At 45.5% G+C, this 72,089-nt stretch overlaps 1 pseudogene; it reads right to left on the reverse strand.

Moving 5' to 3' along the window:
* Positions 1-10,412: 10,412 nt before the first annotated feature.
* Positions 10,413-36,478, reverse strand: LOC114842480 (prospero homeobox protein 1-like; annotated as a pseudogene).
* Between the last annotated feature and the right edge of the window lie 35,611 nt (positions 36,479-72,089).

Here is a 72,089-nt window from a genome sequence, read left to right on the forward strand (position 1 = left end):
TGCTGTGTGTGTGTCTAGCAACATATGGTTGCGCATGTTATCTGCAATACATTATGTTCTACATATTATCTCCAATATTTTGGGGTCATCTTGCGCCATTTGCAAAATGAGCCCAGTTTCAAAAATCATCATTGTGCTTTGTCAGACCTGCATCTAAATACATGTAAAACAGAGTATTTAAAAAGCCATTAGAAGAAAATGTGTAAATCTACAACCCCAAATATTTGCCTGTGATTTTGCCACTTGTGGTGGCGGTGTCAGTCCCTTCACAAGTCGCATTATTCATACACATCAACATTTTCTCAACTCAGGTGGGACCTCATCTTGAGTCTCCCTCTTGATGTGATAGGCCAGCAGCCAGCTTGACTGTGCAGTAAGACTGAGCGTGTGGTCTGAAGATGGAGGGGGGTGGGGGTGGGGTGGATGAGGAATGGGACTGGGATTAGTAGAAGACTGACTTGTCTTTGGGGAGATTATATCCTCAAGTCACCAAGTGCTCAAATACAGATTATATTCAGGAATTTATGAAACATTTTATTTATGCCTGGCGTGTGTTGCAGCAGTATTTTGAGCGGAAGTTTGGACGTTCTCTGAAACTTTGTTGTGAATATATTGGACTGGTTTAGAGCCGTCACATCTGTCAGCGACTGTATAAAATTATTACCCGTTTTTATCATAAGTTGCATTTCTACAAAACAAAACTTAATGCGTTTAAGTCTGTCTTGGAAAAAAAAAATATAATAAACCAATACTGTACATAAATGTTTGATTGTTTGCTTTAGTTTGGATTTGAATAATCTACAGTTTTTGTTGATAATGTTTGGATGCTGTGTGCAGCTTGGATTGGCAGATTTTATGGAACCTTGGTTTAAGTGATGCCCTCTAGAAATACGCTAGTGTTGTTATACTGTACTGTAGCTTGATATCTTCCTCAGCACTAAGGGGAAAGCCTTCTTTTGGTTACCTTCAACTTCATAGCTTTGTCATTTCATATTTGATTAACTGATTTTTAATTTGTCTGGCAACTTCTGGAACATAAGGTACAAATTACCCTTAGGTTTAGTTTTAGTTCTGCTCATATATTTTTCTGTTTTATGATTCAGACACAGGGTTTGTCTCTCCTTAACTTGGACTTTTCCCTCTTTCCTCTCCGTGTCCGTTCAACTGCCATGAGACAGACAGACAGGGGGCAGTAAAAGAGCATTTCATGCTAATATGCACCACGGTTCCCCTCTGTTAAACATTAAGATGCGCTGCTAGTGTAAGAGGCTTTGGATTAAAAAACAAAGCAAAACAAACCCTGGAGCAGATTGTTCTATGGATAAAAAACATCTAATTGATTAATGGATGTTGTCATTTCTGCGAAAGCTTTTTGTTCAGTGTTCATTTGAAACTTTTACTGAAAATGTTTGCTTTGCTGCAGCAACGTATGTGTGTTATGTGCAGTTGTATCTTCCTTAGGAACAGACAATTCAAACTTTGTTACAAATGAAATAGTGAGGTCATTGTTAATTGCAGCTCCAAGATAATTACCCATTTGCTCACCTCGCTGCTCAGAATAACTTTCCCTGTTGCAGCCGCCCGCATTGGAAGCCTGGAATTCCTCGCTGTCTCATAACGTTCGCAGTAACTGTAACAATTGTTGGTGCTGGAGCTCACGCCTGCATATTAAAGACACACATATGATTCCTGCCATGGCTCGTTCTGATTTACCGTGGCACGTGCCAAAATGAGAGCTTAACCTTCTTTTAACCCCAATAAAACTCTGTGCTGTTCTCCATCAGCCCCAATTTTTTTTTCTACCTCAAAACTGCTTAGCTGCCAATTGACAGATGTCCACAAGTGTCTTTGTCTGTCTGTATGTGTGTGTGTGTGTATTGTGTGTGTTTTATTTTCCATGCTGTCTTTGCCCAGTCTACCAGCTGACCCACCAGTGAACCTTGACCATTGCATGTTCAAAGAAACTGCACAAGCTTATTTGTAGTCTGTCTGTGTGTGGACAGACGAGCATGGGAGGCCTGGGATTCCTGCCCTCTCTCTCTCTGTCTCTCTGTCTCTCTCTCTCTCTCTCTTTATGCCAGTCATTGAGCATTCGCTCCAATCTCTCCTTATGACAGCAATTGTTCTCTTTTTGTATTATTCTTTATGTCTTTTCTCCATGACTGTGTTTTTCACATTGGTTTAACAAGGCTTAGTAACCCTACTAGCATGATGCCCAGTGTGTCATTCTGTTATTTATAGTGTGTGTATTTTTAAAGGGGGCTTTTCCAGGAGCCCTATCCATTTCTTGATAAATGAAATTCCATGGCCCACACTGAGCTTTGAACAATAGCAAAACACAGGCACTCACATCTCAAGTATTTGCCCTCAGCGACATGCTTCATTTATCCACAGTCTAAAGCTCTGCTTAAAGTTGCTTTCAGTCAAAATAGAAACACAAAATAGAAAAAAACATTCTTGGTTGATTTACTCAAATAAACCAAATTTGGACACATTCTCCATTTTAGTTTGCTGTTAAATTGTTTTTAATATTGTACCATTTATGCTGGCGGTATCCAGACTATGAAAGAAAATGTTGCCTACACTAGAATGATTTTAAGTTCTGCCTTAAGACTGCCTTGTTAAGAGTTCGTTAGTCTTATTGTGCTATGAACGATCAGTGGTCTTGTGCAGAGGAAGGGATGGGTACAGTTCTGTTAGTGCCTCCACTGTACAAATCTACATTACGGCAGGAAACGCTCAATTAAGTAATGAAAGAAGATGTTAAGAAATAATGACCAGTCAATTTGAACGTTGAATGTATCCGCACTTGCAGTTACCAAGTCCATCAAAGGCTACAGAGGAACAACCAGCAGAATGGACTTGCTTGGCCAGGAAAAAGAAGGACTTATTACAGGATCAGTGGAAAACTGCTTTCTTTACACAACGTCACTTTCGGGTTGACTGGACCAAAACAAATTTGTTTTTTTTTTCCATTGGACAGTTTGTACAAAGATATTTACTCACTTTTTGTTTCTGTCAGGATTATTGTGTAATACGATTCCTTAATTGGGTTTAGCTGCTTGCTGGAGGACTCACTGGCATAAATACTGTAACTTTCATTGTAGGACAAATTCTAATGTTTTTTTAATTTTGGGAAGGATCAAATGCAGAAGCCCTTTGCAGTTTCTATTAGTCACTTTGACCTGTTTTGCATAACTAGGTTCCATTTATTTTCATTATAACTATTACAGCAGAGCATAAGACAAATGTGTAAACCCGTTCTCTTCCCTTTTGCAAAACAGTTAACACTGACGTCATTCAAACAGTCTAAATGCCATTCTTTTAGCTTTGTGACCAAAGGAAAACCATCTGTTCCTAACTATTAGAAACCAGTAAGACCAGTATGAACTCGCCATAGCACCCGTTTGACACTGCTCCTTCAATTTGCTTTCAGTCCTCAGACCTTAAAAATGGCACTGGGTCTGTGTTGTTCTTTACAGCATGGATGGAACAGGTCTAAAGCAGCATCAATAGTGGCTGTGTCTTATCCTCCAATAGATTTTGTATTGTTTGAAGGCAAAATGAGTTTTTGCTACGAATTTTCAGTGTTTTGAAACAGTTAGAGCCTTTTGCAAACAAAACGTGTCATTGTGATCATTGGAGTCACTGTTTAGGCCTGTGTGTGAACTGTTAAGATTATGTGTTGTTTCACTGGACGGCAGTGAAGCGACTGATGAAAACTGTACGTCTGCGTACAAAGGAGGCTCTCATTTTACTGCTGTGGCTCCTCTGAGGTGCTCTATCATTTAAATTCAATTGTTGTAAAACACAGCAACTCTGTGTACGTGACGCTGATCTCAAAATCAATCTGAAAATGAATTCTTCAAAAGTTTGCAATTGCAGTAAACACAACTAATCCAATGTCATTGTTAGAAAACAGGGCCATGATTTCATAATGGCAGGAGACTTAGCACGAGCAGAGATAAAAAAGGGGACAAAGAGGAAGGCAAAAAAAATGCCAGGATGGGGGGGTGGATTAAAATGAAACGACCCCCCCGGTCTCCATTTAGGTCTGGTGAAAGGACAAACTGTGAGGGGGGAGGTAGTGTGTGTGTGTGTGTGTGTGTGTGTGTGTGTGTGTGTGTGTGTGTGTGTGCAGATAATTGTGTACATGTGTGTGTATCAGCTGGCAGAACCCCCCGCATTCTTGAAAGGCTCATATTGACAGATTTAGTACTTGTATCTGACATTGGACACGTGGCTGACACACGCCCTCAGATGTATGTGTATCCAAGCAAATGTGGAAAGTGTGCACAGTACATCCACAGCGTAAGCATGAACTAATGGATGTGGGAGCCCCTCCATCCTCCCTGTGTGGGGCTCCATTGATCTGCTGCTCGGGTTTTACCGTTCCATGGTGGCTTGTAGATGTCCACTGCATGTCTGACAACATTTGACAGAAGGAATCATCCCTCAAAGTTTCCATTTCAGTGTCTAATGCTGGTGTGACACCCGGATACACAGCGTGTAAAAGCGACATGCAGGAGCGAATTAAAATCCATCTTCAGACATGAATTTATTTTCATTCAATCATTCATCATTCAGAGGACGTCTTGCAAAGCTTTAGTGTTTGATTGTCTCACATTAGTTATAGAGACCTACAGTATTTGATTAAATCTTTGCACACAAGGATGAAAACACACTTTAAAGCCGGTTACAGAGCTGCAAGAATCTTTGAAAAGTGACAGCCTTACTGGTCGCTCGGGCCTGAACGCGATCGTCCCAAGTTTGTAGAAGCGATCTGCTGCAAACTCAGAGTAACAGCAGACGTTCCAGCTGCTCTGTCCGTAAGCGTCCCCACTAGGTGGCATGGTGCGACACCAGCGCCTCAAGCACCTGTGATGTTCACTCGTTTGTCTTCATCACGTTTCTCCTCCTCTTCACTGCCTTTGCCCTTTTGACTGCTGTATCGCAGCCTTTTACCCGTGTTTTAATTTTTTAAAAACACTCTGGCTATCTCGTCTCCATCCTGTAATTGCCACCTTTATTTCTTTCTCCCCCTCTCATCCCCTTTGCCTTCCCCTTGGTGTCATGAAAAAGTGCAGTCTTGGCATTTCAATCTCATATCAAATGCTCATATGTGTAAAGGGAAAGCGAGACAAAGATGCCAGCCAGTGTTACGCTCTGTGTATTTGTGTGTGTGTGTGTGTGTGTGTGTGTGTGTGTGTGTGTGTGTGTGTGTGTGTGTGTGTGTGTGTGTGTGTGTATGACACACAGAGAGCCAGGAGAACATTGCATTGAAGCACCAGTGAACATCTGGCCCATGTGCCAATGATTGGTTGGGGAACTTCCTCAGGATATAACACTTGAAAATGTCTTGGCATGTTGACGACAACAGCAGTGCAGTTTGTGCAGTGTGTGTGTGTGTGTGTGTGTGTGTGTGTGTGGGGGGGGATGACATGCATTTGTGAGTGATTACATCTGTGATGCGCGTGAAGGATGGTGTGTGAGACAACAGTTATGTTTGAGTGAGTTTAAGATGATTGTGTTCTTATGATTGTCTGTGAGTGGTGATTGTACTGTAGTCGTGATGGTGTGTGTGTGTGTGCGTGTGTGTGTGGGTTGGGAGCTTTTACGTTCGACCATTAGCTCTAAACCCTTTTTTTGAGCAGGCGCCTGATTCTTCCCTTGATTACTATTTAGACTTCCACTCGTTTACCGTGCACCATCTCCCCTTTGTTTTATCTCTCCATTTATACTTTCTGCTAGCTCGTTATTCCTCTTTCTCTGGAATAATTTCATTTTCTTTTGCTGCAGATCTTAATGGTCTTCTTCTTAGGTTCATCAAGAGGCCAGTAGAAGTTTGTTGTTACTAGTACACTTGTCTTTTGTGGTGTGTGTGTGTGTTTATTACCATACAAACATTTTCTTCTTTGTTTCTTTATATTTCTTTACAGTTCCGACTCCCCTGTGCGACTCTCTCGCTCTGATTGCTTACTGTTGTGTTTGCCTGTGCCCGTAAAAAAGGAAGGGGCCCTCGTCGGTGACATTCGCCCGGCAGAGGCGGCAGGCGGCGGCCCGTGGAAGATGCGGCAGGGTTGTTAAAAGTGTTGTTAAGAGAGTGGCTGGCAGCTGTTCCTGACAGGTTGGGGATGGAAGGACAGATGGTGTTTGATTAGTGAACAGACCGCTGATGGAAGGAGAGATGGAGGGAGGAATGTAGCAGGGGGGAAGGATGTGAGTTAGGATGGAAGGTAAAAAGATGGAACGATGGATGAGGGTGCATGGAGAAAGAAAGAATACAAGGAGGATGAAAAGCTAAGCAGATAATCAATAGATGGGAGGACGAATAGACTCTACAAATGGAATGATGGTTTTTGACATGAGTGGCTGATAAGCGAGGAGATGATTGGTTCAAGGTCTAAAATGTTACATAACAGACAGAGCAATCAAAGGAAGCGGTGCGATGGATGAAAGCAGAGATTGGTGGCAATAAGGAGATAAGGAAGAGCGTGACCCGACAAGGAGACGAAGAGATGCGGAATGTGGTGGGAGGGGGGTTGGTGCTGTTGGGGCAGCTCTAAACAACAATAAGCTTCGTTCACCTGGGTGCCATCTTAAAGGAGTGATGCATGGAAACCTGCAGCGCTGGCTGATTAAAGTCTGTTCAACAAGCGGCAGTCCTGGCAGTCAGGGACGTGAGTGAGTCATAATTCGGGCTGGGTTTAGACTTCTTATCGCTGTATTAGGTCAGATCGGGTACTGAAGTTAGATATTAGTCCAGATAAATGCTTTCCAAATATTTCTGTTTGTCCATCTCAGACACAGGTTTTTTCACTATATTTGTGAAACTTTTCATAATTGATTGATGAATTAAAGGAATACCTCTCCGCTTTTCAATAGGGGTTGACCAAAAACATGTGAAGTAGTATTTAAGAATGAAGGGACAATCAGCTTCCTCCATCATTTCTATGCAGAGAAATTATAATTTATTTGACCTCTGCCTAAAGTCGCCAGGGCAGCTGAAGATGACATAAAAATGTCATTCTCAAGTGCCCTGGTGACTTTCAGTGTGCTTGCAGACTACATCTAGTGCTTCCTGGTTCCTCTGTAGCTGAGAGAGAGGCGGAGCCAGCCTGCTGGAGCAAAAATGCTCTGTCTGCCATTGCTTTTCCTCGCATATGCATACAGCACTAATATTCAATGGGACCTGCTCTGGATTATTTATGATACAGTTCTACCGTGTATTAGTACAGTCTGATATTCGTAGTTAGTTGTATGGTCCAGAGTACAGCACAGGCGACTTCCGCTGTATGGAGGACCACGAGGCTGCCACAGCTGAAAGACGCCTGCAGCTGCATCGTGTCTCTGCACCGCGTGCCGATAGAAACACAACCCAGTATAACTCAGCGCTGTAATGAATCTACCGCTGACGATTTCTCTTGGATGAAGTTGTGGATTCTACTGCTGACGAAGGGAACGTGTTTTGTGCTGCATGTAAACAAAGCAGCAGTCGAAACTAGCTTCAGGATGCCACGGCGCCAAAGCAGACAAAATAGCAAGGACAGAACGATGGGATGAGCAGTAAGTAATACAGTATACTCAACCGTTTATTGCTTTTTCTCGGGCTGTGAAGTTATGAGCTGCTGCTTGTTGTGTTTTGGACTGTTAGGAGTAGCGCTAGCTCACGCTGCTAACGTTAGGCAGTGCATTAGCTAGGGTGGTAGCAACTCTAATACTAATTCAATAATTATCTCATCCTTTTGTAGATCGTATCAGCCGGTCGCGTATCGTCATAGAGACCCTTGGAAGAGACAACTGTCTTGTTTTTCCAGCAACTAACAGCAGATGAAGGAAATAAATGAAGAATCTGTGGCTTTCTGACAACTGTCTGCTTTGATTCAAAATAAAAGGCTGCTAAACACAATGTCTTTATTCAAACACGCTGTTAAAATATAACTGATCACAAACACAATCACTGATGGTCGAGAGGTTTCCTCTTTTCTTTTATTTTCTCTTGCACATTTTGGCTAATATAATACCCCATTTTCATGACACAACTTTTTAGCGGTGAAGTATCCCTTTAATGACTGCTTTTTCATTTCAACCATGATTATAAAGCAGGGTAACCTGCTGGACTCAGCTCAGTTTATAACATTTACCATTTTTAAATTTACTTCTTAATTTACTCATTACTCATCATTTTGTAACTGAGTAATTACAAAATGGCCTAAACTTAAATGCCAGTTTATGCCTATCAACTCATGGACTAATGAGCTGTAGTTCTCCTTTAGGATCCTATCGTGGAAAGCAGAGTTGATATTTACTTGACTTCACACTAGACTTTAAAAAGTGCAAAATGAATGGCAACTCAAATGGGTCAAATCAAAAAGATACTTTTTGTGTTTATTGCATTGAACCTGTGTGCAGATTTCAGAGAAGTCTTAATGTTCTGAAGCAGTTGATCTTTATTGAGGCGATAGAGGCTGTGGGTCTTCTGAAAGGGTTTACTATTGCTTAAGACATCGCTATATTCTTAGTTTTGTATGAAGCAAGATTCTATTACCAGACTTTTGTGCTTTAAGATTAAGCGTAAATGTTGATGTTGTAATACAGTATGTAAAATGTTGAATTAGGATTCGTCATAGTCGTAATAAATCAGACAAACATGTTTGATAGCACAAACACAACATTTTGGGTTAGTCCTGTATTTGTCAACATACAGAGGAGCATTAAAGCTGCTAGCAGAGCTACTCCTCCTCATATTCCTCCCTGTCTCCATAAGCCATAATAACAGTGACTATTACCCGAGATGTGCTGGTGTCACAGCGTCTCTGCAGACGGTAACTGCATTTGTGTGTTTGTGTGTATGATGGGGTGATTGAGAATGAAACAATCAGCAGGCCAACACAAACACAGCTGTTTTATTGTTGTGGCGCTCAGATGTGCTTTCACAGGCAGACGGCGTGTGTGTGTGTGTGTGTGTGTGTGTGTGTGTGTGTGTGTGTGTGTGTGTGTGTGTGTGTGTGTGTGTGTGTGTGTGTGATCATATAAAGCGAACGCTGACCCCACCTCCTGTTCAGCCCCGCCTGTTCTAATGAAAATCATTGCCAGTGTGGGCTAATTCGCAAGACACTCCTCATCGCTATCTGTCTTTCTTTTGTGTGTTGTTGTGGCGACTAACATGACTAACTGCACTTTTAATACAGTATTTAAACTATCTGTCAAACACACATTTGGTTTCAGCTCATAAAATCATCATCGTGTTATTAGTATTTTTCATTAGGAGGAGTTCATGTTTACATAATCCGACTGTATTGTAAGCATCTCTATGGTCCTTAGCATGTGTTAGCATATCCTTTTTAAAGAGCAGTTTAACACTGTTCAAAAAGTCAAAGAAAATCCCTTAAATGTGATAAATGAATGCAACAACTATAGACACTTTCCTGTTTTTTCCGTTAGTATTTTCTGAGAGGCGTATGGAGTTTTGGCACGCTGTCCCGTGCTGGTGATGGTGGTTGGTGTCGTGTGATGCCAGTTAGTGTTTGGCACTGACACACAGAGGGCCCGGTGTGTGTGTTTGGGTTTATGTGTGTGTTAGTCAGGTACAGTGTGAGGAATAAAGCGAGGACGAGACAGGAGAGGTAAAAAGAGGGAGGAGGACAAAGTAATATCACTGATGGAGGAGTGAGCGAGAGAAGATAAAGAGAGGAGGGACGGGGGAGTGAGAAGGATGGTATAGGGCAATGAGGGCAGACAGGCCTGCTCCCCGTGCCTTTGTATGTGTGTGTATGTGAGTCTGTACCTATGTCTTTTTGCGAGTGTGTGTCTGTCCCCGTGTCTTTGTACTGGCTAATCTAAGCGTCAGCAGCTTTTTGAGGCTTTTGTGCTGACAATAATCACACAGCGCTCCTCTTTTCAATTCATCAGCAACAACAACAAGGGATCACATGTCCCCTATACAGAGCTCAGAGAGAGAGAGGGAGGGTGGGGGATGCAGAGAGAGAGGAAGGGAGGGCATGGACAGAGTTATAGTGGCCATCATGTTGCCTAGTTACTGCTTGGCTGGATGGTGATTTTGTGCGTGTGTGTGTGTGTGTGGGCAGGCACATGCAAAAGGTCAACACCCTCTACACCTTGCAAATAGTCCAGAGAAAAGTACAGTCACACACTTAGAAATGGACAAAACCTCTTCTACCCTTTGGTTTTTTTTTTGTTTTTTTTCAAAGAATAATTTATTTCATTGCAGTGTGATGGATAAACAATGAGTAAACCACTGGTCAAATCTGTAGCAAGCATTAATAATAATAATAATCGTCATCATCAGAATAACATTAATAGGAATAATTATTTTAATTATAAATAACAGTATTGGAGTGATCAAAGTAATTATTACATCTATACAAGCTACAAATATCAGCATTTTGTTGTGTTTTTTTCTGCTGTTAAAACCTTAAACACTTCACACATGACTCGGCTGGCGCCGCTGCCCCTCTCAGCCACCCAGAGCGTGGTGGTTCACTGTGCATGACTGGCAGTCTGACTTTTTACACATACTCCGTAAGAGGGATGAGATGTAACGCCCATAAAGACAGCAATATGAGTGGTGCACTGACCACAGCGTGAGCACCCCATCATAGTAGATGAAAGCTGGAAATCACTGGATGTTGGAGGATGTTGTTATTACACAATATGTCCACCAGAGAGCACTGATATAATTTTTGATTCCTGGTGAGCACAGATTGTGTCAAAACCCCAGTTTAACTATGTTTAAGGAATTCCTGTGCAAGAAAACGTACACACCTGCATTTACGCAGATGTGCAATGTACTGTAGATCGGCTACAGTATAGTCAAACAGCCTTCATAGCACATACATAAACCAAAAGGTTAGAAAAAGAACAGTTTCAGTACAAAGGTTCTAGATAAAAGGTTCTCACAGCTGTGGTTTGATTAATCAGGTTTGAACAGACGAGACCGGTCGTATCCACAGATTCAAAGAAAAAATCAAGCAGTAAGAGTTTCTTTTTTGTAGATGCTCTGGGTGCCTGAAGGCAACTACTCTAGCGCCTGGAGAGGCAGCCGGGGACGGGTGGGGCAGGGAGAGCCACACAGTCAAAACAAACACCCAGTAAGTCTCAGTACAGTAAGAAGAGGAAGAATAAAACGAGGAGGGGGAAAAGAAGGGAAATCAACAGCTAGGTTTGTCTTTAGGTGATGTTTGGGGAATGCTACTGTGCTTTCCTATTCGAGTGTGTGTGTGTGTGTGTGTGTGTGTGTGTGTGTGTGTGTGTGTGTGTGTGTGTGTGTGTGTGTGTGTGTGTGTGTGTGTGTGTGTGTGTCTGTGTGAGGGTTTACAGGAATAGAAGCTGTATCTTATACAAAGGAGAAATACAGAAACATCAACCCCCCCACCCCCCCAAACATGTTCATGTAACTTAAAAACATCCACAATAAAAAGCTTTTTTTATATATTATCATCTTTATTTTTAGGTCGCCCCTGATCCTCAGACTGAAGAATGTTCTGTGATCTCCCTCATCCCTGCGGCTGGCTGGGACAATGTGGAAGAGAAAGAAGAGACGGGGTTCTGACAGGGAGCTTTTCTGTAAGTGCAAGGAGTTTTAAATTTCACTGTTTTCCTTATCATTTGTAAAAGTCCCAACACGATTTGTTAATTTAACCCTTTGACTCGTGAGTCTGAGCCCTCGGCCTCGTTCAAGAGGAATATTTTTTTTTTCTTCATAAAATATCTTTGAGGGTTTGAGCAAAAACAACAGACCTCCTGGAAACCTTCAAGTAGAATCACTTGTGTCTCTGCATCTACGTCAGACACCGTCAAGCCAAGACGTCACGCTAGTCTAACGGCCCCGTGTGGAGCTTCTCTACAGTCTGCTCACAGTCTGCGGAGGCTTGTCCTGCTTCCCGTGTTCCCCCCTGAGCCCTAGTCAGTCATGGAGGAGTTCCTGTAGGCAGTTGGGGGACTTGAAGATCTCGGGAACCTCGCTGTCAAGTTTGCAGATCACCTTGTAGATGGCCTTCTTCCACGACGGGTCGGCGTCTTTGCCGGCCACGATGGCGTTGAAGAACTCGCGAAGCGTCACCTGGGCCACCTCCAGGAACCGGTCCGGAACCTTGTGCAGGGAAGAGGGAAGAATGGAAACATGAGCTGCAGGGGAACTTCGCTGTGTCCTTCATTGGCGTATCTCATAAGGTGGCGACGGAGGGGCCACAAACATGACACGTAAATCCAGTACATTTTGTTTTACAATTTATGCAAATTCTGACTTACATCTACTTTATCTTGATATACTTCAATCACATTAGCCTTATTGGCTTTTTAATACAATAAATTTAAGGTTCTGTAAAGTTTTTTTCCTTTCCAAATTCTAGTTGTGGGTTTGACTCTCTCTAGTTTCTCTTTCTTCTTGCCCTCATACTTAGAAAAGTGAATGTGTGACTGAAACAGGTGAGTTTTGTATTTCCATTGCTCTACCAAGTTGTTCTTCAGAGATCATCCATCCATCCATCCATTTTCTTAACCGCTTACTCCCTAGTGCGGGGTCACGGGGTGCTGGAGCCTATCCCAGCTGGCTACGGGCGAGAGGCAGGGTACACCCTGGACAGGTCGCCAGTCCATCGCAGGGCTTCTTCAGAGATCAACTTCCCCTAAACATACTTCCCCTTTCCTAACAGCGTCCAGCTATCTGGTCTGTGTGCATCTGTGTGTGTTTGGGTTTAAAGACGAAGGAAGGGATTGGAGGGGTCGTCCTTTCCACGTGCTGTTATAACACACCACGCACACACACACACACACACACACACACACACACACACACACACACACACACACACACACACACACACACACACACACACACACACACACACACACATTTTTCATCCTTCTTTCCTGCCCTTTCTCCCAGGGGCAAGATCACACAAAGACACTAAACAACCTTACTAGGATTCCTCCCCTCTCCAATCTCTTTTGTGTAGGACACACACACACACACACACACACACACACACACAAACACACACACACAGAGTTGACTCCAGACGAATACATGCTCCTGTACACCCCAACAAACTCGCCACACGTAGAGGACAGCGCGGTGCCATCTGGGTGTAACCCCGTCACGCGTGGCAGGACACGCCAAGGTTAGCCGCCACCAGAACGGATGAATCACCCTCACACACACACGCAGCCTAAATGATTCCCCTGCCTCTAATATACACTCTCTCTCTTTTTAGCCGGCCCCTTGAGACCACAGTTATTTCAATGAGGCCCTCTGTCACTGTCCTGCTAGAGACACACACACACACACATGCGCGTTCCTTCTCATCCTCTCTAATCAAAGTCTGAACTTTTCATGAGTGTGAGTGATATTTACACATGCTTGTATCATTACTGTTCTTGGCTATGCTTTGTATTTGATGTTTCCTTTGGTTGTCATTTTCATAACTATCTCAAGAGATGAACAGCGAGGAAACATCGCCATGGTTACAATTAATAGGTCATGAATCAGATCTCTTATTAAAAGTGATCGTGTTTAAAAATGTCAGTGATAATCCGCTTGGGATTTGTTGCACAAGTGCAGCGAGTGTGGGAGGTCAAAGTTGAGCTCGCAAGTGAGCTGATAAATGTTGACTCCTGCCTCACTCGGGTACGGCGACAATCGAACTACCCGTGGCAATCATTAAACCTCAGTTAGTTTGGAAACGGCCCACTGGAACAAATAAAGGTTGAAAGTGGGTTGTGCTTTTTGTTTATTTGGATTCACTTGTTCATCGTTTGTGAGTGAAATCTCAGGTGCGAAGAAAGAAAAAGCACCGTGTTTCAGTGACCCTGACCCAGAGGGGTCATGACCTCAGCGTGTTCACCCTCATAATGTGTGCGCTTTTAAAATGTTTCAGGGAGGCAAGCGTCATCGTTGCAGCGGCGAAAGGACTCAAAGTGCTGAAACGGGACTACGGCGGGGGAGAGGAAAGGGCACCGCTGAGTCACACAGAGGTAGACTAGCGGGGAGAATTAAAGGAAACGGAGGATTGTGTGTGTCCGGTGTGCATCACACTAGCTGGACAAACACAGGCGAACACTTGGGCCCAGATGCCCAGATTTGTCCGGCCGTCGTAAATCAGTCAAATAAAGGGATCTAAATTAGGCCATCATCAATACAGATGGACCTATCTCCCCTGTGAGTGTGTGTGTGAGAGATTTACTCCTGGCTTGGATCTGCATACGGCGTGTAGTTGCCAGGAGAGAGAGAGAGCGAGCAAGGAATGGGCAAAGTGGGAAAGAGAAAGAAAGATAAAGAGCGAGAGAGACACTTCATTCCCGGTAAACATAATTTGCGTGATTGCTCCGGTTCAGTGGGTAAATATTGGACGAAGGGAGGCTCAATTATTACCTCTTCAGTCACACACACAGACACAGATGCACGCACTCAAACACACACACAAGAGGACAGGAGCCTGTAAATCTCTAAATCGCTGCCCAACAAAGAGGCCTTCTGGGACGTCCCCCCTCGCTCTGTTCTTTTGTTTTTTCCCCTCCTTGTTGCCTTCCATTCGTCCATCCTCTGGCTTTTCTTCCACCTTTTGCTCCTCCGGTCCTCATCTTTTCCTAGAAAAGGATTCTTAGTTGTTTCCTTGACCGTTCTAATGAATCACAAACTCACTTCACCTCACGTGACCTGCGTTATGGCTACTTCGGCTGCTTTTTCTTTTAATGTGTGATGCATTTACTTCCCGGTCATTTGCTGCTATTATGCATACTATTATTATGCATTTGCATTTCCAAATGTATTCATCTTTGCCCATTTGTTTCATCTGTAACTCTATCTCGTGAGTCTTTTGCATTTTCTCTAAGTTTTCTCGTGGATGGGGAGTTACAGTATGGTGCGTTTCATAAATGATATGCAGAACAAAAACAACATTAGTCTCAGCGGTTTTTACATAAATATCTGCATGAGCTTAAAAATCAACTTAACCCTCAAACCATTACTAGAAGTATAGAAATAACACAGCACAGCCACAAGCACAAAGGACACTAAACTATTTTTACATAAGTAGGTTACTTTTTTATGGCTTTACTGGCCCATTTTAGCAGCTGTAGTCGAAAAACCTCGACGTTACCGTACATGACTCAGATCATCAACAGAACTGTGGTCCTGAGAGTTAAAAGTGTTATTACTGACACACACACACACACACACACACACACACACACACACACACACACACACACACACACACACACACACACACGGGTGATGTGTGTCCACTCGGTTAAACAATGTGTGTTTTGTGAAACTTCTGTCAGATTTCGACACAGTTTGCTCAATTGTTTGCATATGTGTGAACATTTATTTATTTGGTCTGCGCGTGTGTTGGTGTGTAATATCATCGATCCGTATTCAGCTTGCTCGTCCCTTCCAAGTGATCTTTTCAGCAGTGCAGCAAGGTGTTGCTCTTTCAATTTCACATGACCCTCATCCCTGTCACGTAATGCACCTGAACACTCTATTTAGTTGCCATTCACTCCCTCTCTAGCCTTGAGGTCCACAGTATTTTTCTATCATTGAGACAATGCTGGGACTCTTTCATCTGCTGCTCATTTTGAGGACTGAGCAAATGCTGTGTGTAGTTAGTGTGTGTGTGAGTGTGTGTCTGTGCAGACATATGATTTTCATGGCAGCACAAAAGCATCTGCTTCCTTTTTCCTCCTCACTCTCTCATTTTCCCTGTTATCAGGCCTGGCTTTAGTCAAACAAACACAGAATGGAGTCTCCTCTGACAATTGGACTTAGTTGTAGTTTCTTTTAGATGATTCATCCATTAAGGTGTAAATGCAGACTGTACATGTCTCCTGTCTCATAAAGGTTTCCTCCTTACTTTACTGTACAGTATCTTGTACATTTCTGAAGCAGCGACTCACATTGTCTGTGCATTATGACTTCATCTTGTCTCCTCTAGCACAAGTGCAGCATGACAAGACTAAGCACATGGGACATGGTTTACATCCTGACTGAAAATAGCCCTGATGTGGCTGTGCTCACCAACAACACTTCAAGACTCTACAAGAAAGCTCCCTTTGAACGCCGCAAAGACTTGACAATGAGACTGAGCCCTAATCAGATTAAAACAGCCTGGGTTTTGAGGTTTAATGGCTCTTTCAAGGTTGCCACAGTGTAACAATAGATGTTTAGGAAAAGTCTGGCACTGCTGCTTTCAATTTGTCATTTCCCCAGCCAGGGAATAGGCTTGTAGTCCTCTGTGGTACCTCTGCTCTGAACACATATAAATAGCACAGACACTAACCTGCTGGTGAGGTGCTCTTTGACATAGTCACCCACATTTGCACCAGGCAGATCATTTGCCATTTTCAAGTCGGTAAGGAAGTCTAGCACTTGCAAAATCACACTTCGACGTCAGAGAAAAAAAAAACTTTTTAGAAACAAAAAAGAATTATTTGAGATTGGATAAAATCTTGCTCACATTCAAGTGTGAATTAGCGTGGACACTGAAGGTTCCTTCAGGACATTAGCAATATGTTTCCTTTCTCTGCTGCTCTTTTGTCAATCAGTCACTGATCTCACTGTCACCAGGACAATAGCAATAAAGTTCCTCTTTGTTTGAACGGCATGTGACCGAGAGGAAGGGTCTGCGTCCTGAGATTGCGTCTGCGTGTGCGTGTCTGTCCTCACTATCTCATGAGCGTGTGTCTTTGTGTCACTGCCCGTCGCAGTTTGTGCGTGTTCGTTCATACACTAGCGGCGCTTCCTTGGATGATGTGCGCGTGTGTGTGCGTTAGCCATAGAGGACAATAGTGTGGTTCATCTGACTGAGTGGCTGCAGACCACTAGTATCACATGACAGAGGCTGAAGGCCACATCTTTGTTACCAAGCCCATTGTTAAGGCCAAGGAGACAGCTGGGGCAGGGGAAGGGAATCACTGCCTGAGCAACACACACACACACACACACACACACACACACACACACACACACACACACACACACACACACACACACACACACACACACTGCACCCTCGTGACTCCAATCAGGCTCAGTGACAACCCTGATGCGTTCTTCTTCTCCACTGGAGTACTAAGGAACACGCGCACACTCGTACGCGCTGCGAGGCGGATAGCTATAATTATAGTGACAGAAACTGGCAGGTGGCATTGTCTGTACCATACTGCTCACTGTGCAGCAGTAGGAGACAGAAAGTGACAGTGAGAAGGGGTTACAGCTCATGTTAGTTTAATGACATGAAGTGCCAGCAACAAAGAGTGTGTGTCAACGCACATTATGAGCAAGTGTGTGTGTATTTAACCTAGTTTCCAGCAGAAAAGCGGAGAATGTCATGATGCCATTCAATTGCTTTTCATACAAAGTTTTTTTTTTATTATAATTGCTTGGTCAAACACTTAAAAACAGAGCTGATTAGACATTTCCACTTCTCCATTGCTGGTTTCAGAGGCAGGTTTTCTGTTAGTTACTAGTTGTTTTACTATTGTTACTAATATCTAGAACATGATAGTCAAAGTCTCCTCTATAGTGGCTGAACTATTATTAAGTATGGAGGATAGCAGAAATACAGACACCTAAGTATGAATACAAATTGATAAAAGGCCGAATGGAGATTCTATTGGAGGTGTGTTGGTTCATTACATTACATCAATGCAAACTATTTAAAACCTCAAGTCCATATTTGATGCTGTGGAGGATTTTCTATGAGATAAAAGAATCTGATAGAAAGCCCACTCTGAGAATCGATTCCTGAGAGTCGAACTCAGCTGCTTTTTTTTTTCTTCAATGGACTCGCATGAAGAGGAAGCGGAAAAGATGAGTGAATAGATGAATGAGAGGAGTGAAAGGATGACAACGAACCTAAAACGCTGGAGAAAGACATGAGAAGTTTAGCCTTTCATGAAGTGCACAGCTTATGAAACCAGATAGCCCTGAAATGTGAGTGTGTGACCACTCTGTGGCCTCCAGGTGTGTGTGTTGTGTGCGTGTGATTCAAAGTCAAAGGGTCGATTCTGGTAGCAACCACACCCACCCTTCAGGGGAGGGTGTCTCTGCACTTTCAGAAGTACATGAATGAGCATCTGTATGTGCTGTAGGTGTGTGTGAGGCACAGCTGTGTGGCTGTTTGGTGCTGACAAAGCCAGCGAGCATCCTTGAACTGGAAAAGCTCGATAAAACCACCTCATTGTCTCTCGTCACACACAGCTTCTTCTTATTTCTACTCTTTAACTACATTCCTGTTACTGTGAGGCTGTGCGCGTGTATGTGCGTGCACACACTCCAAGTGACCAAAGCACAGGTGTACTTCACATATTGCAACCAAACTTCAGCGCACACACCCAGGCAAGTTAAGAGTGCTATGCCCAATGCTGCTGGCACACTTAACCAACGACTCATCAATCTGTTCTCTATATAAAAAAAGAGAAAATCTCTTGGCAGAAGGTGGAAGCTGACACCTTTCCCTGAGTGTCCTGGCAAAGGAAATCCGTCTTTTTGTTTCCCCTCTATCCTTTTTTTTTTTTTGAACATGAGTCTATTCCCTGTTTCCTTTCCATTTCTCCAGCCTCCTTCCTTTCTTTGCCTTCCTCATTAGTCGGTGGGCAGAGCCGCAATTAGTAGAAAATTGTTACAGTGACAAGGGGGAGGAGGCGCGAAGGAGAGACAGTAAGGCTGAAGAGGGAGAGAGAGAGCGACAGAGAGAGGCAACAAGAAAGAGTTGAAAGAACATGGCTGAGAGGGGAAGAGGAGGTAATTAATGAAGCTGCTGTAATTACTGGAGCCTGTTTACGCCAGCGTTAGACGACAACAAGCGCACAAAAACTCAAATTACACTCACCTTTCCACAACACTTATCCTCTATCACTGTTTAAAATGTGAGCCGTGTACAGCGACTAATGGTATTTTGGCTCGGTGAACCTGAAAACACTCAAACCTAGTGGTGACTAAGATCAACTCGCAAATGCAAACGATTCAACCTTTGAACCTTTAACCCAGGCCTAAGTTGATTACGTAAATAATGAAGAGCATTTATATTAATACAACAGCGAATGAGGAATAGGAATGTTGAGGCGGGGGTGCAAGGAGAGCAGAAAAAAGTAGGTGGGCAGGGGAGGAGCAGCTGCGATGGCGGGACAAGGGAACCGAGGAGGTAGGAGACGAAAAGGCAGGAAGGGACAAAGGCAAATGAAAGAGATTAGGAAGACGAGGATAAGGAGACGAGGTGATGAAGAGAACGTGTCTACAGAGGACACATTCAGCAGGAAGGTAGAGGAGGCAAGGAAGGGGAGGCAGGAGGGGAGAGGGCTGTGATGAGGGACAAACCAAGGTGGAACTCTGATGATGCTAAATTTGGCAAAAGGAGAAGACTTGTGCGTTTGTGTGTGCGTCGGGAGACTTGCTGAATCGGCCGCGGTTCCAGTTTCATGCCTCTGAGTTTGACAGAGGGGGAGAGCGACGGGGAGAGAGAGAGCAAGAGAGGGTCCCCAGCCAGTAATGTTCCCTCAGGGCGAACGGACAAAGGGATGGAGGGAGGGAGGGAAGGAAGGAGGGGGGAGGCAGGCAGGAAAGGAGACAAAGTAGGAGAAGAACATTTATACCAAACCTACAATTGTGTTCGGATAAAGGACTCGCGTGTTATTTTACTAGGTTTCTCTTTTATAGGCTCTATAACCTTTACTAGTAGCGCTGATCATACTGTATCAGAACGTGCAGCATCAAAATCCTTTCCGAGGCCCACGCTTATAACATGAGCATAACCCGCCAGTCTCCCAAAAATAACTCCACTGATGACTGGCAGGAATAAACACACGCTTACATGCTTTGCATGCGAGTGTCTCTTTCCTGTACAGCCTCTTTACATACACACCTGTGAAAAGCTACCTGACCCTTAAGTGGAGTATGCAAAGCTGTTAGCTGCAGCAGGTGAAAATGCTACGATGCTTTGAAGCCAGCATGCGGATATTTGTGTGTCTGTACAGTATAATCTTATTTATAGTGTATAAGCGGGCTGCAATTTTTCTCTCACTAAGCAAAAAGAAAGGTGCGTGTGTGTGTGTGTATAAGCAGTGAGGTGTGTGCTAATGGACGTCTAAATGCTGCTGATGTTACACTGGATAGTTTAAGGGCCCTCAGGTCCCCTTAGACCAATATTGGGAGAGAAAAAGTGAGGGAGCGAATGTGACTTCTGCAAATCGCTTTGACAAGGACACCCGCGCCTCAAGCGGCGTCCTCTTTCGCCTCATCGAACACACACACATACACACGGACATGAACACACACACACACACACACACACACACACACACACACACACACACACACACACACACACACACACACACACACTGCGACATCCACACCTCAGCAGAATCGTGAGGTGACTGTTGCGCTCTGAACAGCTGACTTGGTAGAGGGCGTCTGTACGAGATGTGCTGAATGCAGGTTTCATTCTTTTTCCAAAAGTGAAGTAAGAAACAGTTTGGTAAGGACAGAAGTTTGTTTGTGAAACGGAAATCTGAAGTAGTCACTAAACAGAAGGTTTAATCTCAGTGTTTGTTAATATTTATAGAATCCCCACTGCTTTAATTTATGAAGTTGTTTGATGGTTTGACCCGATGGGTTGAAACGTTTCTAACGCTGCACTATGACTGAGTCCGTTCACGCTGGTTCAGCTTACCTCAAAGTCATTGGCCTTGTTGTAGTGCATGTTGAGCGCCCTGAAGAGCTCGGCGTCGCGGCTCACCGTCAGCTCCTCTGCAGCCGTCACGCCCTCATTGATGGCCTGCCGGGCGAACTTCTCCATCTGGATGTAGTAAAACTCCCTGAAGTTGCTGAACCACTTGATCAGCTGGGAGGTGATGCAGCGATTGAACTAGAATGGCACAGACAGAGGGAAACGTCAGGAAGAACAGAACTCACCCACGTTGGAATGACAGGGTTTTAGCTGATCTTCAAGTGCGATGGAGTCCCTCACTGTGCTGAATATCATTTTTATAATATTTATAATAGGAAATATTTTCTTTGCTACTGATTTACCTGATGGTATTTGATCAAATTTGACTTTAATTACAATCAGCAAATAAAAAAGACAAAAAGGACGGCAAACTTTTCTAAGCCTTAGAAAAGGAAAGAAAAGAACTGAGAAAAGAAATGTTGTTTTTTATGGTTGTCTCAACAGGCACTGCTGTGGATATTTACTGCATAATGGGAGTATTATTCATAATTAAATGGCCAATCAAACCAGCTTGTGCATAATTCATGTGTATAACTGCACAAGGAGACAATGAGCAAGTAAAACCACTCTTCCAATTAACTTCAGCTAATGCACACAACCCCACGCAGGGTTAAGCTCTTTAAAAAACTCCCTATATCCACCTCATTAGTCACTAAAACACAGTGTAAACCTTAAGGGTCCTCGTCAGGGAAGAAAACCTTCCTAATCAAACAAGTCTGACCCAAATAATATTTTACAATTTTGCCATAATAGTGTTTCAGAGTCCCGTGGAACGCAGCTCCTGCCCTGCAGGCGTTCACGTGACACTGCACAAAGGGTTTGGTTGAATATCACACAGATAAACAGCAAATGCTGTTGAGAAATTTGAATGTGAAGGCGCATTTTTAAAAAAATATTTGGTCATTATCTACTTATCTAATCCTCTGTGTCTGATTTTATTTTTCCCTCATAATAAATAAAACCTGGGATAAAAACTGTTATAGCCCAGCCCAGTGAAAGTGTGTGTGCATATGTGTGTGTGTGTGTGTGTGTGTGTGTGTGTGTGTGTGTGTGTGTGTGTGTGTGTGTGTGTGTGTGTGAGAGAGAGTAAATATATGTTTGAGTGTGTTCATTGAAGAGGAAAAACAGCTTCAACACAGAGATTAAGCTCTGTATTGTTACACTCGGAGACATTGTTTCACAGGAACAAGGGGTGAGAGAGGTATAGCTAAAGAAAGAGGTAAGCTGTGTGTGCATGTCTGTTAGTGTGTGTGTGAGTGAGTAAGAGAGAGGTGAATAGTGCGAGGCCGTATGGAAGAAGGAATGCAGTAGAGCAAAGGATGATGGGGGAAAGCGGAGCGGTCAGAGGTGGTGACATAATGGAGCATAATTGTGTGTGTGTGTGTGTGTGTGTGTGTGTGTGTGTGTGTGTGTGTGTGTGTGTGTGTGTGTGCGTGCGTGTGCGTGCGTGTGTGTGTGTGTGTGTGTGTGGTGGGGGTGTTGTGACCCACTAAAGTGTAACACGAAAGGAACGTGTTAACTCAGCAATTAACACACAAACACAGATAATGCTTTCTCTCCACCCCCCCATCTCTCTCTCTCTCTCTCTCTCTCTCTCTCTCTCCATCTACTTGCTGCTGTGTAAAATATTTGTCTGTGCATGGCATTAATCATGTTCTCTGGTTATTTTGTCCATGATCTTTAAATACAAGCCTGCCGTCATCGTGGCTCGTAGCGGACGGATTCACCTGTGATGAAGTTTCCATGAGCTTAGTGTGATAACAGCAACTAAAGCAATGAAGGATGATGGTTATCGGACATGACTTCATGTGGGGAAAATTAAAAAAAAATTTAGTCCTGCATCGCGTACTGTAGGCTGATGGCTGGACATGCAACTCAGTAACCAATGGTAAAAGAGGTTTTTTTTGGCTTCAGCTCCATAGTCTGGATCAGTGCTGTCCAACGACTTGTGTGTGTGAGTGTTTAGTTCATGCCGTCTGACTAGTCAGTCCTACAGGTGGAGGGAGGACATTTTACTGCCATACTGAGTCACAGTAGTTCCTGCTGTCACTTCCATCACAATATATGCAACTTGCAAATTGAAGCAAATTTCCCTCATACAAGCCGCAGTGGCCAAACCACAGGTAAAGTAACGTGCACGAGGAGCAGGCCGTGCACTGTCTATCAGCTCTTACTTCTCAGAGATTCAAACGGCAGCGGGGCCTTCCAGTAGCTAATGAACTTTGGTTTTGCACGAGTTTTGTCAGCAATTTTCTGTGATACACAGATGGAGGTCTAATTCCTAACTTGACCAACTTTTCAAGGGGGTGATGTTCTAGGAATGAGCGCACCGGCCTGAGAGAACACCCTCGCAGTGCGCACGCCCGACTGTCCCACCACCTGCTCTGCGCTCACCCGCCCACCGCCGTGTCCAGCTCATCATCATCAGCACAAACGGGCCGGAGACAAAGGAGTGAGAGAGAATGGAAGGGGAGGGGCAAAATGCTGAGCTCGAGGAATGCCATATTCTGTTTACAACACGAAAGAGGGGGAAAGAGAGAGTGTCAGAGAAAGTGTCAGGGCGCCCCAGCGCCCCCTCTCCCTTTTTCTCCACGGCGGGCGCTGGCAGCGCCCCCAGGCCACGTCGGAAGGGCAAACGCACACATCCTTAAAGAATCTGCCACTTCAACCGCTTTTGTCGTCGCTCGGCACATTTCACAGAGGACACAGTGAATTTGCACAATCGGCATAAATCTGTGAGTTGTAACGTTGCCGCTTTCCTCTGATTCCTGCGGAAATGGCCGCTGTGGTAACTTTTTGATATTGTGGCTTCGGGCAGTTTTGCTTTACTAGACAGTAGATGCGGCAAGTAGAGCCGTTGGTGTGGGAGAGGGCGGTGGATGGGACAGACCACCAGTGTGAAAAACCTGCAGTCAGTCAGAAAGTCAGACCATGTGAAAAGTAGAAATAATTCTACAGTACATAATAGGTTTGAACGCCAACTGTACTTTCCCTGGATGAAAAAAAGCACAATATTAATTATTACAAAGTTGCAGATGACCTTAAACATCAATCCTCATGATCAGTAGCTGTTGTATAAATGCTCTAGTTTGTATTTTCTATCATAACACATTTAATATCTGCCTCCACACTGTATGTAGTGCCTCAGGTTCACAAGTTCAGCATCAGAGGACGAGCTGCTGTTGGTTCATATTCTGATGCTGCCAAATTGGCTGTGTTACTCTAATTGACAAGACGGGTGAAAGACGCGCCTGGCGCTAATTGATTCCCGCGGAGACGCGAGCATCGAGATCCCGCTTCAGCCTCTCAAGGCGAGAGGCTCAGAAAAGTGTCGCCGCTTCGAGAGTGTGCGCGCGACTCAGTGTGCGTGTGAAGAAAAAAAAGGCTCCGCTGGCAGAGAGCGCGAGCGGGAGTGTGTGTGTGTGTGTGTGTGTGTGAGTTGGAAGGAGCTCCCTGAGCCGGCGAGCATCTAATTAATCCTAACTCCTCCAGTCTTAACGAGGTCTTAATTACTCTCACTGACTCTCTCAAGACGAGACGGCAGCGACCTCGCGTATCAGGCTAACATACACTGTATGATTGTCTGGTCCGAAGGGAAGAGCTTTCACACTGCAATTAAAATCCTGTGTGTGTGTGTTTATATGTGTGCCTGCTCATCTGTGCCTAAAACAGTTGTCAGCTCAACCCACTTCCCACACCGAGCGAGACGGTCATTGTGCTTAAGAGGCTCATCTTTAAGAACCAGTTTCCCATAGACAGTGTCCATTCAAGTCCAATTAGGGGAAGCCATTCAGGGCCCTAATTCCCTTACAGTGAATCTGCCTGATCCTCCTAACACATGGTACTTATTGTTCCCTGGGAAGGAGGGGGAGGAAAGAGAGAGAGTGCGAGAGAGAGAGTGACAACAACAAAAAAAAAACACACATTGACCTGGATTTTGGAAAATATGGTAATGATGAAGGTAATGAATGCAGTGGGACAATGCAACAGGACACACTCATCGACAGGCAGACAGCAACAGGGTGCTCCTCCACACACACACACACACACACGCACACACACACACACACACACACACACACACACACACACACTGAAGCCTTGAAAAGAACAGCCTTGTTCATCAAAAAATAGGATTATCTGCAATTCATTAATAATGAAACACAGTGCTGAACTGTAGATACAGTATGTTTCTCCTACTGTGCAAAAAAGATCACATGAAGATGCCCATTACCTATGAAAACACATCACTGGGGCTCTGCCTGACATTCATACACATGGCACAATCTCACTGGCGCTCTTCATCCCACAAGACTCATTATGTGACGCATCTGAAACACAAATTAGCTAAGTAATCAAGTGTTGTAACAGTTTGGATCAGACTTTCCTTGTCTATAGCGCGTCCGTCTTCTTTCTGTTCAATCCCAGTGTCTGTGGTCCTGAGCACCGAGAGCGAGGCCGTAAAACAGTCCATCTGCTGAGCGAAGCGGCCAAAGCACTGCAAACATGTCATAATCTGACCCATGTTTGTTGACATAAAACGAGTAAATTAATATCAGCTTGGAGATAAACCGGCACATCTGAGACTAGATTACTTTTATAAGTTAATATAAATAAACGTCATGAACAGACTTTGTGCTAATGTACAAGTTTTTCAAATTAAAACCTCAGACCACAGTTCATTTGGCCACATAAATATTAAGCCTAGTTACTTAGAGACTGTAACTGTTTTACTAATTCTGCTTTTTCTAAATGAACTGGAGACTCTGCAGTTGTGGTGATTAATTCATGAGCTCACTGGTAATTTCGATATTAAGAATTTCTGCTCATGTCCACCTTTTTTTTACAGATCTTGAGGTAAAATGGACACTTGTAGACAGTTTTAGACTTATTTATTGGGTAACTCCTTTTATTGCCTTCATAACTACAAACACAGGTATAACTTGACCCAGTGGCTCTGGCCTTTATCGCTTACTGGACTCCCAGTTAATGACCAATCTCTCTCACTCACACTGGGCACAGGTAGGCTTAGCAACCTCGTGTTTGCCTAGCAACCCGATGTCCCAGCAACCCTTGTTGCCATGGCAGCCAATGAGGATGTGGCACCGCCATGAGGAAGTGGTCACCACAAATAGGAGCCAAAGGGCAGCTGGTGTGTGAGCGTGTACGTGTGGTTGCTCATTTGAATACAGCGTCCTGAATCCGCCGAGGAGCCGTATGCTCTTTTGCAAAACACGTAGCAGCCGTAAACACGAAACAATCAGCGCCTTTGTTTTAAAGCTGTTGTTCTGTTGTCATCCTGTACATTTGCTTGCCCCCCCCCCCCACCCCAAAGTTCCCACAGAATGAAAAAACAGGGCAACAAACGCTACGAATCTTCTTTCCTAACTCGGTTTTCCGCTTTTTTGTAGTTGGACCATTATTCTTATTTCTTTTTTTCAACTACTGTGTTTTTGTGTACATACATGTGTTTTGGATGACGGGACGTTGTATGTCGAGGTGACAGTCTGTGTACAGTATGTGAATGTGATGAGGGGGGGCACTGCAGCATGTGTGCGAGAGAGAAAGTGGGCGTTCACACCCCCCTCGCTTTCCAACCCCAGACTGATTAAGCCCAGAAGCTCTAATTATGCTGCAAATATATGACAGACTGAAGCACCCATCTGCACACACACATACCCAATAACGGAACCACACACAAAAGTGAATTCTGTCAGACAACAGAATACCCAAACATCACACACAGATGGGTGTGAGACTAAATACCACAGCAAAACCCTAAACGTAGGCCCTAACCCTCACGATAACCTCAGGCTCCTCTGTGAACTCAATCAAAGCGCGCTTGTAGCATTTAGTATTTTCATGCGCTGCCTTTCAGGTCATTGTGCGTACGTGTGCCTGCACAAAGTTGATCACGCCTTTCATACATCCTTGCTAAAATCCTCTTTATCTTCTCCAGTTTCTAAAGGAACAAATGCAGTGCGCTAAAGCTCGAGTCAAAACAAAAAGACCTCCGAAGTCAAAGTAGCACAGAAGAGTGGCTGTAAGTACGACAGTGCACGGAATAGAAAGGGAGGATTCTGAGAAAACAGCGACGTGAGGTTCACAAAAGACAAGAAGTGAGAGCAATACATGGGAGGAGAGGAAAAGAGCAGGGCAAGGTCTTACCTTGACATCAGAGAAATACATTTTGAGCATGTTGGAGGAGGGGTAACGCGTGTAGAAGAACATCAGCTTGGCTTTTTTCAGGTGGTTGGGAGACAGGCCTTCTTGAATCTGAATAATAAAATGTTAAGGAGCCAAGAATCAACTGTGGCACTGCGATCTATAGAGGAAGTCAATTCAATTAAACCATCCAATCGTACAGTGAATGAGTGGATAGTGCACACTTTGTTCCCTTGATTACTCGAGAAATTGTTATTTAAGAGCAACTAACAGAAGCGCGTGCAGAGGTTAGCGTGGCACTGTGAACTCAGATTCTTTAGGGGTGCTTTTCTTTGTGAAAATTAGCAGATTTCTGACTTTCACAGCAAGTAGTGACCCTCCAGTAAAAGTTGGGAGGGTGACGGCCACAGAGAGCTCACATACGACAGGAGAAAGGCAGTTTCACACCTAAAGCTGAGGCAAACACCAGCACCTGCTGGCTGTGGATCGGATCCCACACACCGGCGCGGCATCTATCCCACTCCACGCGGAAAAAAAGTAATAATTGTGGATGCCCTGGTCGCATGGTGTGTGTGTGTGTGTGTGTGTGTGTGTGTGTGTGTGTGTGTGTGTGTGTGTGTGTGTGTGTGTGTGTGTGTGGCAACAGCTGTGCCCCACCATGCTGCCATTTCCCCAACACATTAACAGCCCTATAATCTATCAGAGAAGATGAGGCAATCAATGGAACCCCCTGCAAGGTCAATTAGCACACAGGCAAACACACACACACTGGTGCAGCAACCCCAGGGGCTCTATAAGGCTGGAAAGAAGGAGAGCCAGATCAGCAATTGGGAAAAGCTGGAGATGAAGGGAGTGAATAAAGTGCTAAGCGCTGGAGCACAAGAAGGATTCTGAGGGTATTTTAATTGGTACTTATTAATAATTACATTACTATTTTGTTGTTGTTCTAGAACTTTAATCCACCGACGACTAGCACATTATAAAACAACAACAGTTGCCTCAATAACAGAAGCCGGTTGAATCGTCATCCATCATTCATTCAGCGGCAGAGACACCGGGTCACCGGACAACAACACCATGGCCTAGTTCACATTCATACCAAGCTGTCACCGCGTGTTTCACCCAGGTGATGCATTATGGCCACGTTCTGCGGCTCGTCTCGCAAACAGACGCACACTAAATCACAAACATGACTCAGAGTAAACAGCGTGGAGCAATATCGTAATGAATAGAGAGCAAACACAGCGTGTGCGCGTGTTTGTGTCATTGTAGTTAAAGTGAGTCGATAAATAAACAATGCGACCCGGGATGTCGTCCCCAGACCCCCCCCCCCCCCATCTTCCTCTTCCCTTTCTTGCCTGTTGGTCTGTACAGTATGTTCATCCTGTGAATATGTGTGCGTGATGCGCAGGGCTCACTGTATCAGCTGTAACTTGACCTTGCTGCCAGGTGTGTGTGTGTGTGTGTGTGTGTGTGTGTGTGTGTGTGTGTGTGTGTGTGTGTGTGTGTGTGTGTGTGTGTGTGTGTGAGTGGATGGATTCAGATAAGAAGGGGGAGGGGGATCAATTCATAAGTGAATGGGAGACATCTGCTCAGTACTAAGGATTAAATATACAAGACCTGAGAGAGTGTGTGTCACTACGCAAATGTGCTGCACAGCTGAATTGAATTAAGTGATTGACAGATGCACGACGTAACAAAATATGATTTTGGACTATAGTCATGTGCTAATAGCTGCTTTGGGACATTAGTTAGTTTTCTGCACTCTGTTTGCTGTGCAGCACTGGATGTTCTGCTGACTTTCACTGTCACATGCGGACTTAACTGTGACGATCCACTGGAAGACAGTCATAAGGAGCACGTTTATGGGCAGTTATTTGCGGTGGACATCTGAGACGCGGAATTAAATGCCACGGCTAAGACGTCTACAGTCCCATGTCTCTGGGTTAAGATTTACTACTACTGGCCACTGAAGGTTTCACTGTTATTGCTTCTGTTGTTGTTCATATTAAGAAGCCTGGGCTTGTCTTTAGAACCTAAACGCACACACATGAACTGAAAACAAAAAGGTTTTGAAGTGAGAAGGTGGGTGCATTTAGCAAACTGGACTCTGATGTCATGGTTCTGGTGCAAAAATGTAATTATTTGATTTTATAAAGGGCTTTATTCAGTGTACTCAATTATGATATGATAATAAATATATTTACAATGTTAAACCTAATAGGACAAAAAAATCTCTCTTTCTATAAATCTATAATTTAATAGTTTTCTGATGTGCGAAAAGATTCTGAATATAAAACTACAAAGCGTTTTGTTTTTATTGATTGACTAATCTATTATTACTCTATTTGAAACAGATTTAATTACAGTACTATTAAACAAGTTACGACAAGTGTCAAAATGCTTCAAATTTAATCTGTCAATTAATTGACAGTACACATAACAATATAATAACAATATAATGGTAATTTGTTCAGTTACGTATGTTATACTGTACTAAAAAATATCTTTATTATAAAATGAATGACTTCATTTTTGGGATTTCTTTTTGGGTAAATTTAAATATCCCCATAAAACAAAAGAATTCACTCTAGCACAAAAGAAAGCGTTGAATGGTGACAAGGGTCATTGAAATACTAATGTCCAATTTCAAAGATTGCCTTTTTTAGAAATGAATAAAAAGGCATTTTGGGATCCCTGAGCGGGATCAAGAGATGTGTCAAATATTTCTTTTTTTTTTAATTAAAGCAACATCTAAATTGTCTTTGAAGACGATTCTGAGATCAAATCCTCATCACAGCTGTAAGGAGTTCCTATTTGTCAGGTTCAAAGTCTTATTTTCCTTTTCGCTTTGTTCTTCAAACGTGTGTGTGTGTGTGTGTGTGTGTGTGTGTGTGTGTGTGTGTGTGTGTGTGTGTGTGGCAGGGAGAAACCCTCCATATAAAAGGTTAGAGACGAAAAGATGGTCCAACTACCTGCCAACACCTGTCCATGGGCGCACGCCATGAAAGTGTGTCTACGCGCACACGCGCAGCGAAGGGAAGCAAAGCACACACAGCTGCCAGGCAACTGAGAGCGAAGGGCAACAAACGAGAGCGAGTAGGAGTGATTGACAGCGAGAGGGAGGGAGGCAACTAAACCAAACTGTAAAGAGCACACCAGTGTGTACGTTTTAGGTGTCACACGTTTCCCTCCCTGTGCGCACACGCGCGCACACACACACACACACACACACACGCGCACACGCTTAGAGAGCTCCCATCAATGAGACCAAGCATTCACCTGTTCCTCTCCCATGCTCTTTGAAATATGATTAGCTTTGAGCTCCTGTGTACAAGGTCTTACCCAACTAACCGACCGTCCACCCACACACGCGGCCACGTAAACACACACAGCCACGCACGCAGACACGGTGAAATGTGATTTGCTTTGAGCATTTATGTACAAAGTCTCCGTGATGAAAGAGAACCTAACGGCACAAGAGCGTCTCAGACGGCGTTTGTGTTGAAGAGGCAGCTCACAAGCCTTTCTCAGCACCTTTAAACACTACAACCTGCTGCACGGACTTAAAAGAGCCCGGGAGAGCAGCGAGCGACCTGTTTAATCTTCCTCCTGTTGCAGGACCCGGCGCGCCTCGTTTCATCTTCCTCACTCAGCGAGGAAACAAGCAGGTTAGCTCAGGAAGCAATTAATGCAAAATGATATTAAAGACTTTCTGTGATTCCTGCCTGCTGCTGCGGCTGTAAGACGCCTCAGTGTGTCTGAGCGTGTGAAAAGGTTTGCACAATTTGTGCGCAAAATTAAAGTTAAATGTACACAGCCAGTTAAGTGTTTAACATGCTCAGTATAATACTAAATGCTTTATTTGTCTTTTATTAATAAAGACTTGAGCTACTATTATCCATCATGTGAGGATGTGAGGTACATACTGTAGGACACTACCTAATTCTGTTCTTGGGTCCCAGATCAAATCCAACTCAAGAAACTCAAGAAACACACTTGAAAATCTGGAAGCCAGAAGGATACAGTGCTGCTTGAGTAGGGCGATATGTCGGCCATGTCTTGGAGGTCTCCGCACTCAGACTTGATGAGGGACAGCGACAGCCCCTCGGGCCCGTGTTGGTTCGGCGAGCTCTGCCTGTGATGGTGATGACTGAGGTGGCCCCCTCCTAGGGTGGCCATTTTGGTTCTGAGGCTGACAGTTTCCCGGGTCATGTCCATGGAATCGGGGGAGGAGCGATGGTGGTCCTTGGGCCCCGGGGGGTAGCCGGCTCCACCACCGTGGGATCCAAGGGGGGTCTGGAAGGGATAACCCATGAGGGGAAGAGGGAATGGGTGGCGAAAGGATGGAGGACTGAACCCAAGGGAGGCTGTGAGAGGGGAAGGGTGGAGCGAGGGGTGGTGAGGAGGAGGAGGGGGGGGAGGAAGGGAGGGGTGGTTGCTATCTCCTCCACCTCCACTCTTGCGCACGACTAGCGGCAGTGCCTCTGTTTGGTCGTTAGGCGTGGGGACGCCACTCAGTCGGCCACTCAGAGCACCAAATGAATCCAGGGGGCTCGGGACAATGACATCGCCGAAGCAGTGCAGCCTTTGGTTAGAGGAGTGGTAGTTAGAGGTGGGGCTGCCGTCGCCATTTAGGCTCAGCGCCAGGGCACCGCTGCTGAAGCGCGAGTCCGGGGTGAGAGACGGGAGCGGGCCGAAGGGTGGAGGGCAGGAAGAGGAAGAGTTGGAGGAAGAGGAGGGTGCGGCCGGTGTGCTGCTGTGGCAGCCGTGGTGGTGCCCCACCGCCTGCTTGGGCGACGAGAAGCCCTTGACGACGGTGTCGACGACCTGCGACACAGCACAGTTCAGCTCCTGCTTCAGCGTCTCCGCCAGCTGCCTCCCGCCCCGCCCCTCCCCTTCTTCTCTTCATCGCCCTCGCCCCATTCCTGTCCTCCTCCTCTCTGCCGTCCGCGTCCTCCTCCATTTCCCCATCCATCAAGGCCTGTTCCCTGAGAAGGGCGCGGGCCCGGTCCAGGAACAGGCCTGGGTCCAGCTCAGAGAGGTCGTCGTGTCGCCCGCGGTCTCGATGCCTCTCTTCGAGGCCGTCGGAACGGATGCTGTCCTCTGACAAATTCCCGTCCTCCTCTCTCTCTCCGCCTCGGTCGACCTCCCCGCCCTCGCCGTTCTCCTCTTCTTCTTCGGTCTCCGAGTCGTAGATCTGGTAGAACTTCTCCTGCAGTTGACGCAGCTGTTTCTGATCAACAGAGAATAGAGACAGTTACAGAAGGTGCCTTGTGGCCCTGGACCAACACCGTGCGCCACGCCGTGCACCAACCTGCATGTCTTCCAGTTGCAGCTTCAGCTGTCTTCTCTCCTCCTGCCTCTGCTCCTGCCTTGAACACACCAGCTGGGTGAAGCTGTGCTGCTGCTGTGGCAGGCGCTGTTTCCTCTTGTTCTCCCGGTAAACCTCGCTAACGCCGACCACTCCGGCCCGAGACCCGGGGGAGCTGAGCAGGGACGGGCAGTCGCTCCGACTGTGGTTGTGGCCGTTGCCCTCGCCCCTGTGGTCATTGCTGCTGCCGCTGTTGTTGCTGCAGTTCTCGTTCTCGCGGCCGCCCTCCTGGCTGTGCTCGCCGGCGTTGGGCCGGACCAGCGGCGAGTGGCTCATGCCGCGGATGATGTTCTCCACGCGGGCGCGCTTGGCGCGGAGGTGCTCGTCCGACAGCCTGTCCAGGTCGAAGGAAGAGAGCGAGAGGGGCTGGGAGGAGGCGTGGGGGTTGAGGCTGGAAGGAGGCGGCGGCCGCCCGAAGGAGGAGGACGACGGCGGAGGCGGAAGAGGAGGCCCCGGAGACAGGCAGTCCGACGGGCTGTCGCGCGAGGAGTTGCTGCAGGCGTCCTCAGCCTGGATCTCTGAGCCCCCGCTGGACAGAGCTCCACTTCCCTGTGAGAGAGAGTCATTTAATGGAGGGTTATGACACTGAATTTGTGTTTAATTCATGAACTCATGGGTTGACGAGATGAATAAGTCCGGACTCCTGTTTGCGTGCATGTACCTGAAAGCCCGAGTCGCTCCCCCCGTTCTTTCCCATGTTATTCTTCAGCAGCCGAGAGATGATGGTTGCGCCAGGGAAGGGCATGATGGCGTCCTCGTACGAGTTGGCGCGCTTCAGCAGCTTCCTCAGGACATTGGACTTCTCCCCGTCCCCGTTGGGTCCCCCGTGGCCGTGGCCGACCAACGAGCAGTCGCCGTCCTGATCGGGGCCGTGCGATTGGTTCATGCTGTCGAGCAAGGTCTCTCTGGCACGGGCGAATATGGCGCTTCCCACGGTCCTTTTCACCCCGATGTCAACACGTCTGCGCTTGGTCTGTCTGGTTAGGAGGGTGGTGCTGTCATGATCAGGCATCACGCAGGGCAGCTAATCGGACATGACCAGCGGTCCTGACAGACACATGCGACCGGGTGTCACCTGTTGGGACGAACACAAAGAAGTGAACGCTTATGTTGGCGGTTAATAAAAATGCCATTTGATAATATCAGATTTGCACAAATGATATATTTTCTTAAAGGTTTAGACTTTTACCTTTTGAACCCACTAGGGATAATCAAAAATACAATTCATCAGTACTCCCTTTATTGAGTACTGAAATAAATTCTATAAAGCTTCTGGTCAAGACGCCTGGGGAAGCACGGGGAGAAAACACAGTCTTTAAAATAGTTCAAGGAGATATTCCCACAGAGAAGTAACACCTGCATGTTCTAACCAAAATAATTTCCCATTTCCTCCTGCTCCCCTGAGGGGTAACCTTGATTTCTGTGTCTTGTGAGGAGCTGTGAAGAATTGACAGTTCACTTATTGTCAAAGGGACTTCCTTTAACTCCCCACTGAAAGGAATTTTCCACCTTTTGTATTGTTTTTTTTTTTTTTCTTAACTTGATTTGAGTTGATACCCATCACACTTAAACCCTTTCTTTTGCGCATGTTTTTTTTTTTTATAAATACTGCCAGCTGGAGTTTTGAGAAATTCTCCCGATTGTACAGCATATAGTCAAAGGTTCTTCTCTGTGTGAAGATGAACATGCACATCCTATATTTAAGTACCTTACATATGTAAGAATGTAACTAGGAGAGGATAATGATTGCTACTGTAAGAGTGGGAAGTGCTGAAGAGCTGACTCATTCTCAATTACTACCAATAAGTGGCTCACATTCATTCTAATACTTAACATAACCATAAACTATTTAAATATACTTGTACATATGACACAAGCAAAGAGAAATAATATTTCATGGCCCACACTGATGGTGGTCATTTTTAGACGGGTGAACGTATTGGCTTCATTCGCATACAACACCAGGAAGTGTTTTCCATATTACCTGTTTGCATGCTTTGCATGTTATTTCAGGGTCAAGCCTATGGAAATGTTTCACAAATTAAAGCTGCTTCCTACAACAGTTCACAGCAGCTGAGCAGTTCTCTCCTCATTGTTAAAATAATAAGAAACACTAACTGGAGCTCAGCCGTCGGATTAAAAAACAAACTAAACGTGGACGCGCTTAAACACACATTCAGAGTGACTCAAGGACAAATTAGGTGCTTTTGCGGCGGCCGACGCAGTATGAAAGACTTTCCAAGCAGAGAAGGCTCAGTTTGAGTGTGCCTCTAAGTTGAGAATAAGAAGAAGACAAACAGTGGTCCCACTGCACGGTGCCCTGCCGTGACCCAGATACACTGCATGTATACACACATGGCTCTGTTTGCATTATTGGTTCATCAGCATTACTCTGGGCAGAGGTCTGACACGCGCACACAGGGGGAGACAAATAGGTTCAAAGAGCTGAAACATTAGTGCCGGGGGTCAAAATGAAGGTGTTTTGTAAAGTTCGCCACTGATTCCTGAGTGGAAACACCTCCGTCACCTTTCCTGTAGAAAGAGGCGTTTTGACGGCACAGGAGCCGGAGTTAGACGCAGCAGAAAAGCCGCCGTGCCACCAGTAGCACCACGCTGTGGTGTGAGAACTTTAGGTGCGTTTCAGCAGAAATCCTTCAGTGAAAGGTGGCACTGAAAGGAGATGTGAGAGTGTGTGTGTGTGACTGCGAGTGTGGTTTACAACACAAACGCTTGTTTTCATCTAAAAATCTGAAAGGGGAAGTAACTTACATTTACTTACATTAATTATATTTTCCCTTTTTTGTGACAAAATATATTCAACTCTTTTATGGCAACAGTGTTAACAGCTAACGTTTTTATTATGTTATTATTTGAAAGCTTAATTAGCTGTTTTGTCCAATATAAATATTAAATCATAAGAACCGTGTCAAAATGCTTTTAAACACAAAAGGCAGATCGTAGTGTGCACAGATAATTTCTTTCTGCATCAGACGAATTTTGTTGGAACGTTGGAAGGCTGAAGTGTGAGGTGGACCCCGTTTCTCGACCTCTGCCTCCAGACGAATCTGCGCTCTGTGAGCGGACGACGGACTGGGAGACAACGCAAGCGGAGACTTTTGCGCACGGCAGTAAAAGACGGCAGAGCCACACACGCAAGTCACGCTACGAGCCCCGTAAGCCCACGGTCACGGCACGACAGCGGCGGAGACGGGCATTAGTTGACTTTTTTGTTTTTTTAAAGTATGAATCTTTTGAATTTGAGAAGCTTTGAGCTCGGACAAAAAGTCCACCGAGTGTGAGTGATCCGCCCTATATTCCTCTAAATTCTAACTCCATTCATGTCGTGTTAGTGTTATTCATTCATTCGGAGGGGCAGACAGCTGTTTAACGGCGTGTCAGGGATAAATTCGGAAAAAGACCCTGAAATCCCACTGCCGCGGCAGGTGCGTGGATCCGTGTGAGTGGAGCTGTGCAGCGTTCAAAAGCAAAGTTCAGCTGGACAGCGAGCGGGGAACGAGCCCGTATTTTACACGGGAAAGCAACAGCCGACACGAGTCACGAGCAGCGTGAGACTGGCGCGCGCAAACAAGTACTTCTGATCAAACCAAACCGTCTGGGTCCGTGATCCGTCACGAGGATGGACCGGCGCGGCTGCCGCTCAAAGTTTACTCACACCGAATACAAACAAAAAGCGATCGCTCAAATCACAGGCATAGACACAGAGGCACGCGCACACACTGCAATAAAATGAGTGACGCTAATAAGTGAGATAAATGATACGCGGTCGTACTTACTGCTCTCTGTCGCTCCTTCAAGTCGCTCCGTCGAAGAAAGGGCGAGCACAAGAGACAGATCCGGACTTGCCGTTGAGATCAATGCCGTAATTTACTACGGCAAAGTGGAGACGTATGCAGAGCGTGCGTGTGCGCGGGCGCGCGCGCGTTTGTGTGTGTGTGTGTGTGTGTGTGCGGGAGGGAGGGAGAACGGGAGAGAGAGGGAGAGTGGAAAATCTCACTGGGAAAGAGAGAGAAAGGGAGAGAGAGACACCCAGAGACAGCCTGCTCCTGCGCCGCTCTCCCCCCGGAACGGGACGTGTTTAGTATCAAGCGCACCCGGTGCGTCCGACACTCTCGGCTCGTCGCGAATCCCGGCTTTCTCCCTCTGCCCGGCTGCAAGACTCCCAACAAGACTCAAGAAGAGACGCGCGTGAAGGATACGTGAAGACGGTGCGTCACCGACCCCGGAGTGAGGTAACGACTCCACCTGACCAATAAGGAAGAGGAACAGGGGACGGTGGATTTTATTTATAAGGAGCCGCTCGATAACGGCGCAGCCAGAGCAGAGAGCAGCAGAGGAGGCTGCGGAGGGTGAACTCAAAGTCAGTTTTAAGTCAGTTTTACCAAGATTGTCAATTGCGGACAGGCTGCACAAAAGTCTCTCAGTAAATTATATTCATTTTAGTAACGCCCTCTGTGGACGTACCTGTCCTTTTTATGTGTTTTAAACTTTTTTCCCGATTTTATGTTTTATAGCGTTTCATACTCTTTTTATTTGAAGGAAGGTCGCACCCCGGTCTGCGATAAAGCTGCACCACATTAACGCTACAAACACACCGCGTGGCCTTACATGTACTTTGTGCGTTGTTTCTCAATAAATGTAACTTTGAAGTAATTCTTTTTATGTAGAAATATTGTCTACGTGCGTTTACCCAGTGTTGATTATGGACAGAAGAAAGTCACTCTGGCTTTGTTTCATTGATAGTTTTTTTATTTTGTTCTGTGTAAATCAGTTTATTAAAGAATAACAACCTGCCTTTTTGTATTTTTAAGTGTGCGCGCGCATTCGGACAGAGCCGCGCGACTCTGCGGTGAGTTCACAGTTCATCAAATAAACTCGGTCAAAATGCAGGACGGTAACACGACATTCAGTTTCCTCCGTGGCTTAGGGGCTTTGACAACCCCGCACAGCTGAGGCGGGATTTGCGCGTGGACTCTTTACCACGGCGCATGATTGTTTTGCGCTGAGTGGGTCTCTGGTTTCCCATAAGTCGAGCTCACGGTCCAACCTTGTAATGACACCGAGAACAGGCAACGAGAATATTCAATAATTTGCGGACAATTTATTTCCACCCTTATTTTAAAAGAGGCCTTGAAAGAACCCCGGCGTCACCTTTTTCTCAACCGCATAAAAACTAAACAAAATGAAAAACATGACGGCATCAATAAATTAAAGGTTGTGCTGCGTTGGCATCACGTTCCTATACGGATGATTCGTAAACTCTTCCTCATCAGGTAAAAAAGCTTAGAGCTTGTTCTTGGATAATTGATGCTTATGTCCTAAAAGGTTCAAGAGTTATGAAAAATCGTGTTCACACAGTAAAAGAAGCAAAAAAGGTTTAGTTTAGTACTTTAGTTAAAGAGAATAATCTACAGTACACCACATCACAACACAACAAGTGGCAATGTCTGTCTGGAATCCTGTGCGGTGAATGTGAATCTCTGCGGGAGCGAATAAAAAAGACGCCACAGCATAAACGAGGAATTATCAACATTTTTTATGATTAGTAAATTAGTTAAGGACTCGAAAACTGCTGCTGATATTCATGTGGCGCTGTGCCAGCGCGCGTCCGCGTGCGTCCACGCGGAAAACCCATTTTACACACCCTAAATGGAAGTTAAACACGCGTTATTCGAACGTATGCGGGCGGAAAAAAATAATTCCATTTTGTTTCAAACGGCTTCTTTCAAATCGATACGGAATTCCTTCACTGTCGATAAATGTCAGCGGAAGCAAACGAGCGGAGGCTGCGCAGCGCTGTGCCACCGGGCACCGAGTCCGGTCTTCATTACGCACGCACGTAACAGGCATTTACTCGAAGTTATACACTTATTTAAAGTACTCTGCAGCGCTGTCACGTGGTTTAATTAGTAGAATAGGGACGAATAATAGGAGCCAGATATGTCCAGTAAATATTTTCCCCTCGGGTGACAGAGGTGTGTTCCGTGCTTCCCTGTCTGCGCAAGAACAGCCCGAGAGGCCCCGTTTTTTTTAATGACGCCGCAACTGAACTTCACCTCAGCCCCTCACACATAATAAAGCCCCACAAAAGCGCTGACCTATTTGCGCGATGACGCCCTGGGTGATGCCGTTCGGTTAACTTTGACTGCGACGCGCGTGCCTCCTTTTTCTACATCTACGTGCGGCAGTTGCGCGGGAGCGCACGGCTGGAGGATGGAAAACATGCGCGCGCTTAGAGGACACGGTGAAAATCCAACTTTGACTAAAGCAGTGTTGCTTGTTGAAATAAAGAAACATTAGGGGAAAGCGTTTCCACTGGATTTCAGACTGTGAGGCTGCAATAGCAGGACGTGGGAGTGGAGGGATTTCTAATAAATATGAGGGCTGCTGCTAAATTTAAAGCACTAGAATAAAGCAAGAGGTTGCGACCTTACTGCCACTTAATAACCAATGCAGAATGAAATGAAATCTCAAAAGACTGTAAATAACACTCACAATTAAGTGCTTTCACTTGCTTGACACTTTAACGGAGGTGAGCAGAATATATTTGATGCAATTGTTTTCACAAACATCAGTGAAAGAAATAAATGTATTAATGTTTAACTAATTGAACTCTGTGTTTGCTTGCTTAACGATGAACCTCACACACGCACAGACACGCACACACACACGCACACACACACACACACACACACACACACACACACACACACACACACACACACACACACACACACACACTGGAACAGGTGAAAGATGGTGGAAGCTGCCTGACCTGTGTATGAAAGAGGACCGTGTGGGACTACGAGTACAAGTTTCCCTGTGTGTTTGTCACGGCCACTCGCCCTGAACCGTCTGTACAGTTTACTCAAAGCAGCTGAACGCCAACATGACACAGTGACCCCACAACCCGAAATACCAGGGCTGAGCTTTTTATTCAAACATCAAATGTGAGTCCAAACAAGTGGTCAAACTTCACGTTCATCTGATACTTTGATCTTTGATCCGGAGCTGGAACCATTGTCTCAGTTGTCTACCTGGAAATGTCCAAACCACACAACTGCACAGATTTAAAAAAAAAAAAAGCCTTCTAGATTCCCGTCTTGCTTTGAAAAACAGGAACCAGTTTTATGTCGCAAGCTTTGAACAGTTTCTCCCCACTTCCACCTTTCTGTTTCAACCGGAGCCTGATGAAGACACGCACACGGTGTCGGTTTGGTACAGTGGTTTGGGCTTAAGGTGTCTCCATGTCGCAACAGCTAAAACATAGAAAAAGTACAATCAAAAATAGGGAATGGGGGTGAGTTTAGAAGCACAATAATGAACTTTTCATTGACATAATATTTACAAACCCAAGAGATGTGGAAGCAAATGTAAAGTTTTACATTCATAAGAAATCCAAACTTGAAGTTGAGTTGAACCTTTTGCAGAGACTCCTGCCTCATCCAGACAGACTTCCTGTGGCCTCGGCTAATTTAGTGAAAATAGCCTTGTCTTCCTAATAATGCACCAAGGCCCTCCAAAGTTCACCCTGCTAAAAGGTTGCCGTGCCACATCAGGACTCCTTACTGAACCTGTGCATGGACACGTGCTCACACACACTGAGATGTCCCCTCTTTTCCCAGGAGAAGGTGAAATCTCTGTGGATCATCATCATGCTGAAAAAGAGACAAAAAGCGAATAATGAAAGTAGGAGAGGCAGAGAGAGGGAATAATGACAGCCTGCTGCTGATGGAGCTGTGGAAGGAAAGACAGATGGATGTGGAGGTTTCTGTTTCTGTCTTTTCCTCCGCCCCCACTCGTTTTTCTCCCCCTTTCTCTTTTTCTCCTCGTTCTCTTTTTCGTCCACCCTCTCTCCATCAAGATGCCATTATTCAGGACATTAGCGAAGAAGAGCTAAAAGCTCTCACTGTTGAGGAGGGTCCCAGGGTCCTTTCTGAGAGCTGTGACGCAGACACACACACACACACACACACACACACACACACACACACACACACACACACACACACACACACACACACACACACACACACGCAGACTTTGACTACAGAAGTACCATATAGTATAGGTGAAGAGGTAAGAGGTGGTAAAAAGGTCTTATTGCAGACATTACCAGGTAGCCGGGCTTTTCTACTCTCCTCTGTGGCCAAAAACATGGACATTAGCTGACACAAAGAAATGTGAACAGTGCTCAATAAAGCGACACATGGTGTGTGGCGCTGGCCAGGCACCGAGTCCTCGCGGGTTTATTTATACTTTGTGAACTTTGATACGCATCATCTTGTCTCCTCGCTCGCTTTTCTCCACTTCCCTTTCTCCCGCAGCTCTCACGGTGCCTTAAATAATCCGTGAAAAGATGCCCGAAATTGCTGCATATTGTGCGAACAAATTAGACGACGGCATTGATGCGCGCCGCGCTCTGGATAATGTAACAACTGGCAAGAGGTTACCGGAACCGGGAGATGAGCCGCAGTCACACGGCTGCTTTTAATCAGGGCTAAATCTGGTTTGTACAGTAGGAGCGGTCCAGTTAGGGAACACACAGAATACCTGAGTGTGTAGCGTGTTCACACAGTGAGGCTAAGCGTGTGTTAGGTCTTCAAATGTCTTGTCACAGTCCACTCATGCATTGTTTTACCACCAACCTGTTCAGAAACTATTGCTGTTAAGTTACTGTGTACACATCCTGTGTATTTGTGTGTGTTGGATCTACTCTTTACTGCACGAGCACCACAACTTATGCATTTTGCTCAGAGTGAAAGGAACATACTGCAACAGTATTCAGGAGTAGCTTGTGGTAGTAGTGCAGTAGTGGCAGCCACAGTATATATTGGCTGTAATTCTGTTCATTGAAGCTGATGCCAAGATAGCAATAAAACAATAAGTGAATGTCCGGTACAAGTCAGTCAACTGTCCACTCATTCATTTGTCATATATTATAAATTATTGGTAGTTATGAACAAGTCCAGAGGTCGCCGCCGTAACACGTGTAATAAAAGCTGATCAGACTTTTACAATAAGTCCGCGGCTTCTAAAAGTTGATTTTCTCCAATAATTTACAAACTTGGCTCTTTAACTTTCCCATTTGCTGAGCTCAGGGACTTGGAGGATTTTCATAATTCATCCTGCCCCCCACCCCCTCCCATCATAATTACTGCAGTACAAAACCATCGAAATTATTCATCTGTTCCTTTTTTTCAATTTGCCATTCTTTCTTTCAGTTCCTGTAATTCATTTGTGTGTTTCTTTCTTTTTATCAGACCTATGGAGCTCTACCCCGCTCATGTATTTATTCATGCTTTTCTGCCTCAGATGGGCAACATGGATGGAGCTGAATAGAGGCGGTGTGTACGTGTGCTTGCGCGTGCGCGTGCATGTGTAGCTCTGTTGTAGACCTCCTCCATTGTGTTGATTCTAAGAGAAGGTCTTAATCTAGCCACTGCCATTACGGCTGCTGAGACCTCCAGCCTCCACCTCCCCTTTTGCCCTGATGTTGTGCCCAGACACGGACGCTCTTCAGTGGGCCGGCTGGCAAGCCGGATCAGGGTCTCGGGTCTGGCGCCCGGCCTGGATCCCTCGTCCTCATCCTCCCGTCCCGACGCCCCCTGCAGCCCCACAATGAATCCTCCGTCCTGGCCTGAGTTGGCCCCGAAGCCGCCTTCTTGGCTCGGGGCCTGGACGGGTGGAGAGGGGGAAGAAAGCCTGTAGCTTGGGTGTGCAGCGGAGTGAGGAGAGGTGGAGAGGCTAACAATGCTATCAGAGAGCTGGCGTCCGTCTCTTAGACGCACACACACAAGCACACGCCGCTGTGTTTGTCTTTATTTATCACAGCGCTTCACACACAGACGACAACAAAGGAAGACAGGGAGTGAGCAGAAAAGGAAAAAGGGTCGAGACAGAGGGACTTTACTGCAGGATTTTAGGATTAATTCAAAGAATCATTAAAAACAAGTAGCGAAGTGAAGGAGGTGTAATGAGCGGGAGCTGAAAAGAAGCGGATGGACGCTGTAAATAAAAAGCAGCAGTGTGCTGCACCAGGCTGTTGGCCGGAGCCTCTGTGACATTGTGGGGCCTTCTGGATCCCCATGGAAACAAAAATCAACGTTCGCTTGAAATGCTTTCATTAACACCTTGCAGCCGAGCCAAAAAACAAAAAGGACACCGAGGGATGAGGAGATGCCGGCTGAAAATTCCTAACGCAAATAATGCTAACAAACAAAGGAGAGAAAGACTGAAAAGGGGGCAAAGCGAACTTAGTCGAACCAGAACTGTGGGCTTTTTCATGCTCTCTTTTATCTCTGTGTCGACTCGTTGACCCGTGGCGTTTTGTACGCGATGTGACAGGCAGGCATCGCGGGGCGGGCGTTCAGGACGGTCTGGAGTAGCCATCACTTTGGGGAGCAAACTATGCTGCGTTGCCATATTTGTGTGGGGTATTATTATAATGATAGCCTTTGGCACATTAGTGTGAGCTTTGCACAGGAAAGTAGCTTAAACAAACAGATGGAGTTTGTTGTTTCTATTTATTAAAAATCACAAAAGATAAAAACTAATTAACCTTTGCCCAATATTTTTGTCCGGGTGCATTTTTTTTGCATGAAAAACTACTGAAAGTTAAAAGAATTGAAATATTATAGGTTAGAATAATTTAATAAATTTTTGTGATAATAAAATAAAAAAATATTACTACTCCCCTTGTGTGTGTGTGCACAGACTGTAAACAAGCTGGGAAGAATCAAGCAACAGAAAAGTGGGACATCGGGACAACACACACACACACACACACACACACACACACACACACACACACACACACACACACGCATAATGACAATCAATTAAAGCTCCCTCTTCTCCTGTCTTTTAATTGAAATTGAATTGTAGGGTTTTGCCTCCCTCCTTCAAACGAGCACGTAAGGAGGCGCCCAAGGCTGAACTGGAGCCGGACCATCCTCCCATTTACCCAAAGAAGATCTTTATATGTATGAAATAGCAAGTAATGGGGTTGTTAGGGTACGAAACGCACAAACACACACTCGGGGAGCAGATAATTGCCCAGTGTAGCTGAAGTAAACATGTCTAGGAGGAATCCTTTTAAGATCCTGACTTTAATGATGCCAATAATAATTTCCACATTTGTATAATATGTATCACTCAGGTACATGAGGTTTGTTGTATGTTGTAAGTAAAGCTATTTAATTTGAATTAAAGTCAGTGCAGTGCGACAGGTACAGTGTGAGGATGCTGTCACGTCCCATTCTCTAACTAAACTACTGTACATCATTGCTGATTGGTCAGTTATTCAGTTACTGAACATTTACTGATCGCCAGCAGTCACAAAGTAACGATAAAATATCAATTTCTGTGGATATTTTATTGTGGCTTCTGGCTGTGACTTCATACTGTATCACTTTGTTTTATAAACCTCAAGCCAAAGCTTAAATGAACTTGTTCTCAGATTTTCCTATAGTTGCTGTTGGTCACATAGTCTCTGCTTGACACACAACAGTTCAAATCAAATGCAAAGCCAATAAGTGAAGTGTATGTTCAGCTCGTTGTCAGTGTATTCGTCCAAATGAAGCCATTTTCATTAGTCTTCTTATTTTTTACTTGCGTTTGCCTCAGGTGCTGGGTCTCACTGGGTTTTCAGTGGACACTCACCCAACGTAGGTGTAATGTAGGGATGAACGGGGAGCGACATCGGGTGAAATAGGCAAAGAGCAAGGAGAAGGAGACAAATGGAGGGTGAAGAAAGCAAAAAAGTGGAATAGCGAGAGTTAGGAGCAGGAGTAAAGCGAGCGAGGCAGGCGAATGAAAGGCAGAGACCTGAGCCAAGCTGTGACTTAGCGCTTCATCTGCCGGTGGACCGGCCCTTCAGCAGAACAAAGCCCACTCGCACCCCCGCGTCTCTGCCCATTTTTCATCTTTTCTCTTTTCCACATGCAAGCGAGACCCCCCCCCCCCCCCCCCTCCCTCTGACACAGTGGGATAACCCTCACCCTCGCAACCTCGCACCTCCCCTACCGCTTCACACGCACAACTCGGTACCCGAAGGCAGTCTGTGCCAGACGCCGGCGGCCCAACGGCGGCGCCGGCCGTTCGGACCCACATGGACGTCCGTGAGCGACATCTCCCCCGTCCACTCCATACTATGGAGGAACATTTCAACCCAAGTTGTGTTAAGTGGCAGCCGCTCCTCGCCCCTCCCGCCTGCACACACCTCGGCCCTCCCCTCTCCCCGGTGCAGGTCAAGAGGCAGCGTGCTGACTCCGCCACCTGCTGTCTGATAGCACATAAACAAAGCCAACACTTATTTCCCCGCGAGCCGTACCCTGCAATCACTGCACCAGTAAAACCTCACACTCCATTTACCTTCGGCGCAGGTGACTGGGCGGGCGCCGTGTGGGAGAGAGAGAGAGAGAGGGAGAGAAAGGAGAGCGGAGAGCAGGAAAGACGGAGATGAAGTAAATGAGCAGAAGCGTGAAGCCAATGAAAGGAAGAGACTCCACCACTGTCATGTGTTTGTGTAAAGGCCTGAAATCCCACACACTTTGACCAATGAATTAGGAGCCGACACGACGTTTAGGTGTTTATATTCACAGAGTGCGACGCCGACAGGGCGAGGGGAGACCCCTCTACGTACGGACCGGGCCGGGCCGGGTTGGGCCGGGTTGGGCCGGACCGGCCCGGCCTGACCTGCTGTTCACCCCTACATCTTGTTTGTCCACTAGTTTATTTGCTGGGAACAACAACAACAACAACAAGCGGCCTCTGTAATTATTCCTTAGTGCTGCTTCACTGGCTGTAATTATACGCCCGTACAGTGTGTGTTACACGCATGCACACGTGTGCTGGCGTGTCCACGTGCGCCGCGCGTTACACACCCACACTGGCCAGAGAGAGCGCCGGAGCGGCGATAAGCCGGGTCTTTGTTGCTAAATGACAGTCATTCGCCACCAGGCCACCCATTTGCTACTCATTTGCCTGCGTTAGCGTGTGTGTGTGTGTGTGTGTGTGTGTGTGTGCGTGCGTGTGTGTGTGTGCGTGCGTGTGTGTGTGTGTGTGTGCGTGTGAGTGTGTGTGTGCGTGTGTGTGTGTGTGTGTGTGTGTGTGTGTGTGTGTGTGTGTATGTGTGTGTGCGTGTGTGTGTGAGAGGCCGTAGCGGAGGAGACGGCGGAGCAGAAAGCGTGTCCACGCGTGTGCGTCCCTGTGTGTCGTCCCACCTGGCAGTGGCCCAGGCCCGGCGCTCCTCCGTGCGTGTGCGCTAGCATCGGCGCTCACGTGGGGCCTTTGTGAGCCATCGTCCTCCCTCCTCTCTGTTCAGAGTTTCTGCTTGGTCTGATTCGCCGTAGAACCACTCTCGCTGGGGACGTTTAAACTCCACCTCTGGGCTCTTTCAGGAAATGTGTTAGTGATTTTTTTTTCTGTAATTTCCCTTAAATTGAAGGTTTAGTGTGTCTTTTTGAGTGTTGCTGTGTAATTATGTGCCTCTCCAAACAACTTTAGCTTATTTTATGTCAGTGTCTGTAGGAGATTCAGGATGAGGCTTTTAAACATCTGCTCTGACCACCAATATCGCTTTGATGCACAATTCTGGATATTTTTCCCCAAACTGAACACACAGTATATGCTTTTATTTCATTAGCGACCAACACTTCCCTCTGTGGTAACTGAGACGACGTTTTATGTAATGCTATATGTTTTGAGGGGCTATTTCCTGGAAAAGACTTCCTGTTATTCCCGTGACTATCAGGTGTTTCCCGGAAAGCTGCGTGATAGGGCAGTGAAATGAAAACATACAGGCAGTTCCCAAACACACTTCTGCTCCATTCATTACAGAGAGAGAAACATTAAGAGGTTTAGGCCCCAAACTCTAAAGAAGGGCCTTTTGGTGTTTCCTCAGGTAAGTCTTGCTGAGGTGTATCTTTGCCCCCTCCAGCTGAGTCCTATGCATTATTGATGTCTGAACACGGTCTCCAAAGACGTACTATTCATTATTAATGGCTGACTACCTCCCTCTCTCTCCTTCTGCCTCCCCCTCCTCCTCCTCCTCAGCCTCCTTCGCTCTCTCTGCTCCAGCTTCCGTCCCATCGGCCGTCTGGAGAAAAGCTAATAACAGGTGCGCCTCCCTCCCTCCTCGCGCCGTCTCCTCCTCCTGCAATCTTCAATCTGTCTGGGATTTCTTCTGGGTCACCGGGTTTTTTTACCACCTGGATAAGGTGGCACTTTGGCAACCTGATAAACATGTGTGTGTTTGTATTAATGATTTATGAAGGCTTTTGTAACTCCTTGAGACAATTAACACACCAGCAACTCACACATCGTCTGTCTTGTGTGTTTGCTCGCACCTGCTCAATTAGCTGTTTTTACTGCACATCTGTCCTGCACACATCTGCAGGCATTTTAAACCATCATTCTATATAACGATTGCATTTCATCGTGCACAATTTTTTAACCTCTGCCTGTTTCATTTTAATGTGGAATAGGTAAAAAAAAATTAAAGATGTTGTTGAACACATTTCGCGCCTTTGAACAGCTTTTTACCGGTGTGATTGTTCAGGAAGTGAAAGCAAGCGTCACACGTGGGGACAGTTAAGGACTAAATAGTGAGTTCATCCTGTGCAGATCAGACGAGTTATAAAAATGTGAGTTGCAAATAAACTCAGTTGTACGAAAGTATGACATTCAAGAAGAAGATGCTAAGAGCAGACAGCTCTGTGTTCCTCAGCTGGCACGAGTGTGCTCAGGTGCTGTGTGTGTGTGTGTGTGTGTGTGTGTGTGTGTGTGTGTGTGTGTGTGTGTGTGTGTGTGTGTGTGTGTGTGTGTGTGTCTCCTTGGATCATCTTCCAGAGAGATGTCTGGAAGTCTGCTTCGAATATGTCTTTAATTACGGATGTAGAGAGAATCTTACTGGCCGCAGAAGAATAAACAACACCATACACGATCTACTAGTGAAGTGTGAACTCTTCTTAACAGCAGCCTCGTACAGAGTTAATGTTTCATTTATTCCAAAAGCGATGGCAATATGAAAAATATAAACAAAACACAAAAAGCTCTGTTGCTTTTGCTGCCAGCGACTCAGGTAAATAAGCATTTCCAGTGGTTTCCAAGCTGAAGCTCCAACATGAAATGTAGTTGTGCTGCTTTTGTGATTCTTCAATCAAAACCCAAATAAAACCGGTAAAAGCCACTGTTGTAAAAAGTCATGCTGAACTTCTCCTGAACTCATTTCCTGATTGGTTTACGTTGGAGCTGCTGATGACTGTTCTTGGGAAGGGTTTTATTACATAATAGTTGTTCAGTCAACTCAGCTTTTCATAAGAAAACTTTATATTTCCTCATCTGTGCTTTAATTTTTTCAAAGCCAACACACCTCCCGCTTCTTAACAGATTCTTGTAATAAAACACGCTTCTTAGGCTTTAATTAGTTTCTCAATCTGCTTTTTTATCCTCCTGAACTTCATGAATGCCACATATTCAGCATAATAACAATTAGGCTTAATTAAGATGATTAAAAACTCCCATCTAATCCGTCAGCACGCTGTGTTTATATCTCGCACTGCGCTGGTGTGTGCGTGCGTCTCCGCTCGTCGCGCTTCGCAAATCAAGATCGCTGTATAATGACTGCATAACGAGTACGTCTTTAAGATACACAGACGCACGCCCACGCGCGTATACACGCTCGCAAACAAACATATCCTCAAGACAGGCGAGGCTTATCAATGGCTGTTAATTAAAATTCTTGCCCATGTTAATGAAAGACACTCAAAGTGCGCTCGTGTTCTCGGCTTGTTTGTTTGCTTTAATGAAAAGATTTCACCTTGCGACAGTGCCGGTTGTTAGAAGTGGCGGCGCGAGCGTAACGGCTGTACGTACAGTATCTGTGTGTTTACCTCAAAGTAAACCAGTGATGATAAACAAATTTAACAAGATGAGGCAAAGATCAGCGCTGAGGGTGAACGACCGGGGAGGGAAGAGAGGCGCTGAGATGATGTGATGTAAAAAAGAAAACCATTTGTAATGTTCTTAAATCAAACATACATGAATGTGATTATTGCCATTTCTTCCTTCTTTGAAATGCTGAAGCACCAAGGCCAGTTCAATGTTGGGCCTTTTGAAAAGAGCCACTGATGAAACATTTTGCCTCTCAATACAGATTACGGCCCTTCATTTCATGTACATTCCTCACACATTAAAAACCGTGTCTCCTGGAAATATCTGAATCAATTTAAAGTGACTATTGGTATCTATTAATCTTACCCGTGCCTCACAAAATACCACTACCGGCACCTTTCAGACTGCAAAAGCCACCAGTAAAGCAAGTAATCGTTCACTGACCACCACACATTCTTTTAATGATGTCTGCTGTGTGCTCTTTTATTAAATATAGTTTGGCTTGAATTTTCTGATACACCATTAAAAACTAAAAAACTAAAATAATCATTAACAGAGCTACTGTAATATGTCAAACTTCAGATTGTCCACTTTCTCGCTGCCCATTTTCTTCTTTCGTCCTATTGCTGCAGATTAATACCCTCATCCACCCTCCCACCTTGCTCCATGTCCCCTGCCTCTCCTTCCATTCCCCTCCGCCGTGCTCTATCTGAGGGGCATATGTCAAGAGGAAGCAAGCATCTGCTCCTTGAGAGGGTTTCTGCGTCTGCGGCTCTGCCATTCGGTGCCAGCAGTCCGTCAGTCGCACGGCGGCAGTATGGCCATGCACTGCTTGGCGAGGAAGAGGGACACGGACCTAGAGGGAGGCTCCGCTTGATTTCATTTGGGTGTCTGTATCTTTGTGCGGGTTTCTGTGTAGCGGAGCTCACAGAGCTGCACCTGGCAGCCAAGGAGAAATCACTATGAAGGACAGATAAGACAAGAAGTGAAAATGATCAAGGAATAAAGGCGAGAGGGAACAAAAGATGCAAGTGTGAGAGTTGGAGGAGGGGATGAATTATAAACCGGCATATGAAGGCAAACTCTTAAAAGTGAAGGCCAAGTGAGGCATTGTGTTGAAGAGCCAAGTGGGAAGCAGGTGGGAAGACTTGAAACGTATAGGAGAAGCTGGTAGTTTGTTTTCTTTTTTCTGGCTGTAGAGGTTTGAAGAAGCATCTCTTCAAACATACCATTACTTCACCTATTCACAGTGTTTCTCTGCTTAGATGGATGTATATCCATGCACTATTCTGCTTGGTAACGTGTTATAAGGTTTGGTCTAGTCCCTGTTCCTCAGGCTGATGGTCAGTAATTATCTAATAGTATGGTGATGAAATGGTGTTCTTCCTTTGTTAGCAAGAAAAAGAAAAGTCACAGTCTGCATCAAAGTGGCAGATCAAGTCAGTCCAAGGAGACCCAACGTTGGCACAAAAGACGAGTATAAATAGAGAACTGAGTTAAGAAAAGCACAACCAAAAATACTAAGTGCAGTAGCAGACAATACCAAGAACAGAAAGCACGGCTAAATCATGACTAATGGGGCTAAGCAGAACCAAACAGGACGGACAGAACTAAACAGAGCTACAACCCAAGTCTGACAAAAACAAGAAGGACTAGTGAGGGCCGGGGGGAAAGGCACAGGTGAGTAGAAGGAGCAGTAGGCGCTGGTGAGAGGCGGCAGATGGGACGCTCAGGGAGCAGGAGTGGACGGACTCAGGGGCACGGACAGAGGGAGAGCATGTGATGAAGGCTTGAAACAGGCAGTCAGGTCTGGGATCGTGATGAGAAAACATGCTGGACCCCGATTACAACCTATAATATTTGCTACTGAGCACCAAAGCAACATGAATGATTGCATGGGCACCTGCACCTGCAACACGTGCACCACCACTAAGCAAACAGGTGCAGGTCGACTGCGAGCAGCACCTGATGGAGCACGTGGCACTGTAGTTTGTATTTGCTTTCTTAGTGATTCAGGCACGGGACTAACCAAGATTTCTCAAATGATGGATATTAAAATGTATTTCATGTAACCAGGATGAATTTATTCTGCGCTGTAACACTTAGAAGATTCCTCTTGGCCGCCATCCAGCACAGCTTCTTAATCACAGATTAACTTTTGGAGAAAATGAACTGTAATCAAATAATTAACGGAGGAGGGAGATCTTCTCTAGGTTAAGTGAGCAGCAGGCCTCTCTCTGCAGCTGCATGGTCGGGCAGCTGCAGAGAGAGGCCTGCTGCTCTGCTTGCAAGGAAAACAGGTATCAAGTTACAAAGACTAATATTTGATGCCGAAATCAAGTCCTTATCATCTGTTGGACAGAGACCTAGGAGCTTCCTGCAAAATGTTCCATAACATAACTGCATAACAAACTCCCAAGCAAATGCATTCTGAGGCCACTGGAACACAGTTCACAGTCAATATGCATTAGTGCGTTCATGTGAATTTTCTTTTTTACTGGAGCTTTTGATAATTAAATAATCTTCTAAGTAGTTTCTGCACAGGGAGTGAGTGAGTTCAGGTAAGAGTCAGCAGGACTGAGCTCACTTCATGTTTGCCTTGTGTTTCCAAGCTCCGAGTTGCTGTTAGTCATCCATGCTGTGTCATCAGTTCACCGTCTAATCAGCCATTTCACCCTGGGAGCCTGAAACACTGAGGTCTTATGTGGCAGAGCAGTGTCGGTCTAAGGACGTGGTGTGTGTCTGTTCCAACGCCTCTCTGCTCCTGAATTAGCTGTTTGTGTTGCTTTCAGGATGAAACTTTCAGCTTGTATGATATAAACATATATTTCTGATATATAACATATAAACAATGCACATTTGTGAATGTCTTTTCTGTCTCTGCGTTATAAATGTTTAGATGTTTATGCAGGTTTTCGAACACTTACAGTAACTGCAAATAAGTCTGTAGTTGCTAAATGTAATTGCATCTTTTATTTTTTGTGCCATTGTTTTTTTCCTTTTCATGACATTTTCATTTTTTCACATAAACACTGATCAATTTATATTTTTATGAACATATAAATAAAAAAAAGCATAAATAATGAGGACTAAGCTTATTCAAATTACAAATGGTGCCACACACCGACGCACAGGGCATGCACTTTTGAGACCTCTTCACTCTGCAATTTAGCGCAAGAATAAACAACAGCGAGGAAAAAGAAAAGAGTAAATGTGTCATTAATAAAAAAGGAAGATGAGCTAATTGTGCTGCATGCTCTGGAAAAATCAAAAATCCATTAGAGAGAGAGAAAAAGGACGCTGAACACGGCTTTTCTGAAAAGCAGATGATGTCTCACAAAAGAAGAAAACCAGCAGCGCTTTTACCTTTAATTTGTCCCTATATCCTCGATTTAAGATGGTCTCCTTGTGTGTTTGTGTTTGTGTGCGTGCGTGTGTTATTGTTGTACTCCCCTTAATGCATGCCAATGAGTCATGCAAGAGCCAACTTTATCTAATTTCCATAAATGGCCATATAGTTCAGGAAGGTCAGGTACACACACACACACACACACACACACACACACACACACACACACGAGGAAGAGCATAAGGAGATGGTAATTGAGAGAAATTAGAAGAAATGATAGAAAGGACTGGGCGAAAGTAAAGAGGAATGGGAGAGAGACACAGGATGGACTCTGGGGTGAAACAATTAGCTCTGTCATTTCATGTTTGCTCTGCTTTACCAGCTCAGAGAGGTCAACGTGCTCCTACAAAGGAGAAGCCATTTTGCCCACAGGGTCTAGTCAGGGACAGCGCCGCTTCAAGACCTGTCCTCAGTAATGTGGCAGAGAACTGAGTGGAGACGAGGTAAAAGCCTGGTGAGTTCAGTCAAGGGTTATGCTTTTTTACTGCTGCTCAGGGCAAACACTCATTCAGCCCTTTTAATCATTACATCTGTGTAATGAATTATGACTTCACGTTACTGTTTTCTGGGATTGTTTGATCACAGTATTACTACAGTAATCGGTCGATTTGATGCTCGTGACCTGGACACAATGATGTATGAAAAAAAACACTCTGTACCTGCTTAAAGCACAAACACCACTCAAAACCTCCACTGCAGTAGTTGTAGTAATTGCTTTTCAGTCAAATTTTAATTCCACTTTAACAAATGGTTAAAGTTTTTATGTGGAACTACACAACAACTCTTGCTTCATGTTAAGTTCAATGACACTGACACACTGATGCTGATGCGCTTGTTCACCATCAGTGTGAGTGTGAGAGATGTGCCATTGCTCTGTTCCCTTGATGCCGTCACAAAGATCTTTCCATTCATGCTCTTCTTGTAGCTGAGGTGAATTTGTTCCTCTCTGTAAAGCTTTCACCAACACCTGTGTTTGATTTGCCTCCTTTTTTTATACTTTGTTTTTGATCATAGCATGAAACCTGGTCAGGTGGGTCTCAGAGGTGGGTCATTACCTCCGTGTGTGTGTGTGTGTGTGTGTGTGTGTGTGTGTGTTGGCACTAACTGTTGTCCCTTTGAGGCCATCTGGAGTCGGCACATGTGGGAAAAGCCGGCGTTAGCTCCAAATGCGTGTTTCTGACATGCCAGCACATTTTATCACCGACTTCAAACTTAATGAAAAATGTGCCTGCAGGTGAGTTCAACAGGGAGAAAAGACAGCAAATGAGTTAATATTGTCAGTTTATTTTATTTCTTTTGTCAATACTTTCTCCAGGGGCACAGTTGTACTGAATGGGATCAAAGTGCAGGGCTGAGAATGTAGCATTTTATTATTATTATTTATTTAGTGATCTGTTGATTCCTGGGAAGTCGGTGGAAGCAGGTGACTCACTACCCATAATGCTCCACTTCGTTTCAGTCTTCATGTACATTCTAAGGACGTAAAGACCTTTTGCGTTGAGGGTTACAGACAGAAGGACAGTATCAAGACCTTAAGTTGCCTGTTGGCTGTGTATAAGCACATACTGTAGAAACAGCGATTAGGGTGTTTACACAGACAACATTGTATTTAACCCAATAAACCCGTTAAACACACACACGCCTACCCGACTGTGATCAAGAGGACGTTGTTCTGCTCTGCGCAGCGATGGCGCTCCCTCTTTCACCTTTTCTGTACTCGTCTTTTATGTTTCTCTTTCATCCCTCGCTCGGTCCCACAGGGCATTGGACCTGAGCAGCTGAGCTCTGGCTGCGACTCCGGTCGGACACACGCAATTAGCATCCGCCCGCATGCATCACACACACACACACACACACACACACACACACACACACACACACACACACACACACACACACACACACACACTACCCTTATTTCATACATTGCCTCCGATTAATTTTCTTGTCTCATTTGTTTGAATCAAGACCCTTAGGAGCGCACACAGACGCTGACCTTGAGACACACAAGATTACACACTTGAACTCCAACTGCAGAGACACGCATCCTCTGAGTGGGGGAACCTTGTGGAAAAGCGACAACATACTTTTCTAAGAGATGGGAAGCAGGCACTTGAGGGAAAATTAAATCTCTCCAAGGATGCTGTTGGGGCATTGAGGAAAGATTGGCATTTTGTGTCTACATGTACTGAACCCGCTTCGCTGATGTTGGATTTTTACATGCTTTTGTTTACAGACATTTATTTGTACAGATTCAAAAAGTGGAGAAACTTGCTTGAGGCGACTTACTCGGTTAATTTGTTTTCTCATCAATGCAGGAGATGAAGAGGTTTTGAAATCGCTTCAGTCCAAAGTCAGAAGAAAGTTCAATCCTTGGCGCTGCGCTCGCAGTACTGTAGTTCTTCTGCAGTTTTCTTTTTTTAATTACTTTTTACAATATGAATTAATTAATTTGCTGTAAATTGTGAGCATGTGCTTCTTTATTCTCTTTCATACGTGTTGCTTGTAAAAGGGTGCACTGCTATTGCTCATACTGTAAATACAGGAACACACTTTCAGCGTTGAGTCTTGCTTATAAAACACAGTTTCCATCAGCTTGTGAAGCTTGGGAAAAATATTACCTTGAAAGATTCCATTTCAGGAAACATATGTTGGTGGACACATCCTCATAGCTTCCAGTCAGGTGTCACAGTTCATTTAAAGGTTGAGTTGGTTTTTGTGACATTGTAAATGATTTTATATAGAGTAGAGTTGAGCTGAGTAAAAGGATGTGGCTGATCAAACAGAATGCGCTGCATGGATCCCACATCAAAGCACATCAAAGATTTATCTGACTTTATTTCAGTTCCTCATGAGATCCTCCTGCCGACAGACAAGCAAATCATACTCAAGCATCTCTTGACAGCTAGAAACAGCTTGGACTTACGTATCATGTACGCATCAGAGTCTCTGATTTCCCCCTAAATAAGACAGACCTTTGACCTATTCAATGCAATAGGTGCCTTATTATTGTACAGTAGATACACCAACCAATCAATAGTGACCTATACGTCTTGGAGAATAATAAGTTTAAATATCTCATATTATATAATTCTTTCATAAAAAAATGCCCGAGGTCCCCTCTAAATGATCATGCAGATCAATGATTTCTGCTCAGTCTAAGTACATGTTCTCACATGTGTCCCCTGTCTCTGAGACAGCTGGTTTAAAGCAGGAGCTCCAGTCGTCATCCCTTATATTTATATATATATATATATATATATATATATATATATATATATATATATATAGCCAGGCCAGGATCTACGTTTCTGTTCTCTTCACAAAGGGGAGAAATCCTGAATCTTCAGTTCTGAGACTAGAAAATGGAGGGAGGTGCACCACAAAGGTACAGTAGCTACAATAGGACATGTTTTGTTGCTTTGGTGAGTTAGAATGCTAGATGTTATAAGAAATATTAGTTCGCTGGTTTTACCAAAAGCGAGCAGTCACAGCTTCGTGTTAGTGCAGTACAGTGTAGTGTGCCATCCATTACAATTCTGCCCTAATGACTGCTGATGTTCATTTAGCTTTTTTGTTCACTAATGAAGTACTGTTTAAGCATGAAGTCACAGAAAGGGAAGTTCTCTCTGTCTGTCAATATTTAAAGAATAGGGTACAGACTGACACACACACACACACACACACACACACACACACACACACACACACACACACACACACACACACACACACACACACACACACACACTGGTACAAACATGAAAGAATCAATCATCCAAAACTTTCTCCAAAACCACAGGTCGCATCGCAGAGGGACCGGGGATGAAAGGGGAGAAGTGTAAATGAAAGGGAGCGGCAGTGCGGCGTGCCGACTGACTGGCAGGGCAGATCGCACGCCAAGCTGCTGTCACTGGCACTTAGCGCCGCATTGTCCTCCCTCACCGGTGTGCTCTGCTGTATGTGCACGTTGCGTAGCATCTTAGGAAGGACTATTTGTTCAAGTATTTGTGCTCAGAGTGAAAATGAATGGGGGATTGAAGTTCAAAGCAGTGATCAGATAGTGATGCGCGGCCCAGAGTTTCCTCCCGTCCCTCCACTTGGGCTCCGTCCCTGCCTGCTCACACGGCGCCCAGGGCCTGTCACTCACAGATGAGTGAGGCAACACGCACACCAGCAGACACACTAACTAACGCACGGTGGGCGTCGGTGTACAAGTGACTGCGGGTGCCCACATCAGAATGCAGGTTGGAGGTTTGACATTCCTGGAGGCTGTGTCCGTCTAGCCAGGTGGGGGGAGGACAGCCAATAACACACACACACATGCACACACACAGCACCGCTGACTATCTGATGAGCCTAATGCTGATCCTAGTCAATAGTAAGGAGAAAAACGCGCCTTTTAAACAGCCCCCCTCTTTGTGTGTGTGTGTGTGTGTGTGTGTGTGTGTGTGTGTGTGCGTTCGTGTTGTGTATGTGTCGTGCAGGTGTGGCAGTATTGAAGCGTGGATGTTTGTGCTTTTCCTTGATGCTTGTGTTTGTGTGTGTCCTGTAACTGTAATGAAGGCAGCCTGAAAGATTATCACAGTTGGGTGCTTGCAGACCTCAAGGTTAAAGGAGCACAAAGGCTCAGCAGAGGCCGTGTGTGTCTGTTAGCGACGCACGCGCCTTTGTATATGTGCAGATACACGCGTGTATGATGTGAGGACACGATAACAGCAACGACGCGCGGTTGACATGGTCAAGAGAAAGTCAAGACATTTGTGTCTAAAGATGAAGTTTGTGAGCAGTGTGCAAAGTGACGACTTTTAAAGGAGCAATGCGACATTTTCAATTTACCAAAAACTCAAAGTTAGGAATATTGTCTTTGTAAAGCAGTGGATCGTGTCACACTGCGGACGCATTCTGTACTACATTATTCAGGTCCCACAGTACCTGGAGCTTAACTTCATAATGTGGATGATGGCCTCCCTAAAAGAAAGAGAAGAGGACACTTTTTATGGTTTTTAAGAAGCCTTTCATCTGTGCTTGAAGTGTTTCCTTTGGCGTTTATGACTGTTTAGTCAACCTTGCCAAATGGCCTCTGAAGTTTTTAATGTCGCTCATTCAATTAAAGTTGGAGGGAGAGCTGAACCTGGGGGGGCAATAAGTCACATATTGGTATTATCCTGCGCTGCTAATTACCGAAGCAATGAACTTTAATTAATACCTGGGCTCGGTGTCCGCGCGCGTCTGCTCAAGTATGCTAATGTGCGCGCGTGGAGGCGGGCGAGCGAGCGCCGCGTGCTTCTTTGCGCACTTGCGGCCGACTCTCCTTTATCCGGAGCCATCTCCCTTCGCCGCGTGCACGCTCGCGCTCGTGGAGCGAGGCGGCGGCGGCGGCGGCTGACATTTCGCAGAGCGTCTCGGTTCACGTGAGGAACGCTGACACCGTGAACCAAGGCAGGGTAGCGGCGCTGCTAGCATTAGCATAGCTATCTCGGTCATCGGCGGCGTCCAAGACCAGATCCGACAACACGAATGACAACGACAACAGACGCCGACGGACTCCAGTCCGTCAGTGGCTCCGAAATGCACAGATTTGCATGGGTTTCATCTAATCGCATTGGAATAAACATATTAAACCCGTCACAGTAGACAACAGTCAACAAAATTTTCAAAGGCCGCTGCTCAGGTGTTTTACATCCAGACAGACGTTTAAGATGCTAAAATAACACTGACTGCGCTCTGTCAAACACGTGCAATTAAAAATAAAAATTACAACAGAGGTGGCGATAAAGTGGGCTGTGTGTGTGTGCTGTGTTATGTGATCCATGCTGCCTACTGGGCTTTGCTTTGAGCGAGCGGTGCCCTTCACTTCCCTTTGCCCAGAGCTTCACTATGGCCACGACTGCTGTGAGGCAGTCACAGAAACTCTCCTGACTAAAACAACTGTCCTGATGAGAACAGTGGCTTCTTAGACGTGTTTCAACGCTTTGATTTTCATCTGTCCTTGCTGAACTGGGGTGAATGTTGAAAAAACATCTTTTTGGTGGCTTCCTTGAATGTCTGATCACCTTCATCCTGTCAAAAGAATCTTATCTTCTTTCTCTCACTGTGTATTTCTCCAATCATCTTATAAATGATTTAGTTTTATTTACATATCTGTTAAGAATATCAGCACATCTGTCATGTATTCCTCACTACTACCTATGTATGCATGTACAGTATGTATGGATAGTAGATAAATCACACACACACACACACACACACACACACACACACACACACACACACACACACACACACTAGCTGCCATTGATTTAACCAATTCAATGCAATGCAGTGCTGGCTTGAAGCAGGAGGACAGAGCCTGTGGCAAGGTGATTGAGGGAGCACTGTGTGTATGTGTGTGTGGGTGTGGGTGTGTGTGTACTTGTACTTGGATCAAACTGAGAACCAGAAAGCGTATTTTCCTACCAAAGTGAGGATATTTTGATAAAGTGAGCGCATTTTGGCCGGTCTGCACTTCTTTGAAGGCCTGTTTGAGGGTTAAGATGTGATTTTAGGGCTGAGGTTAGAATTGAATTAAGTTTCGGTTCAGATTAGAGTGTTAGACGTCTGCCTTTATTTGTGATGGCGTGTGTGTGTGTGTGTGTGTGTGTGTGTGTGTGTGTGTGTGTGTGTGTCTGATGAATTCAATCAGAAACAACCAGAACTTAGACAAGCATACGTGATACACATCAACGTAGCAACATACTGCAGAAGTTACTGCAAGTGGTACAAATGTTCTTTTGTGTGCGTGAGCGTGAGATGCCAAGGTTTTAACAACACCCTTTTTTCATTCAATTCATATCCTTACGGATGCAGCTGCAGTAAGATCCACACCTGCCCTGACCCCTGACCCCAAAAGTAAGAAAAAATGGTAATTATTATTTTGCTTCTTCCCTGAACAGGAATTAGTGCAGGATGTCTAACTCAAGGACTTGACAGCTATCATATTCCACACACACTTTTTGGGAACAGGAACTTGAGCATTTGAAGACGACTTTGCAATGAGACATTTGCTCATCGTTAGTAGCTGCAGTATCTTCATTTCAGATGGGAAAAGTTTGTTTGGGAGGAGAAAGGAGACGCTGTGTCCTTTCACCTGCTTTGCACTGTTTTCCCAGCTATGTCCTGAACTTGATCTGTCTGAATCTCAGAACAATACCTCTCTATAATAATCCTCCCCCGTGGGGCCGACCAACCTTTACATACAGCGGGTTTCAGGACAGCCCTTGCGCTTCCTGAGGCCTGTCTATAGCATTCGTGTAGCGACTTTGTACATTGTAGGTTTGAGTGCATTCGGGCGAACACACCCACCCACTGTAGGTGTGGTGTGCATTCTTACGCTTTGGTTAAACACCGGGAAGAGTGAATCTGTCAGCAGCCATTATGCACATGTAATGTGAGGAAATCAGCAGGTCAGCGTGTCCGTGGCAGCTCTAAGCAGAAGTGTTTTAACTCTGTCAATGTGGGAAACGTCTTAAACCAAGCGCACGCTGTAAAACCATGTCATACGAGACTGCAGCACAAGTCTACTGCACATTCCAATATGTGACGCATTTAGAGAGGGAAAAATGAAAGAGCGGCTTTTAATCTGCTCGATAAGCTCATAAAAAAATGATTTCTGACAACGGGCCAGAGGATAACCAGAGTTCAGCCGCTCTGAACAGACCCACTGGAAGCTCACCAGGAGTTTCCTGTGTCATTAGTCGCTGACGCACACGATCTTCCTCGAATTAAAAATGGAAAGTGGGCGCACCTCTGTTGTTACGCTGTGCCCAGCGTTACATATGAGCCACGAATAAAACCAGCACCACAACTTTCACATGTTTTAAAAATGAAAGGAAGCCCCTGGACAGATTTGAGGATGAGCACATAGTACTGATCCTGATTCAGCAAAACTAAATACTGTCATTATAACCTTTATATAAACCTGCACCTGGCTCCAAGTGACTATGTATTGTTATAAATACAGCTTGAGATAAGAGTCTTGCTTTACTTGCATCAAGTGATAAGAGATTGATTGACCCTGTACTTTGGTTATTTAGGCCTGCCCTTTTTTTACTGTCATGAATCTGATCACATTAGTGGCCAACATGGGTCTCACTGTGCTGCTTCTCTGTAGCTCCTTTTAGAAACCGCTGCTTCAGTGGTCAAGCTGAGCAGCACGACACTGTCCACACCCAGGTCAGAAAAGTGAGTTTGGACTTTGCTTTTTTAAATCGGCTACACAACGTTGGGTCGGCATGCAGCAAGGTTTTGTTTTAAGTAGAAATTCAGTGTGCCACTTTGTGGTTTTAGACCGTTTAAACGCCTGGTGTTGCTCCCTTCTACTCTTTTCTTTGCCTTCGATTGAGCAGCGGTTGTGTGTGTTTAGCCATTTAAAGGATAAAGTTCACACACTGAGCTGTGTTTGATGCCTGATTGATCCAAACAGCCTGATTAGCCTCCCTGCATCTTAGAAATGACCAGGTTCACCTAATATGTGTTTGTGTCTTCCGATGACTTGGACGCTCTGTTGGAGAAGACCAGCTTGTGTTAAAGGACGTTTAAAGGACATAAGTTGCTTTGATATTATTACCAGTCACAATGCTTGTGTTTCTAACATTATCAGGAAGGTTACATTCCAGAAAATGGATGCTACTAAATTCTATGGTTTACAGTAATTGTATTAGTTACATTTTTCCTATAAATAATTTGACATTTTAAACATTTTACTATATTATCTTTGTCATCTTCATTATATTACAGTATCAAGCTCCTTCCATATTTCTTCTTCATCATCCTCCTCATCCTTCCCCTTCTATCCATTCCCCTCTGCTCAGCTCTAAATCGCTTCTCGTGTGCTGTTAACATGAGAACGCTAGCAGCTGGTCCTTTTTCCTTCTTTAACCTCTGCTGACCCTTTGGAAGTGCGTGTCTGTGTGTGTCTGCCCAAGGCACTGAGGCAAATGGCACAGGGTACATGCAAACAAGAATGACTGGCACAAAAACACACAGGCTTGCACACCTTTCTTCGTTAAGACTTGTTTAACTTTGTCATAAATCTGACCGGGCTGTGTCACTGGGTTCATTGAAGCTTTTCAGCCTTTCGCTCTCGTCTCTGCCACCTGCTTCCAGGAGTGAAGCAGCGGCTGCAGCTGATGGAGCAGAAAAACACTGAGCTTTTCTTCTGCTTGTCTGATCAGCAGGGTGGCAGAGACACCTGGAAGGACTCCAAAGGGAAGCACACACACACACACACACACACACACACACACACACACACACACACACACACACACACACACACACACACACACACACACACACACACACACACACACACACACACACACCCTCTTAGTGTCTGCTAGAACGAGTGAGTAATGTGTAATGGAGAAGAAAAGCCACATCTGCACATAGCTCCTCTGTTCTTAGTGGGAGACAAAAAGGTAACAGGAAGAGAGAATAATGAAGATGTGCAGCAGTCATCAACATCTCTGTTGGCAAAGACACAAAACTGAAAGAATGAGCTGTTTGAGTATTTAAAAAACCACCTAAACATCCCTTTATGAAAATGATAATTAACAGCTCACGTATAAAGGTAAACATAAACATGCGTTAAATTAATGACTTTTTTTGTTCAAGTCCTCAATACAATTTCACCACAGTTGCATTTTATGAGGACGTGCAGATTTATTTAATTCCTCCAAAGGCCTACGCGCTATTTGGGTTACAAACATTAACTGTAAGATATTCAGAGACAGGCAAAAGACAAACACCCAAAACAAATCCATCAAAAACATAATGTCAGATTATACATTTGTGAGAGATCAGGAAAAAGTCATAAGATTATAAAGAACAGATTTAGAAGATTTAAAGGGAAGAGGTGGAGCGACTGAGGGAGAAAGCGTGATAGAGAGAGAGAAAGAGGGGATAATAAAGAAAGACATCTGTAGCAGTTGTAAGAACATGGATTTGCTGTCTTAATACAGTTACATCTCTCCCAAGGGGACAGAAGGATTAGATATGGTCATTTCATCAGAAAAGGGGCGCGGACGGGTGAAGGATTAAGAAAAGGCTGAAAGGGGAGAGTGAAAAATAGACGATAAGAAACGGAGATGGATGAGGGGATTGGAGGATAGACTGGAGGAGGAGATGGGAATCATTCTGCCTCTTTGCTTTTATGGAATTGAACAAAATCTTTACAGTCAGGGCTGCTGAAGGCTTGGTTTCAAGTCGGCGGTGCCTCCCTATCAGGAGAATGTGAGCGCCCGACTGGGTCCTGAAAACGCGTCGCCCTCGTTTTTACAACCGCTGGCGCTCAAAACCTCAAAGGACCCCAAATGGCCCTGTGAATTGTGGGAAGGGAGACATGAAAAAGCGCGAGGCTTCCTTCCAGCCGGGGTCAGTGCCACACCAGCTGTCTCCACACAGGGGACTGGCACACACACACACACACACACACACACACACACACACACACACACACACACACACACACACACACACACACACACACACACACACACACACACACACACACACACACACACCAGAAAAAGCGCTCCACAAGAGACAAATCCATTCAGCTGCATCCACATTCGAGTTATAAGTGATGAATGTTAAACATTTCCATTAAACATGGTAAACGTGGAGCTGAAATAAAGCTTATGTTCATTGTGTAGTTGTGCAATCCAGCTTAATACAAGCAATTAGTCCTGCTTAGTTCTGTTTCATTTTCTTCTTTTTAGCCTTTGAGGTAGATTTTTGTCTCAACCTTAGTACTTGAAACTGAGATAAAAAGTGACAAGGTAAAAAAAAAAGAGCTAAAGAGACAAAGCAAAACAGAATGAAGAGGAAAAGGCTGCGAGGGTGAGACAGTTGAGGAAGGAGGAGAGAGGCCAAGGCTCAGCACCCTCAGACATATGGCTGTCTCCTTCTTGATTACACTTCAGCTGGCTGGAAGATTACCAGATCTGTGTGTGTGTGTGTGTGTGTGTGTGTGTGTGTGTGTGTGTGTGTGTGTGTGTGTGTGTGTGTGTCTGTGTGTGTCTGTGTGTGTCTGTGTGTGTCTGTGTGTCTGTGTGTGCTCTCCTCCTGCATATGCTGCCTGCTAAAGATTACTCGATACTGCTTTGCTTGTAGGCGCTCATATGTTTGAGTTCAGCGTGTGTGCTTGCTCTGGCCAACTTCCGTGTGTGTGTTGTCATGCTTCATGATGTCAGCCAGATTATTAGACGCTGTATATTTGCTTCTGTAGACGATTAAGTGTGTGACTGTGTGCAGATGTTTGTGCTCACACTCCTTCGGCCGGTCTTGGGTGGATTACTGGCATATTGAGTAGGGAGTGTGAGTGTGTTAACACCAAGATTACTCCAAGTCAAGTAGATTGAGTCCCTGGATCACAGAAAAGATGAGAAGTGAGATCAGATAGCGCTTGGGTTCCTTTAATCTCTGACACGTCCTCCACTTGGTTTTCGCTGTCTTCCTGGAACATACATTACAGTACATGTGTGCGTTTACATTTGAGCTGCATTTAGTGCACTGTGTGTGTGTGTGTGTGTGTGTGTGTGTGTGTGTGTGTGCAGTCTCATCTGGCTAAGGCTTTCTTGGAAGGAAACACGTCCATATGCTACAAGAAGGCTGCCTGTGACCTCACACCAGGGCCCTGCTGTAATCTGCCTCTATCTGCAAGGAGGGCGAGAGACGTAGACGGAGGAGGAGTGAGAGGAACAACGTGGGATGGTGGGCAGAAATATGGAGGAAATGAGAGCGAGAGGGAGAGATGCCAGGACAACAGCGAGAGGAAACTGTGGATGCTACAGACAGGGAGAAAAACAGTTTTAGAATGTGTTTCGACTCCTTTAACATGACAGAGAAAGAGAAACGAACCAAACAGTGTAATGTCTGCAGTTTTCTAGCATGTTGCGGGAATTGTTATAGTCAAACTGTGTTCAACTACAGTAAGTCGAGTTTGATTGAGCTGCTCTTTCTTTTTTATCTCGATCATGAGGTCGACGGTAGGAATGTGGCGCCCGCCTTACAAATGTGACCACGCACCGAATGTTGCTGAGCTAGAAGTCTTTTAGTGGGAGATGCATTTTGTCTTGATTCAGCACTAGAACTGTCCATGGTGCTGATCTTAGCATTCCCATGGGATTTTGCCACCATGCTTTAGTGCTCTTTAGTAATCACAGCAGTCTACACGTATAGATGTGATATCTGTACATTTCTACACATGTCAGTGCACATCTGTCCTGGTTCAATGTGGAGGTTAAGCCTTGAGACAGGTATCGGATGGTTAATCCGGACAGACAGCTACGGGTCAAGGTTTGTTATTTTGTGTTTCGAGCGTGCATAAGCATCGTTCAGAGCTATTATAGCTGACATCTAAAGAAAGTCTGTCTCGCAGAAGACACAGGCAGCCCGGGGCGATGAAATGAGTGTGTGTGTCCACGTGCATCTGTTTTCCCATGTCAGATTGTTCCCCAGCAATCAAAAGATTTCTTTCTACTGCACATATTATACACACTCAGCCTGCCTGCGTTCACGTGCATGTATGTGTGGCATGTTGCCAATGGCGTTGTTATGACTGAGACTGATGTCTACTAAACGGCAGCTTAGCTTTAACTGCCTGTGTCTAAGCTGTGGTGAAAGCTTAAATATAGTTTTATTCACTTCTCATCTCGACACTGGTATTTCTTAACTACAGGCAGGTAAGTAGGATATTTTGCACATTGTGGGTCAGTTACAGTAGCAGTTTTTCAGTATTTCATCTCTGACTGATGATGAATCGTCTTTACAATTCATGGACTAAATTATATCCTACCACAACTGGACACTAGTCCTGAACAACCAGCTCTCACAGGAGTACGTAGCGTTTTGCTGATTTGCATGATTACAGCAGTGGGACGTGTGTGTTAGCGTAGCCCTCTACAACGCTGTGGATCAGCAATGTTTTTAATTGTTTTGGACAACAGGCAATGCTAGAGTTTGGCCAGACAGACTGTTTATTTTGGTCTTTTTCTTTTGGCAATAGGAAAAGTATAAAATATTGCCAGACTTGTCCTTTAATGTGTGTGTTACTGGAACAGAGATCAGTCACCCAGCTTCCCTTGATCACGACTTTTTAATCAATAATTATACAAACACAATATGGTGAGTTCAGCTCGTTCGGTTAAACCGGAGGCATCATCAGAACATTTCGAGCCGCCTGACACCAGTTCTGACACGAAAAATATCTATAATCCTGGGACGGAGTCAGAGGCCGGCTTGTGGAGCGCTGCCCCCCTGAAGCGTTTAACCCCCGTCCTCCATCGCCGCGTCGATTTGCTCTCCCGTCGACCATTACCCACCCCGCCCTCGGCCGCTGATCAGGACGAGGAGCCAAAACCGCCTCCGCAAATAAAAGCTGTGATAGACAGATAGAGACAGTAAAACATGCTGTGGCTTTTTAAAGGACTTGGCCTGTGTGTGTGTGTCAGGGCCACAGACAGAAAAAGGCCAAGCTGGTCTGCGTGCGTTCTGCGCGCGTTGCCATGAAATTCTTGGTAAAATATTTGCACAGCGGCCGTGAATAAGTGAGATAACCTCAGAGACTGAACTCAGTCCCCTCCGCAAAACCAAACAGCAGTGCTCGCGCCGTCCTTCCCTCATCGCCTTCGTATCAATTGCCTCCATTCACCCTCTTATACATTCATTTCTATAAAATCATAGCACGCTTTTCTGTGCTCGCCACCCGTCGCGGCCGATCGCTGATGGTTAGCCCGCATCGAGCCGCCCGCCACGCGTGCGCGCCGGCGTCCGTCAGAGGGAAAAGCCTCGCTGTCGCGTTCGACGTGCAGAACAGCGTGTCTTCCCGAGTGCACATCAATGCAACGCGGGGACAGAGGCGGAAAGAGGGGAGGAGGGGAGACAAAGGGATTTGTGGGTAATGGGTGGCAAGGTAACAAGCAAGGTATCGGCAGAGGAGTGAATGTGAGGAATGGATTGAGGGATTGCATGGAGAGAGAGAGAGAGAGAGAGGGAGAACTCTTGGCAGAGTGCGGTGATAATCCGATTCCTCTGTGAATGATTAGCATATATGCAAAACACTTCAATTCTATGAGCTAACACTGAGAGGCCGAGATAACTAGCACAGGACGTGCTCCTCCCTCCAAATCTGTCTCTATCGCTTCGTGTCCTCCGTCAGTTGGTGGCCTTCTGCACACCTTGTGTAAGTAAGCTCCCATTGCCCTGTTACACATCACACCACGTCTTGGTTCGCTATCGCTGGTAACGTTTTCATGGCCGGAGTTATGAAAGGAGTCCGTGAAACACGGGCACACACACACACACACACACACACACACACACACACTCTGCTCATTAGCACACACTTGTGACTCACGCCTGTTTCGGGGCAGAAAGTGAATTAGGGGCTTTGACTGCCCTGAACAAATGGGAGAAACACTCATAAACACAGATGGATTTCTAAAGATGCCGATTTTACATGTGTTAAATATGATAAATAATTTATAAATACAACGATCTAGGTCTAAAAAACTAATTCCAAATCATCAATAATCATAATTTTCTAATATCATAAAATTCTCATTGGAAATCATACGGCAAATTTGTACTATTGTCATTTTAGGACTTGGTTGCTTTTACATATGCTACATCCATCTTCTGTGTTATTTATGGTTTGTCTTTCTCTCCTCCGTCTCCGACAGCATCTGTTTGTCTTCAGTGTTGAGGCGCGGGGCCTCCCATCGCTCCTGGCCTTCCACACTGACACTTCCCTTCCATCTTTTATTCAGCTGCAGCCGAGCCGAGGGCTCCTCCAGACGGGCCGTGCCTTCAGGCGAGCCCTGGGCCGCGGCGCCGACAAGGCCTCGCGGGTGGAGCTCTGCTCCGCACCCCTGCCCCTGGACACACGCGTACGCGCCTAAACGCCGCTCAGGCCGAGCCACGCCAGATAAGCATGCAGCACACGCCGGGGCCAGCAACAAACACAGCAAAGTGTCATTCATATTGATCATGTCACCGTTTGTTTTTATTCAAACACCTACTTACTCATTTATCGCTGCTCTTTTATTCATTTTTCTCACGGGTGACTGGAGGGACGACGCTGAGGACGTGGAATGACAACCACTCAAGCTGAAAAGATGTCATTTCATGGATTATGTCTGTGCTAATATGCGTGAGTGATATCTACTGTACGCCACATGTCCTTAGGCCGCGCGCATGAGGATCCACACTCTTTTCTGGGTCAAAGCGGAGCCCGGCACAGGTTAAGGTCACGGCGTGGTCTCTGCTGATGAAGGCCGAGGCCAGACGCACGCGACGCGCTCCGACATGTTTTCCTCTCCCCGTCTCCGAGGGTCTGCGGGCGGATGAGCGCGTCCTCGTCCATTCGTGTGCAGACGGGGGCGAAGCTGCTTAGCCCTGGAGCCGCTCCAGGCAGGAAACCCTCAGCCGCGGCGCTGGGAAGTGCTTCCAGGTTAACGGCAGGTCGGGGGGGGGTGACGGGAAGCGTTAAGCTGACAGCTGCATCCATGGATCCTGCTGACGCGTACGCGCGGCCGGCGCACGCGGCCGGCGGCGCCCGGGGACGGCGAGGAGCCGCCCGGTCTGTCGCACGCATCCTGTTTTCACTGCGTGGCACAGAAACAGAGGAGAGAGGAGGCGGCGGGCGAGTTAGCGAGAGAAAGGCAAAGACAGGGAGGGGGAGGCAGGAAACGCAGCAGAGACGCATTAGCAGCGACGTATGGGAGCACGTGGTTCCAGCAGTCACACGCTGCTATTGTTGTGTGTAAATGCGTGCGTTTCTGCCTTAAGTGTGCGCTCACGTGCGGCTGCCCGGCCGTCTTGAGGGGGGGCGCAGCCACGCGACAGCCATTGTGTTCAAGCGAGCATATGGTTTGTGACACGTCTCTTTCTAGTGCCATACTGTCTGTCTATACAGCGTCATGGCAGCCAAGACAACAGTCCTTTTTACCGCGACTGAAGGCCCGTTTGAAGGAAAACATGGACCAGCATTAGTGGAAGTTTATTCCCCGGCTCATCGTTTTGGACTCCACGGACGAAGACGGTTTTTAAAAAGTGGATTCACTTTAAAGGGGGGGAAAAAAAGTTTGTGTCTCCAACTTACTTTTTCTTGAGTTCTGTTTGTGCTTGCTGGAACAATATGAGGCTCGGCGGGAATGGGAGATCGGGGGAATAAAGCCTTCCAAGTGACTTGGAATGTCCCATTGAAAAGGAGCACAGTTTCCTTTCTTATTGTTTTATGGGAGGGTTGAATGGAAAATCGTGGAAATGCTTTTGCTGATGATCCACGGAGGATCCTGTTCATTCGCTGTGCCACTCGATGCGACCCTAATGACCCTTGACCTATTACAATAAATACGGCTTCCAATAATAAGAACTCCTTGTGAAGTCATACGATTTCAAATGCTTCCATTTCTCTGACAAGTGTCAGAGTTCAAACTGCAAGTGCTGTAAAGAAAACACTGTCTTTTGTATCAAGTGATTCTAAAAGCATAAAAAAGTCGCCTTGGCCTGTCTTCTGTTTGATGCATTCGAATTTGTAGCACGTCGCGTTAACCACGTTCCCTTTCACAAACACTCGTCAGTAAACACTGGTGAAGAACTGATAACTCTGTAGTGGCTTAAAAGCGCAAAATGACACACGGCAGCTGCTAAGACGGGAGAAAGGAAGGACATGAAAATAGGATGAAAGACGAGGGGGACACGTCCCAGAGGACGGGGCGGAACAAATAACCGGGTTAATCCCCTGCTACGAGCAGGAGAGAGGAGCGATCGCAGGGAAGGAACATTGTTCGGTGGTTGTTGTGACGCTCTGGAGGCGACAAAGCGCACGCGCTGAAATGGAATATGCTGTGGAGGCTGTGAGGATGTGAGAGTGACCGACAGGCCGAGGGACGAGAGAGTTCAGCAAGATAATGAACCTGAGGGAGGAAAAGGGAAGAATGTGTGCGAGGGGAGACAGGAAGCAGGAGGGAGAAAGGAGAGCGACAGGAAGAGAGAGAGAGAGGGAGCGGGCGGGCGGGCGAGCGAGCTCTCAGGATGTAGTGTGTGTCTTGGAGATGCTCAGGCTGGATGACTGTTTGGACGTCGTCTCTGGGGAGAAGCCGTGAGGGATGAAGTGGAGATAAGTGCCTCAAGACGTTTCCCTGCGTGTGAACGGAACCACTGTTTATACAGGCCACAGAAGAGATATGCTTCTTCTTCTACTGCATGTGTCTTTCCGCTCGCCCTGCTCCGTATTCACATGAAGGATGAGGCCGGCGTGAGGCAGACAAACAGAGCCGCGGCGGCCGGCGGCTCGGCCTCCCCTGCCTCTGTGCAAGATGCTCCTCCAGTCGGAGGCCTCGCCACCTCTCGACTTCATTTTTTAAGCCCTTTGTCAAAGAACAGGCTCCGGCAGCGCAAAGGAGAAAGATGAGGAGCAGGGAGAGTAGCTGCAGAGGGGAGAGAGACGGATGAGAGGGGCCTTTGTTCTTCCCGCTGCGAATCACAGAGCGATTTATCATCAGAAGAAAGACGTGTGCCGAGGTTGACATCTTCTTGACCCCCGAACGCGAAAATTCACGGAGTCCTTTCGCTTTCATGTGCCAAAAACACACAAATGTGAGTTGTGCTGTCACGGACGAGTGTACCTGCCTCTTTATTATTCCCCAGCAAAGCACACACACACACACACACACACACACACACACACACACACACACACACACACACACACACACACACACACACACACACACACACACACACACACACGCGGTACCTTGGCTTTGTCTTTGCCCCGTCACCTGCTGCTTCCTCCTCATCCCGCTCCCTTTCCATCAATCACTCCATCTCCTGCTTTCAACTGTGCCTCCATCCATTCACTCTTCCTTCCTTCTCATCCCTTTATCAATCAGTGGGCACAGTGTTAATGTTTTGACAAGGGCATGGTCATAGGTTAACCTATGCATCATGGCTGTCACCCGCAGCTTCTTAAAAAGGGAACATAGAGGTGTTTATTGTGTGACACGTTAATTAAGAGTGCAGAGATAAAAGTCATGGCCCAAGCGTCTGATTATTTTAATAGTATGATGAAGGTATTCACTGAATGTCTTAATACTACATATATTGATTTAAATTGATGAAATGTCGGAAAATTAAGACTCAAAAGCCCAAGGTTGTGTCTTCAGCTTGTTTTTGCGATGACCAAAGGCCAAAGACACTTTAAACACAAACTGACTCGCTTACAGCACTTGACTTTCCAATTATAATTATATTGCTGGAAATGTCCTGAAAAACCAATTTAAAGCCCATTTGAGGTTCGTCTGTGGATAAAAGTGATAATTGCCAAAAACAGCAGTGAGTCGCAGCCATTCAGCTCCACGCGCTCTCACCCACAGCACCCGGTTGAAAAGCGGCTGCGGTTGAAAGTTTGACGATGAAATCCAATAAGCGACTGGTAACGAGTTGAATTTGTCCGGTTGTTTTCCTTCTTTTACGGACTCCAAAGTCACAAAACCTGTTCAAAGTGTAACAGACAGAGAAGGAATTCAAGTAATTGCCTCCCTCTTCCAGTGGAGAGCTCTCTCTTGTGCAACTCTCTCCTCCACGCCCCTTCCTCACCCCTGCTCTCCCCCGTCCTCCCCCCTCTCCTCGCCCCGCTCCTTCCTTCCCATCAAACGTCTCACCCCTCACCTCCTTAATCTCTCTCCCTCTCTCTCCTCTCATTTCCTCCATCACCTGCGTGGCCCCCGGCGGTTTTCTGAGGATGCTCTTCTGACACACACACACTTGCACCTGCAGCATTCGTATGCAAAGCCGCGTTTCCCACAGGGCTCCGCGCGCGTACGTGGAGGCGAGTATGTAAGTATGCAGACGCCTGTTTGCCGTAAAACGCACTTGTAAACATTTAAAGGCACACACAAACAGCCGCGGGGTAATGGAGGATGATTAGGGGCAAAAGAGAGGTGGTGGCTAAGACATGACCTCCTAACTCAAGTAAGCACTCAGAGCGCTGCGTTCAAATGAACTACTCCAACCTTTCCACAAGAGCTTGATTGCCTCCTGGAGGAGCTGTGTGTGTGTGTGTGTGTGTGTGTGTGTGTGTGTGCACGCGCACGGGCAAAGGTAACGAAGAAAGGGAGAGGGGCGGATTCTTCCTCCAGCACCTCTCCCTCCTCTCACCAAAGTACAGTACTTAGCAGAAATCCTTGATAGAAGCGATTGGCCAAATAAGCCCTTTACTAGAAGAGACCACTTGAAGAAAAATGCAGAAATTGATTAGAAATTGAATCGGCGTGCGCGCAGCAGTGTTCGTGTGTCAGCGAGGGACAAGGTAGTACGGCAGCTGTCGCGTGTTCCAAGACACACGGAATATCGCACACAATAGTCACATTCTCTGAGGAGCAAAGTTCAAAGATAGAAAATCAAATACAATCCTGTTGTTAGCTATAGCCACAATGCAGTCATAGAAAAAAACAGGCACTTTTGCCTGAATCGCATGCCCAGCGTGAGTGTTTCTGCACGACAGTATAGACTCAGACAAAGCGGTGTTTCTCCTTTCACTTGAAGAGTTATCATTAACACTGGAACAAGAGTGATTAGGAATTCAAGTGTAACCAATTCAGCTGCGGATCAAGGTTTTGCCCAAACACTCCTGCGAAAGGATGTAAATGGAGGAGGAGAGGAAGCTATTGGGACCTTCAAGGTAGCCGCTGGTTCCCATTCTCCTGAGCGCCGGAAAAATAAGTCAGCTCAGACTTGAAGCTGTTGGAACTCATTTGAAAAAAGTTTGCTTTTTGTTTTTTTTTTTTTGCCTTGTTAATTGTCTCACCCGTAAAATGTTTGACTTCTCTGTGACAACTGAATTCTTTCAGCAGTTCCATTCTGAAGGAGAACGTGTTTTATTATTTCATCTTCAAAGACAAGGATAAAACGCACATTCTTCGTCTTGGAGGAGACACGAAGAATGAGAGGGAGACGCGGCGCTCGATCCAAGAAATTAATAGAACGTCAAAAGAATGTTTAAAAGAGGAATCCAATTCAGAACTAAATCAAATGTACAATGTTTAACCTTTTCATTTAAATTTTTTTTAGTTTGTATTCATATGGAGAGGTGGCAGAAGACAGAGTTTACTTGTATTAAACTTATTTAACTGTGACCCCATTCATGAACCATGCAAATCCTATTATGTTAAAACCAATTCATTGATGAAACGTAACTAGTTCCACATCTAAATCATAAAAATCAAAATCACAGTGTCATGTTTTCCATATGGAGCGTTTCCTCCATATGGAAGTTCATTTAAAGCTGCACCTACTCATATAGATTTGAATTTGTGTGTGATGTTCATGCTGACACTGTGTTGTCACAGACACTTGAAGGGACAAAGGGCCATCGTGCTGTAAAAGCCCCGGCGTGAAACGTGCCCCGACGGACGTCGGACTG

The sequence above is a fragment of the Betta splendens genome, chromosome 2 (assembly GCF_900634795.4).
Source record: "Betta splendens chromosome 2, fBetSpl5.4, whole genome shotgun sequence".
Taxonomy (NCBI): Eukaryota; Metazoa; Chordata; class Actinopteri; order Anabantiformes; family Osphronemidae; genus Betta; species Betta splendens.